Below are 66421 nucleotides of genomic sequence, written 5' to 3' on the forward strand. Positions count from 1 at the left end.
CCAGCGGTTGCTTGGCCGCCCAGGCTCAGCGCCGCACGGAGTGCACCAGGCTCCCAGGGCCCCTGGCTGTGGTCTGCAGCCCCGCACACCCGGAGGCTGACTCCCTGGGCGCCAAGCAGCTGCCTCACTCACGTAGCTTCCCTAGTGCTCTCCTCCCCAGCAGAGACGTGTGCAGCTGGTTGGGGCCTGCCCCTGCGTGCCTGGGCTCCCGCCCACAGCCCCAGCTCAGGGCAAGCAGCCCCTGAGCCAAGACCAGCAGGAGGTGCAGAGCGCCCCCACCTGGAACCCGAGTGAACAGCTGGCGGGGAGGCGAGCCTCCTCGAGGGAAGAAGAGGCAGCCCAGCCTCGTTTGGCTCAAGCCCTACTTGGCTGGAGCCGAGTGCGCCTCCAGGACGGCAGAGCTCCAGCTCTGCTCAGAGGCCTGATCTGGCATAGTTGCTGGCGCAAAGCTGCTATGCCCTGGGCGAGCCTTGCCCAGACTTGCCTCGCTGCTAGGCTTCCTGCCCAGGAAGGAGCAGGCTGCGCGAGGCTGGGAGATGCCACTGGCGCCTTCCTGGCCTCAGCTCCGCTCCTGCCTTGCCTTTGCACCTAGGCCCCAGGCGTCCTTGGGGAGGGCTTAGGGGCAGGTGGCTTGCACACTGCCAAGGGCTCCAGCAGGAAGAGCTCTGTGCGAGGGAAGGGAAGGGCCAGTGCATGGCTCCTCCAGCGGTTGCTTGGCCGCCCAGGATCAGCGCCGCACGGAGTGCCCCAGGCTCCCAGGGCCCCTGGCTGGGGTCTGCAGCCCCGCACACCCGGAGGCTGACTCCCTGGGCGCCCAGCAGCTGCCTCACACACGTAGCTTCCCTAGCGCTCTCCTCCCCAGCAGAGACGTGTGCAGCTGGTTGGGGCCTGTCCCTGCGTGCCTGGGCTCCCGCCCACAGCCCCAGCTCAGGGCAAGCAGCCCCTGAGCCAAGACCTGCAGGAGGCGCAGAGCGCCCCCACCTGGAAGCCGAGTGAACAGCTGGCGGGGAGGCGAGCCTCCTCGAGGGAAGAAGAGGCAGCCCAGCCTCGTTTGGCTCAAGCCCTACTTGGCTGGAGCCGAGTGCGCCTGCAGGAAGGCAGAGCTCCAGCTCTGCTCAGAGGCCCGTTCTGGCAGAGTTGCTGGCGCGAGGCTGCTCTGCCCTGGGCGAGCCTTGCCCAGACTTGCCTCGCTGCTAGGCTTCCTGCCCAGGAAGGAGCAGGATGCGCGAGGCTGGGAGACGCCACTGGCGCCTTCCTGGCCACAGCTCCGCTCCTGCCTTGCCTTTGCACCTAGGCCCCAGGCGTCCTTGGGCAGGGCTTAGGGGCCGGTGGCTTGCACACTGCCAAGGGCTCCAGAAGGAAGAGCTCTGTGCGAGGGAAGGGAAGGGCTAGTGCAGGGCTACTGCAGAGGTTGCTTGGCCGCCTAGACTCAGCGCCGCACGGAGTGCATCAGGCTCCCAGTGCCCCTGGCTGGGGTCTGCAGCCCCGCACACCCGGAGGCTGACTCCCTGGGAGCCCAGCAGCTGCCTCACGCACGTAGCTTCCCTAGCGCTCTCCTCCCCAGCAGAGACGTGTGCAGCTGGTTGGGGCCTGCCCCTGCGTGCCTGGGCTCCCGCCCACAGCCCCAGCTCAGAGCAAGCAGCCCCTGAGCCAAGAACAGCAGGAGGCGAAGAGCGCCCCCACCTGGAAGCCGAGTGAACAGCTGGCGGGGAGGCGAGCCTCCTCGAGGGAAGAAGAGGCAGCCCAGCCTCGTTTGGCTCAAGACCTACTTGGCTGGAGCCTAGTGCGCCTCCAGGACGGCAGAGCTCCAGCTCTGCTCAGAGGCCTGATCTGGCATAGTTGCTGGCGCGAAGCTCCTATGCCCTGGGCGAGCCTTGCCCAGACTTGCCTCGCTGCTAGGCTTCCTGCCCAGGAAGGAGCAGGCTGCGCGATGCTGGGAGACGCTACTGGCGCCTTCTTGGCCTCAGCTCCGCTCCTGCCTTGCCTTTGCACCTAGGCCCCAGGCGTCCTTGGGGAGGGCTTAGGGGCCGGTGGCTTGCACACTGCCAAGGGCTCCAGCAGGAAGAGCTCTGTGCGAGGGAAGGGAAGGGCTAGTGCAGGGCTCCTCCAACGGTTGCTTGGCCGCCCAGACTTAGCTCGGCTGGAGTGCACCAGGCTCCCAGGGCCCTGGCTGGGGTCTGCAGCCACGCACACCCGGAGGCTGACTCCCTGGGCGCCCAGCAGCTTCCTCACTCACGTAGCTTCCCTAGCGCTCTCCTCCGCAGCAGAGACGTGTGCAGCTGGTTGGGGCCTGCCCATGCGTGCCTGGGCTCCCGCCCACAGCCCCAGCTCAGGGCAAGCAGCCCCTGAGCCAAGACCTGCAAGAGGCGCAGAGCGCCACCACCTGGAAGCCGAGTGAACAGCTGGCGGGGAGGCGAGCCTCCTCGAGGGACGAAGAGGCAGCCCAGCCTCGTTTGGCTCAAGCCCTACTTGGCTGGAGCCGAGTGCGCCTCCAGGACGGCAGAGCTCCAGCTCTGCTCAGAGGCCCGTTCTGGCAGAGTTGCTGGCGCGAGGCTGCTCTGCCCTGGGCGAGCCTTGCTCAGACTTGCCTCGCTGCTAGGCTTCCTGCCCAGGAAGGAGCAGGCTGCGCGAGGCTGGAAGACGCCACTGGCGCCTTCCTGGCCTCAGCTCTGCTCCTGCCTTGCCTTTGCACCTAGGCCCCAGGCGTCCTTGGGGAGGGCTTAGGGGCCGGTGGCTTGCACACTACCAAGGGCTCCAGCAGGAAGAGCTCTGTGCGAGGGAAGGGAAGGGCCAGTGCAGGGCTCCTCCAGCGGTTGCTTGGCCGCCCAGGCTCAGCGCCGCACGGAGTGCCGGAGGCTCCCAGGGCCCCTGGCTGGGGTCTGCAGCCCCGCACACCCGGAGGCTGACTCCATGGGCGCCCAGCAGCTGCCTCACACACGTAGCTTCCCTAGCGCTCTCCTCCCCAGCAGAGACGAGTGCAGCTGGTTGGGGCCTGCCCCTGCGTGCCTGGGCTCCTGCGCACAGCCCCAGCTCAGGGAAGGCAGCCCCTGAGCCAAGACCTGCAGGAGGCGCAGAGCGCCCCCACCTGGAAGCCGAGTGAACAGCTGGCGGGGAGGCGAGCGTCCTCGAGGGAAGAAGAGGCAGCCCAGCCTCGTTTGGCTCAAGCCCTACTTGGCTGGAGCCGAGTGCGCTTCCAGGACGGCAGAGCTCCAGCTCTGCTCAGAGGCCCGTTCTGGCAGAGTTGCTGGCGCGAGGCTGCTCTTCCCTGGGCGAGCCTTGCCCAGACTTGCCTCGCTGCTAGGCTTCCTGCCCAGGAAGGAGCAGGCTGCGCGAGGCTGTGAGACGCCACTGGTGCCTTCCTGGCCTCAGCTCCGCTCCTGCCTTGCCTTTGACCTAGGCCCCAGGCGTCCTTGGGGAGGGCTTAGGGGCCGGTGGCTTGCACACTGCCAAGGGCTCCAGCAGGAAGAGCTCTGTGCGAGGGAAGGAAAGGTCTAGTGCAGGGCTCCTCCAGAGGTTGCTTGGCCGCCCAGACTCAGCACCGCGCGGAGTGCACCAGGCTCCCAGGGCCCCTGGCTGGGGTCTGCAGCCCCGCACACCCGGAGGCTGACTCCCTGGGCGCCCAGCAGCTGCCTCACACACGTAGCTTCCCTAGCGCTCTCCTCCCCAGCAGAGACGTGTGCAGCTGGTTGGGGCCTGCCCCTGCGTGCCTGGGCTCCTGAGCACAGCCCCAGCTCAGGGCAAGCAGCCCCTGAGCCAAGACCTGCAGGAGGCGCAGAGCGCCCCCACCTGGAAGCCGAGTGAACAGCTGGCGGGGAGGCGAGCCTCCTCGAGGGAAGAAGAGGCAGCCCAGCCTCGTTTGGCTCAAGCCCTACTTGGCTGGAGCCTAGTGCGCCTCCAGGACGGCAGAGCTCCAGCTCTGCTCAGAGGCCTGATCTGGCATAGTGGCTGGCGCGAAGCTCCTATGCCCTGGGCGAGCCTTGCCCAGACTTGCCTCGCTGCTAGGCTTCCTGCCCAGGAAGGAGCAGGCTGCGCGATGCTGGGAGACGCCACTGGCGCCTTCTTGGCCTCAGCTCCGCTCCTGCCTTGCCTTTGCACCTAGGCCCCAGGCGTCCTTGGGGAGGGCTTAGGGGCCGGTGGCTTGCACACTGCCAAGGGCTCCAGCAGGAAGAGCTCTGTGCGAGGGAAGGGAAGGGCTAGTGCAGGGCTCCTCCAACGGTTGCTTTGCCGCCCAGACTTAGCTCGGCACGGAGTGCACCAGGCTCCCAGGGCCCTGGCTGGGGTCTGCAGCCCCGCACACCCGGAGGCTGACTCCCTGGGCGCCCAGCAGCTTCCTCACTCACGTAGCTTCCCTAGCGCTCTCCTCCGCAGCAGAGACGTGTGCAGCTGGTTGGGGCCTGCCCATGCGTGCCTGGGCTCCCGCCCACAGCCCCAGCTCAGGGCAAGCAGCCCCTGAGCCAAGACCTGCAAGAGGCGCAGAGCGCCCCCACCTGGAAGCCGAGTGAACAGATGGCGGGGAGGCGAGCCTCCTCGAGGGAAGAAGAGGCAGCCCAGCCTCGTTTGGCTCAAGCCCTACTTGGCTGGAGCCGAGTGCGCCTCCAGGACGGCAGAGCTCCAGCTCTGCTCAGAGGCCCGTTCTGGCAGAGTTGCTGGCGCGAGGCTGCTCTGCCCTGGGCGAGCCTTGCCCAGACTTGCCTCGCTGCTAGGCTTCCTGCCCAGGAAGGAGCAGGCTGCGCGAGGCTGGAAGACGCCACTGGCGCCTTCCTGGACTCAGCTCCGCTCCTGCCTTGCCTTTGCACCTAGGCCCCAGGCGTCCTTGGGGAGGGCTTAGGGGCCGGTGGCTTGCACACTACCAAGGGCTCCAGCAGGAAGAGCTCTGTGCGAGGGAAGGGAAGGGCCAGTGCAGGGCTCCTCCAGCGGTTGCTTGGCCGCCCAGGCTCAGCGCCGCACGGAGTGCACCAGGCTCCCAGGGCCCCTGGCTGGGGTCTGCAGCCCCGCACACCCGGAGGCTGACTCCCTGGGCGCCCAGCAGCTGCCTCACACACGTAGCTTCCCTAGCGCTCTCCTCCCCAGCAGAGACGTGTGCAGCTGGTTAGGGCCTGCCCCTGCTTGCCTGGGCTCCCGCCCACAGCCCCAGCTCAGGGCAAGCAGCCCCTGAGCCAAGACCTGCAGGAGTCGAAGAGCGCCCCCACCTGGAAGCTGAGTGAACAGCTGGCGGAGAGGCGAGCCTCCTCGAGGGAAGAAGAGGAAGCCCAGCCTCGTTGGGCTCAAGCCCTACTTGGCTGGAGCCGAGTGCGCCTCCAGGACGGCAGAGCTCCAGCTCTGCTCAGAGGCCCGTTCTGGCAGAGTTGCTGGCGCGAGGCTGCTCTGCCCTGGGCGAGCCTTGCCCAGACTTGCCTCGCTGCTAGGCTTCCTGCCCAGGAAGGAGCAGGCTGCGCGAGGCTGGGAGACGCCACTGGCGCCTTCCTGGCCTCAGCTCCGCTCCTGCCTTGCCTTTGCACTTGGCCCCAGGCGTCCTTGGGGAGGGCTTAGGGGCCGGTGGCTTGCACACTGCCAAGGGCTCCAGCAAGAAGAGCTCTGTGCGAGGGAAGGGAAGGGCCAGTGCATGGCTCCTCCAGCGGTTGCTTGGCCGCCCAGGATCAGCGCCGCACGGAGTGCCCCAGGCTCCCAGGGCCCCTGGCTGGGGTCTGCAGCCCCGCACACCCGGAGGCTGACTCCCTGGGCGCCCAGCAGCTGCCTCACACACGTAGCTTCCCTAGCGCTCTCCTCCCCAGCAGAGACGTGTGCAGCTGGTTGGGGCCTGCCCCTGCGTGCCTGGGCTCCCGCCCACAGCCCCAGCTCAGGGCAAGCAGCCCCTGAGCCAAGACCTGCAGGAGGCGCAGAGCGCCCCCACCTGGAAGCCGAGTGAACAGCTGGCGGGGAGGCGAGCCTCCTCGAGGGAAGAAGAGGCAGCCCAGCCTCGTTTGGCTCAAGCCCTACTTGGCTGGAGCCGAGTGCGCCTCCAGGACGGCAGAGCTCCAGCTCTGCTCAGAGGCCCGTTCTGGCAGAGTTGCTGGCGCGAGGCTGCTCTGCCCTGGGCGAGCCTTGCCCAGACTTGCCTCGCTGCTAGGCTTCCTGCCCAGGAAGGAGCAGGCTGCGCGAGGCTGGAAGACGCCACTGGCGCCTTCCTGGCCTCAGCTCCGCTCCTGCCTTGCCTTTGCACCTAGGCCCCAGGCGTCCTTGGGGAGGGCTTAGGGGCCGGTGGCTTGCACACTGCCAAGGGCTCCAGCAGGAAGCGCTCTGTGCAAGGGAAGGGAAGGGCCAGTGCAGGGCTCCTCCAGCGGTTGCTTGGCCGCCCAGGCTCAGCGCCGCACGGAGTGCGCCAGGCTCCCAGGGCCCCTGGCTGGGGTCTGCAGCCCCGCACACCCGGAGGCTGACTCCCTGGGCGCCCAGCAGCTGCCTCACACACGTAGCTTCCCTAGCGCTCTCCTCCCCAGCAGAGACGTGTGCAGCTGGTTGGGGCCTGCCCCTGCGTGCCTGGGCTCCCGCGCACAGCCCCAGCTCAGGGCAAGCAGCCCCTGAGCCAAGACCTGCAGGAGGCGAAGAGCGCCCCCACCTGGAAGCCGAGTGAACAGCTGGCGGGGAGGCGAGCCTCCTCGAGGGAAGAAGAGGCAGCCCAGCCTCGTTTGGCTCAAGCCCTACTTGGCTGGAGCCGAGTGCGCCTCCAGGACGGCAGAGCTCCAGCTCTGCTCAGAGGCCTGATCTGGCATAGTTGCTGGCGCGAAGCTGCTCTGCCCTGGGCGAGCCTTGCCCAGACTTGCCTCGCTGCTAGGCTTCCTGCCCAGGAAGGAGCAGGCTGCGCGAGGCTGGGAGACGCCACTGGCGCCTTCCTGGCCTCAGCTCCGCTCCTGCCATGCCTTTGCACCTATGCCCCAGGCGTCCTTGGGGAGGGCTTAGGGGCCGGTGACTTGCACACTGCCAAGGGCTCCAGCAGGAAGAGCTCTGTGCGAGGGAAGGGAAGGGCTAGTGCAGGGCTCCTCCCGCGGTTGCTTGGCCGCCCAGACTTAGCTCGGCACGGAGTGCACCAGGCTCCCAGGGCCCTGGCTGGGGTCTGCAGCCCCGCACACCCGGAGGCTGACTCCCTGGGCGCCCAGCAGCTTCCTCACACACGTAGATTCCCTAGCGCTCTCCTCCCCAGCAGAGACGTGTGCAGCTGGTTGGGGCCTGCCCCTGCGTGCCTGGGCTCCCGCGCACAGCCCCAGCTCAGGGCAAGCAGCCCCTGAGCCAAGACCTGCAGGAGGCGAAGAGCGCCCCCACCTGGAAGCCGAGTGAACAGCTGGCGGGGAGGCGAGCCTCCTCGAGGGAAGAAGAGGCATCCCAGCCTCGTTTGGCTCAAGCCCTACTTGGCTGGAGCCGAGTGCGCCTCCAGGACGGCAGAGCTCCAGCTCTGCTCAGAGGCCCGTTCTGGCAGAGTTGCTGGCGCGAGGCTGCTCTGCCCTGGGCGAGCCTTGCCCAGACTTGCCTCGCTGCTAGGCTTCCTGCCCAGGAAGGAGCAGGCTGCACGAGGCTGGGAGACGCCACTGGCGCCTTCCTGGCCTCAGCTCCGCTCCTGCCTTGCCTTTGCACCTAGGCCCCAGGCGTCCTTGGGGAGGGCTTAGGGGCCGGTGGCTTGCACACTGCCAAGGGCTCCAGCAGGAAGAGCTCTGTGCGAGGGAAGGAAAGGGCTAGTGCAGGGCTCCTCCAGAGGTTGCTTGGCCGCCCAGACTCAGCGCCGCACGGAGTGCACCAGGCTCCCAGGGCCCCTGGCTGGGGTCTGCAGCCCCGCACACCCGGAGGCTGACTCCCTGGGCGCCCAGCAGCTGCCTCACACACGTAGCTTCCCTAGCGCTCTCCTCCCCAGCAGAGACGTGTGCAGCTGGTTGGGGCCTGCCCCTGCGTGCCTGGACTCCCGCCCACAGCCCCAGCTCAGAGCAAGCAGACCCTGAGCCAAGACCTGCAGGAGGCGCAGATCGCCCCCACCTTCAAGCCGAGTGAACAGCTGGCGGGGAGGCGAGCCTCCTCGAGGGAAGAAGAGGCAGCCCAGCCTCGTTTGGCTCAAGCCCTAATTGGCTGGAACCGAGTGCGCCTCCAGGATGGCAGAGCTCCAGCTCTGCTGAGAGGCCCGTTCTGGCAGAGTTGCTGGCGCGAGGCTGCTCTGCCCTGGGCGAGCCTTGCCCAGACTTGCCTCGCTGCTACGCTTCCTGCCCAGGAAGGAGCAGGCTGCGCGAGGCTGGGAGACGCCACTGGCGCCTTCCTGGTCTCAGCTCCGCTCCTGCCTTGCCTTTGCACCTTGGCCCCAGGCGTCCTTGGGGAGGGCTTAGGGACCGGGGGCTTGCACACTGCCAAGGGCTCCAGCAGGAAGAGCTCTGTGCGAGGGAAGGGAAGGGCCAGTGCAGGGCTCCTCCAGCGGTTGCTTGGCCGCCCAGGCTCAGCGCCGCACGGAGTGCACCAGGCTCCCAGGGCCCCTGGCTGTGGTCTGCAGCCCCGCACACCCGGAGGCTGACTCCCTGGGCGCCCAGCAGCTGCCTCACTCACGTAGCTTCCCTAGTGCTCTCCTCCCCAGCAGAGACGTGTGCAGCTGGTTGGGGCCTGCCCCTGCGTGCCTGGGCTCCCGCCCACAGCCCCAGCTCAGGGCAAGCAGCCCCTGAGCCAAGACCAGCAGGAGGTGCAGAGCGCCCCCACCTGGAACCCGAGTGAACAGCTGGCGGGGAGGCGAGCCTCCTCGAGGGAAGAAGAGGCAGCCCAGCCTCGTTTGGCTCAAGCCCTACTTGGCTGGAGCCGAGTGCGCCTCCAGGACGGCAGAGCTCCAGCTCTGCTCAGAGGCCTGATCTGGCATAGTTGCTGGCGCGAAGCTGCTATGCCCTGGGCGAGCCTTGCCCAGACTTGCCTCGCTGCTAGGCTTCCTGCCCAGGAAGGAGCAGGCTGCGCGAGGCTGGGAGATGCCACTGGCGCCTTCCTGGCCTCAGCTCCGCTCCTGCCTTGCCTTTGCACCTAGGCCCCAGGCGTCCTTGGGGAGGGCTTAGGGGCAGGTGGCTTGCACACTGCCAAGGGCTCCAGCAGGAAGAGCTCTGTGCGAGGGAAGGGAAGGGCCAGTGCATGGCTCCTCCAGCGGTTGCTTGGCCGCCCAGGATCAGCGCCGCACGGAGTGCCCCAGGCTCCCAGGGCCCCTGGCTGGGGTCTGCAGCCCCGCACACCCGGAGGCTGACTCCCTGGGCGCCCAGCAGCTGCCTCACACACGTAGCTTCCCTAGCGCTCTCCTCCCCAGCAGAGACGTGTGCAGCTGGTTGGGGCCTGTCCCTGCGTGCCTGGGCTCCCGCCCACAGCCCCAGCTCAGGGCAAGCAGCCCCTGAGCCAAGACCTGCAGGAGGCGCAGAGCGCCCCCACCTGGAAGCCGAGTGAACAGCTGGCGGGGAGGCGAGCCTCCTCGAGGGAAGAAGAGGCAGCCCAGCCTCGTTTGGCTCAAGCCCTACTTGGCTGGAGCCGAGTGCGCCTGCAGGAAGGCAGAGCTCCAGCTCTGCTCAGAGGCCCGTTCTGGCAGAGTTGCTGGCGCGAGGCTGCTCTGCCCTGGGCGAGCCTTGCCCAGACTTGCCTCGCTGCTAGGCTTCCTGCCCAGGAAGGAGCAGGCTGCGCGAGGTTGGGAGACGCCACTGGCGCCTTCCTGGCCACAGCTCCGCTCCTGCCTTGCCTTTGCACCTAGGCCCCAGGCGTCCTTGGGCAGGGCTTAGGGGCCGGTGGCTTGCACACTGCCAAGGGCTCCAGAAGGAAGAGCTCTGTGCGAGGGAAGGGAAGGGCTAGTGCAGGGCTACTGCAGAGGTTGCTTGGCCGCCTAGACTCAGCGCCGCACGGAGTGCATCAGGCTCCCAGTGCCCCTGGCTGGGGTCTGCAGCCCCGCACACCCGGAGGCTGACTCCCTGGGAGCCCAGCAGCTGCCTCACGCACGTAGCTTCCCTAGCGCTCTCCTCCCCAGCAGAGACGTGTGCAGCTGGTTGGGGCCTGCCCCTGTGTGCCTGGGCTCCCGCCCACAGCCCCAGCTCAGAGCAAGCAGCCCCTGAGCCAAGAACAGCAGGAGGCGAAGAGCGCCCCCACCTGGAAGCCGAGTGAACAGCTGGCGGGGAGGCGAGCCTCCTCGAGGGAAGAAGAGGCAGCCCAGCCTCGTTTGGCTCAAGCCCTACTTGGCTGGAGCCTAGTGCGCCTCCAGGACGGCAGAGCTCCAGCTCTGCTCAGAGGCCTGATCTGGCATAGTTGCTGGCGCGAAGCTCCTATGCCCTGGGCGAGCCTTGCCCAGACTTGCCTCGCTGCTAGGCTTCCTGCCCAGGAAGGAGCAGGCTGCGCGATGCTGGGAGACGCTACTGGCGCCTTCTTGGCCTCAGCTCCGCTCCTGCCTTGCCTTTGCACCTAGGCCCCAGGCGTCCTTGGGGAGGGCTTAGGGGCCGGTGGCTTGCACACTGCCAAGGGCTCCAGCAGGAAGAGCTCTGTGCGAGGGAAGGGAAGGGCTAGTGCAGGGCTCCTCCAACGGTTGCTTGGCCGCCCAGACTTAGCTCGGCTGGAGTGCACCAGGCTCCCAGGGCCCTGGCTGGGGTCTGCAGCCACGCACACCCGGAGGCTGACTCCCTGGGCGCCCAGCAGCTTCCTCACTCACGTAGCTTCCCTAGCGCTCTCCTCCGCAGCAGAGACGTGTGCAGCTGGTTGGGGCCTGCCCATGCGTGCCTGGGCTCCCGCCCACAGCCCCAGCTCAGGGCAAGCAGCCCCTGAGCCAAGACCTGCAAGAGGCGCAGAGCGCCACCACCTGGAAGCCGAGTGAACAGCTGGCGGGGAGGCGAGCCTCCTCGAGGGAAGAAGAGGCAGCCCAGCCTCGTTTGGCTCAAGCCCTACTTGGCTGGAGCCTAGTGCGCCTCCAGGACGGCAGAGCTCCAGCTCTGCTCAGAGGCCCGTTCGGGCAGAGTTGCTGGCGCGAGGCTGCTCTGCCCTGGGCGAGCCTTGCTCAGACTTGCCTCGCTGCTAGGCTTCCTGCCCAGGAAGGAGCAGGCTGCGCGAGGCTGGAAGACGCCACTGGCGCCTTCCTGGCCTCAGCTCTGCTCCTGCCTTGCCTTTGCACCTAGGCCCCAGGCGTCCTTGGGGAGGGCTTAGGGGCCGGTGGCTTGCACACTACCAAGGGCTCCAGCAGGAAGAGCTCTGTGCGAGGGAAGGGAAGGGCCAGTGCAGGGCTCCTCCAGCGGTTGCTTGGCCGCCCAGGCTCAGCGCCGCACGGAGTGCCCCAGGCTCCCAGGGCCCCTGGCTGGGGTCTGCAGCCCCGCACACCCGGAGGCTGACTCCATGGGCGCCCAGCAGCTGCCTCACACACGTAGCTTCCCTAGCGCTCTCCTCCCCAGCAGAGACGTGTGCAGCTGGTTGGGGCCTGCCCCTGCGTGCCTGGGCTCCTGCGCACAGCCCCAGCTCAGGGAAGGCAGCCCCTGAGCCAAGACCTGCAGGAGGCACAGAGCGCCCCCACCTGGAAGCCGAGTGAACAGCTGGCGGGGAGGCGAGCGTCCTCGAGGGAAGAAGAGGCAGCCCAGCCTCGTTTGGCTCAAGCCCTACTTGGCTGGAGCCGAGTGCGCTTCCAGGACGGCAGAGTTCCAGCTCTGCTCAGAGGCCCGTTCTGGCAGAGTTGCTGGCGCGAGGCTGCTCTGCCCTGGGCGAGCCTTGCCCAGACTTGCCTCGCTGCTAGGCTTCCTGCCCAGGAAGGAGCAGGCTGCGCGAGGCTGTGAGACGCCACTGGTGCCTTCCTGGCCTCAGCTCCGCTCCTGCCTTGCCTTTGACCTAGGCCCCAGGCGTCCTTGGGGAGGGCTTAGGGGCCGGTGGCTTGCACACTGCCAAGGGCTCCAGCAGGAAGAGCTCTGTGCGAGGGAAGGAAAGGTCTAGTGCAGGGCTCCTCCAGAGGTTGCTTGGCCGCCCAGACTCAGCACCGCGCGGAGTGCACCAGGCTCCCAGGGCCCCTGGCTGGGGTCTGCAGCCCCGCACACCCGGAGGCTGACTCCCTGGGCGCCCAGCAGCTGCCTCACACACGTAGCTTCCCTAGCGCTCTCCTCCCCAGCAGAGACGTGTGCAGCTGGTTGGGGCCTGCCCCTGCGTGCCTGGGCTCCTGAGCACAGCCCCAGCTCAGGGCAAGCAGCCCCTGAGCCAAGACCTGCAGGAGGCGCAGAGCGCCCCCACCTGGAAGCCGAGTGAACAGCTGGCGGGGAGGCGAGCCTCCTCGAGGGAAGAAGAGGCAGCCCAGCCTCGTTTGGCTCAAGCCCTACTTGGCTGGAGCCTAGTGCGCCTCCAGGACGGCAGAGCTCCAGCTCTGCTCAGAGGCCTGATCTGGCATAGTGGCTGGCGCGAAGCTCCTATGCCCTGGGCGAGCCTTGCCCAGACTTGCCTCGCTGCTAGGCTTCCTGCCCAGGAAGGAGCAGGCTGCGCGATGCTGGGAGACGCCACTGGCGCCTTCTTGGCCTCAGCTCCGCTCCTGCCTTGCCTTTGCACCTAGGCCCCAGGCGTCCTTGGGGAGGGCTTAGGGGCCGGTGGCTTGCACACTGCCAAGGGCTCCAGCAGGAAGAGCTCTGTGCGAGGGAAGGGAAGGGCTAGTGCAGGGCTCCTCCAACGGTTGCTTTGCCGCCCAGACTTAGCTCGGCACGGAGTGCACCAGGCTCCCAGGGCCCTGGCTGGGGTCTGCAGCCACGCACACCCGGAGGCTGACTCCCTGGGCGCCCAGCAGCTTCCTCACTCACGTAGCTTCCCTAGCGCTCTCCTCCGCAGCAGAGACGTGTGCAGCTGGTTGGGGCCTGCCCATGCGTGCCTGGGCTCCCGCCCACAGCCCCAGCTCAGGGCAAGCAGCCCCTGAGCCAAGACCTGCAAGAGGCGCAGAGCGCCCCCACCTGGAAGCCGAGTGAACAGATGGCGGGGAGGCGAGCCTCCTCGAGGGAAGAAGAGGCAGCCCAGCCTCGTTTGGCTCAAGCCCTACTTGGCTGGAGCCGAGTGCGCCTCCAGGACGGCAGAGCTCCAGCTCTGCTCAGAGGCCCGTTCTGGCAGAGTTGCTGGCGCGAGGCTGCTCTGCCCTGGGCGAGCCTTGCCCAGACTTGCCTCGCTGCTAGGCTTCCTGCCCAGGAAGGAGCAGGCTGCGCGAGGCTGGAAGACGCCACTGGCGCCTTCCTGGACTCAGCTCCGCTCCTGCCTTGCCTTTGCACCTAGGCCCCAGGCGTCCTTGGGGAGGGCTTAGGGGCCGGTGGCTTGCACACTACCAAGGGCTCCAGCAGGAAGAGCTCTGTGCGAGGGAAGGGAAGGGCCAGTGCAGGGCTCCTCCAGCGGTTGCTTGGCCGCCCAGGCTCAGCGCCGCACGGAGTGCACCAGGCTCCCAGGGCCCCTGGCTGGGGTCTGCAGCCCCGCACACCCGGAGGCTGACTCCCTGGGCGCCCAGCAGCTGCCTCACACACGTAGCTTCCCTAGCGCTCTCCTCCCCAGCAGAGACGTGTGCAGCTGGTTAGGGCCTGCCCCTGCTTGCCTGGGCTCCCGCCCACAGCCCCAGCTCAGGGCAAGCAGCCCCTGAGCCAAGACCTGCAGGAGTCGAAGAGCGCCCCCACCTGGAAGCTGAGTGAACAGCTGGCGGAGAGGCGAGCCTCCTCGAGGGAAGAAGAGGAAGCCCAGCCTCGTTGGGCTCAAGCCCTACTTGGCTGGAGCCGAGTGCGCCTCCAGGACGGCAGAGCTCCAGCTCTGCTCAGAGGCCCGTTCTGGCAGAGTTGCTGGCGCGAGGCTGCTCTGCCCTGGGCGAGCCTTGCCCAGACTTGCCTCGCTGCTAGGCTTCCTGCCCAGGAAGGAGCAGGCTGCGCGAGGCTGGGAGACGCCACTGGCGCCTTCCTGGCCTCAGCTCCGCTCCTGCCTTGCCTTTGCACTTGGCCCCTGGCGTCCTTGGGGAGGGCTTAGGGGCCGGTGGCTTGCACACTGCCAAGGGCTCCAGCAAGAAGAGCTCTGTGCGAGGGAAGGGAAGGGCCAGTGCATGGCTCCTCCAGCGGTTGCTTGGCCGCCCAGGATCAGCGCCGCACGGAGTGCCCCAGGCTCCCAGGGCCCCTGGCTGGGGTCTGCAGCCCCGCACACCCGGAGGCTGACTCCCTGGGCGCCCAGGAGCTGCCTCACACACGTAGCTTCCCTAGCGCTCTCCTCCCCAGCAGAGACGTGTGCAGCTGGTTGGGGCCTGCCCCTGCGTGCCTGGGCTCCCGCCCACAGCCCCAGCTCAGGGCAAGCAGCCCCTGAGCCAAGACCTGCAGGAGGCGCAGAGCGCCCCCACCTGGAAGCCGAGTGAACAGCTGGCGGGGAGGCGAGCCTCCTCGAGGGAAGAAGAGGCAGCCCAGCCTCGTTTGGCTCAAGCCCTACTTGGCTGGAGCCGAGTGCGCCTCCAGGACGGCAGAGCTCCAGCTCTGCTCAGAGGCCCGTTCTGGCAGAGTTGCTGGCGCGAGGCTGCTCTGCCCTGGGCGAGCCTTGCCCAGACTTGCCTCGCTGCTAGGCTTCCTGCCCAGGAAGGAGCAGGCTGCGCGAGGCTGGAAGACGCCACTGGCGCCTTCCTGGCCTCAGCTCCGCTCCTGCCTTGCCTTTGCACCTAGGCCCCAGGCGTCCTTGGGGAGGGCTTAGGGGCCGGTGGCTTGCACACTGCCAAGGGCTCCAGCAGGAAGCGCTCTGTGCAAGGGAAGGGAAGGGCCAGTGCAGGGCTCCTCCAGCGGTTGCTTGGCCGCCCAGGCTCAGCGCCGCACGGAGTGCGCCAGGCTCCCAGGGCCCCTGGCTGGGGTCTGCAGCCCCGCACACCCGGAGGCTGACTCCCTGGGCGCCCAGCAGCTGCCTCACACACGTAGCTTCCCTAGCGCTCTCCTCCCCAGCAGAGACGTGTGCAGCTGGTTGGGGCCTGCCCCTGCGTGCCTGGGCTCCTGCGCACAGCCCCAGCTCAGGGAAGGCAGCCCCTGAGCCAAGACCTGCAGGAGGCGCAGAGCGCCCCCACCTGGAAGCCGAGTGAACAGCTGGCGGGGAGGCGAGCGTCCTCGAGGGAAGAAGAGGCAGCCCAGCCTCGTTTGGCTCAAGCCCTACTTGGCTGGAGCCGAGTGCGCTTCCAGGACGGCAGAGCTCCAGCTCTGCTCAGAGGCCCGTTCTGGCAGAGTTGCTGGCGCGAGGCTGCTCTGCCCTGGGCGAGCCTTGCCCAGACTTGCCTCGCTGCTAGGCTTCCTGCCCAGGAAGGAGCAGGCTGCGCGAGGCTGTGAGACGCCACTGGTGCCTTCCTGGCCTCAGCTCCGCTCCTGCCTTGCCTTTGACCTAGGCCCCAGGCGTCCTTGGGGAGGGCTTAGGGGCCGGTGGCTTGCACACTGCCAAGGGCTCCAGCAGGAAGAGCTCTGTGCGAGGGAAGGAAAGGTCTAGTGCAGGGCTCCTCCAGAGGTTGCTTGGCCGCCCAGACTCAGCACCGCGCGGAGTGCACCAGGCTCCCAGGGCCCCTGGCTGGGGTCTGCAGCCCCGCACACCCGGAGGCTGACTCCCTGGGCGCCCAGCAGCTGCCTCACACACGTAGCTTCCCTAGCGCTCTCCTCCCCAGCAGAGACGTGTGCAGCTGGTTGGGGCCTGCCCCTGCGTGCCTGGGCTCCTGAGCACAGCCCCAGCTCAGGGCAAGCAGCCCCTGAGCCAAGACCTGCAGGAGGCGCAGAGCGCCCCCACCTGGAAGCCGAGTGAACAGCTGGCGGGGAGGCGAGCCTCCTCGAGGGAAGAAGAGGCAGCCCAGCCTCGTTTGGCTCAAGCCCTACTTGGCTGGAGCCTAGTGCGCCTACAGGACGGCAGAGCTCCAGCTCTGCTCAGAGGCCTGATCTGGCATAGTTGCTGGCGCGAAGCTCCTATGCCCTGGGCGAGCCTTGCCCAGACTTGCCTCGCTGCTAGGCTTCCTGCCCAGGAAGGAGCAGGCTGCGCGATGCTGGGAGACGCCACTGACGCCTTCTTGGCCTCAGCTCCGCTCCTGCCTTGCCTTTGCACCTAGGCCCCAGGCGTCCTTGGGGAGGGCTTAGGGGCCGGTGGCTTGCACACTACCAAGGGCTCCAGCAGGAAGAGCTCTGTGCGAGGGAAGGGAAGGGCCAGTGCAGGGCTCCTCCAGCGGTTGCTTGGCCGCCCAGGCTCAGCGCCGCACGGAGTGCACCAGGTTCCCAGGGCCCCTGGCTGGGGTCTACAGCCCCGCACACCCGGAGGCTGACTCCCTGGGCGCCCAGCAGCTGCCTCACACACGTAGCTTCCCTAGCGCTCTCCTCCCCAGCAGAGACGTGTGCAGCTGGTTGGGGCCTGCCCCTGCGTGCCTGGGATCCCGCCCACAGCCCCAGCTCAGGGCAAGCAGCCCCTGAGCCAAGACCTGCAGGAGGCGCAGAGCGCCCCCACCTCGAAGCCGAGTGAACAGCTGGAGGGGAGGCGAGCCTCCTCGAGGGAAGAAGAGGCAGCCCAGCCTCGTTTGGCTCAAGCCCTACTTGGCTGGAGCCGAGTGCGCCTCCAGGACGGCAGAGCTCCAGCTCTGCTGAGAGGCCCGTTCTGGCAGAGTTGCTGGCGCGAGGCTGCTCTGCCTGGGCGAGCCTTGCCCAGACTTGCCTCGCTGCTAGGCTTCCTGCCCAGGAAGGAGCAGGCTGCGCGAGGCTGGGAGACGCCACTGGTGCCTTCCTGGCCTCAGCTCCGCTCCTGCCTTGCCTTTGACCTAGGCCCCAGGCGTCCTTGGGGAGGGCTTAGGGGCCGGTGGCTTGCACACTGCCAAGGGCTCCAGCAGGAAGAGCTCTGTGCGAGGGAAGGAAAGGTCTAGTGCAGGGCTCCTCCAGAGGTTGCTTGGCCGCCCAGACTCAGCACCGCGCGGAGTGCACCAGGCTCCCAGGGCCCCTGGCTGGGGTCTGCAGCCCCGCACACACGGAGGCTGACTCCCTGGGCGCCCAGCAGCTGCCTCACACACGTAGCTTCCCTAGCGCTCTCCTCCCCAGCAGAGACGTGTGCAGCTGGTTGGGGCCTGCCCCTGCGTGCCTGGGCTCCTGAGCACAGCCCCAGCTCAGGGCAAGCAGCCCCTGAGAGAAGACCTGCAGGAGGCGCAGAGCGCCCCCACCTGGAAGCCGAGTGAACAGCTGGCGGGGAGGCGAGCCTCCTCGAGGGAAGAAGAGGCAGCCCAGCCTCGTTTGGCTCAAGCCCTACTTGGCTGGAGCCTAGTGCGCCTCCAGGACGGCAGAGCTCCAGCTCTGCTCAGAGGCCTGATCTGGCATAGTTGCTGGCGCGAAGCTCCTATGCCCTGGGCGAGTCTTGCCCAGACTTGCCTCGCTGCTAGGCTTCCTGCTCAGGAAGGAGCAGGCTGCGCGATGCTGTGAGACGCCACTGGCGCCTTCTTGGCCTCAGCTCCGCTCCTGCCTTGCCTTTGCACCTAGGCCCCAGGCGTCCTTGGGGAGTGCTTAGGGGCCGGTGGCTTGCACACTGCCAAGGGCTCCAGCAGGAAGAGCTCTGTGCGAGGGAAGGGAAGGGCTAGTGCAGGGCTCCTCCAGCGGTTGCTTGGCCGCCCAGACTTAGCTCGGCACGGAGTGCACCAGGCTCCCAGGGCCCTGGCTGGGGTCTGCAGCCCCGCACACCCGGAGGCTGACTCCCTGGGCGCCCAGCAGCTTCCTCACTCACGTAGCTTCCCTAGCGCTCTCCTCCGCAGCAGAGACGTGTGCAGCTGGTTGGGGCCTGCCCATGCGTGCCTGGGCTCCCGCCCACAGCCCCAGCTCAGGGCAAGCAGCCCCTGAGCCAAGACCTGCAAGAGGCGCAGAGCGCCCCCACCTGGAAGCCGAGTGAACAGCTGGCGGGGAGGCGAGCCTCCTCGAGGGAAGAAGAGGCAGCCCAGCCTCGTTTGGCTCAAGCCCTACTTGGCTGGAGCCGAGTGCGCCTCCAGGACGGCAGAGCACCAGCTCTGCTCAGAGGCCCGTTCTGGCAGAGTTGCTGGCGCGAGGCTGCTCTGCCCTGGGCGAGCCTTGCCCAGACTTGCCTCGCTGCTAGGCTTCCTGCCCAGGAAGGAGCAGGCTGCGCGAGGCTGGAAGACGCCACTGGCGCCTTCCTGGCCTCAGCTCCGCTCCTGCCTTGCCTTTGCACCTAGGCCCCAGGCGTCCTTGGGGAGGGCTTAGGGGCCGGTGGCTTGCACACTACCAAGGGCTCCAGCAGGAAGAGCTCTGTGCGAGGGAAGGGAAGGGCCAGTGCAGGGCTCCTCCAGCGGTTGCTTGGCCGCCCAGGCTCAGCGCCGCACGGAGTGCACCAGGCTCCCAGGGCCCCTGGCTGGGGTCTGCAGCCCCGCACACCCGGAGGCTGACTCCCAGGGCGCCCAGCAGCTGCCTCACACACGTAGCTTCCCTAGCGCTCTCCTCCCCAGCAGAGACGTGTGCAGCTGGTTGGGGCCTGCCCCTGCGTGCCTGGGATCCCGCCCACAGCCCCAGCTCAGGGCAAGCAGCCCCTGAGCCAAGACCTGCAGGAGGCGCAGAGCGCCCCCACCTCGAAGCCGAGTGAACAGCTGGCGGGGAGGCAAGCCTCCTCGAGGGAAGAAGAGGCAGCCCAGCCTCGTTTGGCTCAAGCCCTACTTGGCTGGAGCCGAGTGCGCCTCCAGGACGGCAGAGCTCCAGCTCTGCTCAGAGGCCCGTTCTGGCAGAGTTGCTGGCGCGAGGCTGCTCTGCCCTGGGCGAGCCTTGCCCAGACTTGCCTCGCTGCTAGGCTTCCTGCCCAGGAAGGAGCAGGCTGCGCGAGGCTGGGAGACGCCACTGGTGCCTTCCTGGCCTCAGCTCCGCTCCTGCCTTGCCTTTGACCTAGGCCCCAGGCGTCCTTGGGGAGGGCTTAGGGGCCGGTGGCTTGCACACTGCCAAGGGCTCCAGCAGGAAGAGCTCTGTGCGAGGGAAGGAAAGGTCTAGTGCAGGGCTCCTCCAGAGGTTGCTTGGCCGCCCAGACTCAGCACCGCGCGGAGTGCACCAGGCTCCCAGGGCCCCTGGCTGGGGTCTGCAGCCCCGCACACCCGGAGGCTGACTCCCTGGGCGCCCAGCAGCTGCCTCACACACGTAGCTTCCCTAGCGCTCTCCTCCCCAGCAGAGACGTGTGCAGCTGGTTGGGGCCTGCCCCTGCGTGCCTGGGCTCCTGAGCACAGCCCCAGCTCAGGGCAAGCAGCCCCTGAGAGAAGACCTGCAGGAGGCGCAGAGCGCCCCCACCTGGAAGGCGAGTGAACAGCTGGCGGGGAGGCGAGCCTCCTCGAGGGAAGAAGAGGCAGCCCAGCCTCGTTTGGCTCAAGCCCTACTTGGCAGGAGCCTAGTGCGCTTCCAGGACGGCAGAGCTCCAGCTCTGCTCAGAGGCCTGATCTGGCATAGTTGCTGGCGCGAAGCTGCTATGCCCTGGGCGAGCCTTGCCCAGACTTGCCTCGCTGCTAGGCTTCCTGCCCAGGAAGGAGCAGGCTGCGCGATGCTGGGAGACGCCACTGGCGCCTTCTTGGCCTCAGCTCCGCTCCTGCCTTGCCTTTGCACCTAGGCCCCAGGCGTCCTTGGGGAGGGCTTAGGGGCCGGTGGCTTGCACACTGCCAAGGGCTCCAGCAAGAAGAGCTCTGTGCGAGGGAAGGGAAAGGCCAGTGCATGGCTCCTCCAGCGGTTGCTTGGCCGCCCAGGATCAGCGCCGCACGGAGTGCCCCAGGTCCCAGGGCCCCTGGCTGGGGTCTGCAGCCCCGCACACCCGGAGGCTGACTCCCTGGGCGCCCAGCAGCTGCCTCACACACGTAGCTTCCCTAGCGCTCTCCTCCCCAGCAGAGACGTGTGCAGCTGGTTGGGGCCTGCCCCTGCGTGCCTGGGCTCCCGCCCACAGCCCCAGCTCAGGGCAAGCAGCCCCTGAGCCAAGACCTGCAGGAGGCGAAGAGCGCCCCCACCTGGAAGCCGAGTGAACAGCTGGCGGGGAGGCGAGCCTCCTCGAGGGAAGAAGAGGCAGCCCAGCCTCGTTTGGCTCAAGCCCTACTTGGCTGGAGCCGAGTGCGCCTCCAGGACGGCAGAGCTCCAGCTCTGCTCAGAGGCCCGTTCTGGCAGAGTTGCTGGCGCGAGGCTGCTCTGCCCTGGGCGAGCCTTGCTCAGACTTGCCTCGCTGCTAGGCTTCCTGCTCAGGAAGGAGCAGGCTGCGCGAGGCTGGAAGACGCCACTGGCGCCTTCCTGGCCTCAGCTCCGCTCCTGCCTTGCCTTTGCACCTAGGCCCCAGGCGTCCTTGGGGAGGGCTTAGGGGCCGGTGGCTTGCACACTACCAAGGGGTCCAGCAGGAAGAGCTCTGTGCGAGGGAAGGGAAGGGCCAGTGGAGGGCTCCTCCAGCGGTTGCTTGGCCGCCCAGGCTCAGCGCCGCACGGAGTGCACCAGGCTCCCAGGGCCCCTGGCTGGGGTCTGCAGCCCCGCACACCCGGAGGCTGACTCCCTGGGCGCCCAGCAGCTGCCTCACACACGTAGCTTCCCTAGCGCTCTCCTCCCCAGCAGAGACGTGTGCAGCTGGTTGGGGCCTGCCCCTGCGTGCCTGGGATCCCGCCCACAGCCCCAGCTCAGGGCAAGCAGACCCTGAGCCAAGACCTGCAGGAGGCGCAGAGCGCCCCCACCTGGAAGCCGAGTGAACAGCTGGCGGGGAGGCGAGCCTCCTCGAGGGAAGAAGAGGCAGCCCAGCCTCGTTTGGCTCAAGCCCTACTTGGCTGGAGCCGAGTGCGCCTCCAGGACGGCAGAGCTCCAGCTCTGCTCAGAGGCCCATTCTGGCAGAGTTGCTGGCGCGAGGCTGCTCTGCCCTGGGCGAGCCTTGCCCAGACTTGCCTCGCTGCTAGGCTTCCTACCCAGGAAGGAGCAGGCTGCGCGAGGCTGTGAGACGCCACTGGTGCCTTCCTGGCCTCAGCTCCGCTCCTGCCTTGCCTTTGACCTAGGCCCCAGGCGTCCTTGGGGAGGGCTTAGGGGCCGGTGGCTTGCACACTGCCAAGGGCTCCAGCAGGAAGAGCTCTGTGCGAGGGAAGGGAAGGGCTAGTGCAGGGTTCCTCCAGCGGTTGCTTGGCCGCCCAGACTTAGCTCGGCACGGAGTGCACCAGGCTCCCAGGGCCCTGGCTGGGGTCTGCAGCCCCGCACACCCGGAGGCTGACTCCCTGGGCGCCCAGCAGCTTCCTCACTCACGTAGCTTCCCTAGCGCTCTCCTCCGCAGCAGAGACGTGTGCAGCTGGTTGGGGCCTGCCCATGCGTGCCTGGGCTCCCGCCCACAGCCCCAGCTCAGGGCAAGCAGCCCCTGAGCCAAGACCTGCAAGAGGGGCAGAGCGCCCCCACCTGGAAGCCGAGTGAACAGCTGGCGGGGAGGCGAGCCTCCTCGAGGGAAGAAGAGGCAGCCCAGCCTCGTTTGGCTCAAGCCCTACTTGGCTGGAGCCGAGTGCGCCTCCAGGACGGCAGAGCTCCAGCTCTGCTCAGAGGCCCGTTCTGGCAGAGTTGCTGGCGCGAGGCTGCTCTGCCCTGGGCGAGCCTTGCCCAGACTTGCCTCGCTGCTAGGCTTCCTGCCCAGGAAGGAGCAGGCTGCGCGAGGCTGGAAGACGCCACTGGCGCCTTCCTGGCCTCAGCTCCGTTCCTGCCTTGCCTTTGCACCTAGGCCCCAGGCGTCCTTGGGGAGGGCTTAGGGGCCGGTGGCTTGCACACTGCCAAGGGCTCCAGCAGGAAGAGCTCTGTGCGAGGGAAGGGAAGGGCCAGTGCATGGCTCCTCCAGCGGTTGCTTGGCCGCCCAGGATCAGCGCCGCACGGAGTGCACCAGGCTCCCAGGGCCCCTGGCTGGGGTCTGCAGCCCCGCACACCCGGAGGCTGACTCCCTGGGCGCCCAGCAGCTGCCTCACACACGTAGCTTCCCTAGCGCTCTCCTCCCCAGCAGAGACGTGTGCAGCTGGTTGGGGCCTGTCCCTGCGTGCCTGGGCTCCCGCCCACAGCCCCAGCTCAGGGCAAGCAGCCCCTGAGCCAAGACCTGCAGGAGGCGCAGAGCGCCCCCACCTGGAAGCCGAGTGAACAGCTGGCGGGGAGGCGAGCCTCCTCGAGGGAAGAAGAGGCAGCCCAGCCTCGTTTGGCTCAAGCCCTACTTGGCTGGAGCCGAGTGCGCCTGCAGGACGGCAGAGCTCCAGCTCTGCTCAGAGGCCGGTTCTGGCAGAGTTGCTGGCGCGAGGCTGCTCTGCCCTGGGCGAGCCTTGCCCAGACTTGCCTCGCTGCTAGGCTTCCTGCCCAGGAAGGAGCAGGCTGCGCGAGGCTGGGAGACGCCACTGGCGCCTTCCTGGCCTCAGCTCCGCTCCTGCCTTGCCTTTGCACCTAGGCCCCAGGCGTCCTTGGGGAGGGCTTAGGGGCCGGTGGCTTGCACACTGCCAAGGGCTCCAGCAGGAAGAGCTCTGTGCGAGGGAAGGAAAGGTCTAGTGCAGGGCTCCTCCAGAGGTTGCTTGGCCGCCCAGACTCAGCAGCGCGCGGAGTGCACCAGGCTCCCAGGGCCCCTGGCTGGGGTCTGCAGCCCCGCACACCCGGAGGCTGATTCCCTGGGTGCCCAGCAGCTGCCTCACACACGTAGCTTCCCTAGCGCTCTCCTCCCCAGCAGAGACGTGTGCAGCTGGTTGGGGCCTGCCCCTGCGTGCCTGGGCTCCTGCGCACAGCCCCAGCTCAGGGCAAGCAGCCCCTGAGCCAAGACCTGCAGGAGGCGAAGAGCGCCCCCACCTGGAAGCCGAGTGAACAGCTGGCGGGGAGGCGAGCCTCCTCGAGGGAAGAAGAGGCAGCCCAGCCTCGTTTGGCTCAAGCCCTAATTGGCTGGAACCGAGTGCGCCTCCAGGATGGCAGAGCTCCAGCTCTGCTGAGAGGCCCGTTCTGGCAGAGTTGCTGGCGCGAGGATGCTCTGCCCTGGGCGAGCCTTGCCCAGACTTGCCTCGCTGCTACGCTTCCTGCCCAGGAAGGAGCAGGCTGCGCGAGGCTGGGAGACGCCACTGGCGCCTTCCTGGTCTCAGCTCCGCTCCTGCCTTGCCTTTGCACCTAGGCCCCAGGCGTCCTTGGGGAGGGCTTAGGGACCGGGGGCTTGCACACTGCCAAGGGCTCCAGCAGGAAGAGCTCTGTGCGAGGGAAGGGAAGGGCCAGTGCAGGGCTCCTCCAGCGGTTGCTTGGCCGCCCAGGCTCAGCGCCGCACGGAGTGCACCAGGCTCCCAGGGCCCCTGGCTGTGGTCTGCAGCCCCGCACACCCGGAGGCTGACTCCCTGGGCGCCCAGCAGCTGCCTCACTCACGTAGCTTCCCTAGCGCTCTCCTCCCCAGCAGAGACGTGTGCAGCTGGTTGGGGCCTGTCCCTGCGTGCCTGGGCTCCCGCCCACAGCCCCAGCTCAGGGCAAGCAGCCCCTGAGCCAAGACCTGCAGGAGGCGCAGAGCGCCCCCACCTGGAAGCCGAGTGAACAGCTGGCGGGGAGGCGAGCCTCCTCGAGGGAAGAAGAGGCAGCCCAGCCTCGTTTGGCTCAAGCCCTACTTGGCTGGAGCCGAGTGCGCCTGCAGGACGGCAGAGCTCCAGCTCTGCTCAGAGGCCCGTTCTGGCAGAGTTGCTGGCGCGAGGCTGCTCTGCCCTGGGCGAGCCTTGCCCAGACTTGCCTCGCTGCTAGGCTTCCTGCCCAGGAAGGAGCAGGCTGCGCGAGGCTGGGAGACGCCACTGGCGCCTTCCTGGCCTCAGCTCCGCTCCTGCCTTGCCTTTGCACCTAGGCCCCAGGCGTCCTTGGGGAGGGTTTAGGGACCGGGGGCTTGCACACTGCCAAGGGCTCCAGCAGGAAGAGCTCTGTGCGAGGGAAGGGAAGGGCCAGTGCAGGGCTCATCCACCGGTTGCTTGGCCTCCGAGGCTCAGCGCCGCACGGAGTGCACCAGGCTCCCAGGGCCCCTGGCTGTGGTCTGGAGCCCCGCACACCCGGAGGCTGACTCCCTGGGCGCCCAGCAGCTGCCTCACACACGTAGCTTCCCTAGTGCTCTCCTCCCCAGCAGAGACGTGTGCAGCTGGTTGGGGCCTGCCCCTGCGTGCCTGGGCTCCCGCCCACAGCCCCAGCTCAGGGCAAGCAGCCCCTGAGCCAAGACCTGCAAGAGGCGCAGAGCGCCCCCACCTGGAAGCCGAGTGAACAGCTGGCGGGGAGGCGAGCCTCCTCGAGGGAAGAAGAGGCAGCCCAGCCTCGTTTGGCTCAAGCCCTACTTGGCTGGAGCCGAGTGCGCCTCCAGGACGGCAGAGCTCCAGCTCTGCTCAGAGGCCCGTTCTGGCAGAGTTGCTGGCGCGAGGCTGCTCTGCCCTGGGCGAGCCTTGCCCAGACTTGCCTCACTGCTAGGCTTCCTGCCCAAGAAGGAGCAGGCTGCGCGAGGCTGGGAGACGCCACTGGCGCCTTCCTGGCCACAGCTCCGCTCCTGCCTTGCCTTTGCACCTAGGCCCCAGGCGTCCTTGGGCAGGGCTTAGGGGCCGGTGGCTTGCACACTGCCAAGGGCTCCAGAAGGAAGAGCTCTGTGCGAGGGAAGGGAAGGGCTAGTGCAGGGCTACTGCAGAGGTTGCTTGGCCGCCTAGACTCAGCGCCGCACGGAGTGCATCAGGCTCCCAGTGCCCCTGGCTGGGGTCTGCAGCCCCGCACACCCGGAGGCTGACTCCCTGGGCGCCCAGCAGCTGCCTCACGCACGTAGCTTCCCTAGCGCTCTCCTCCCCAGCAGAGACGTGTGCAGCTGGTTGGGGCCTGCCCCTGCGTGCCTGGGCTCCCGCCCACAGCCCCAGCTCAGAGCAAGCAGCCCCTGAGCCAAGAACAGCAGGAGGCGAAGAGCGCCCCCACCTGGAAGCCGAGTGAACAGCTGGCGGGGAGGCGAGCCTCCTCGAGGGAAGAAGAGGCAGCCCAGCCTCGTTTGGCTCAAGCCCTACTTGGCTGGAGCCGAGTGCGCCTCCAGGACGGCAGAGCTCCAGCTCTGCTCAGAGGCCCGTTCTGGCAGAGTTGCTGGCGCGAGGCTGCTCTGCCCTGGGCGAGCCTTGCCCAGACTTGCCTCGCTGCTAGGCTTCCTGCCCAGGAAGGAGCAGGCTGCGCGAGGCTGTGAGACGCCACTGGTGCCTTCCTGGCCTCAGCTCCGCCCCTGCCTTGCCTTTGACCTGGGCCCCAGGCGTCCTTGGGGAGGGCTTAGGGGCCGGTGGCTTGCACACTGCCAAGGGCTCCAGCAGGAAGAGCTCTGTGCGAGGGAAGGAAAGGTCTAGTGCAGGGCTCCTCCAGAGGTTGCTTGGCCGCCCAGACTCAGCACCGCGCGGTGTGCACCAGGCTCCCAGGGCCCCTGGCTGGGGTCTGCAGCCCCGCACACCCGGAGGCTGACTCCATGGGCGCCCAGCAGCTGCCTCACACACGTAGCTTCCCTAGCGCTCTCCTCCCCAGCAGAGACGTGTGCAGCTGGTTGGGGCCTGCCCCTGCGTGCCTGGGCTCCTGAGCACAGCCCCAGCTCAGGGCAAGCAGCCCCTGAGCCAAGACCTGCAGGAGGCGCAGAGCGCCCCCACCTGGAAGCCGAGTGAACAGCTGGCGGGGAGGCGAGCCTCCTCGAGGGAAGAAGAGGCAGCCCAGCCTCGTTTGGCTCAAGCCCTACTTGGCTGGAGCCTAGTGCGCCTCCAGGACGGCAGAGCTCCAGCTCTGCTCAGAGGCCTGATCTGGCATAGTTGCTGGCGCGAAGCTGCTATGCCCTGGGCGAGCCTTGCCCAGACTTGCCTCGCTGCTAGGCTTCCTGCCCAGGAAGGAGCAGGCTGCGCGATGCTGGGAGACGCTACTGGCGCCTTCTTGGCCTCAGCTCCGCTCCTGCCTTGCCTTTGCACCTAGGCCCCAGGCGTCCTTGGGGAGGGCTTAGGGGCCGGTGGCTTGCACACTGCCAAGGGCTCCAGCAGGAAGAGCTCTGTGCGAGGGAAGGGAAGGGCTAGTGCAGGGCTCCTCCAACGGTTGCTTGGCCGCCCAGACTTAGCTCGGCACGGAGTGCACCAGGCTCCCAGGGCCCTGGCTGGGGTCTGCAGCCCCGCACACCCGGAGGCTGACTCCCTGGGCGCCCAGCAGCTTCCTCACTCACGTAGCTTCCCTAGCGCTCTCCTCCGCAGCAGAGACGTGTGCAGCTGGTTGGGGCCTGCCCATGCGTGCCTGGGCTCCCGCCCACAGCCCCAGCTCAGGGCAAGCAGCCCCTGAGCCAAGACCTGCAAGAGGCGCAGAGCGCCACCACCTGGAAGCCGAGTGAACAGCTGGCGGGGAGGCGAGCCTCCTCGAGGGAAGAAGAGGCAGCCCAGCCTCGTTTGGCTCAAGCCCTACTTGGCTGGAGCCGAGTGCGCCTCCAGGACGGCAGAGCTCCAGCTCTGCTCAGAGGCCCGTTCTGGCAGAGTTGCTGGCGCGAGGCTGCTCTGCCCTGGGCGAGCCTTGCTCAGACTTGCCTCGCTGCTAGGCTTCCTGCCCAGGAAGGAGCAGGCTGCGCGAGGCTGGAAGACGCCACTGGCGCCTTCCTGGCCTCAGCTCTGCTCCTGCCTTGCCTTTGCACCTAGGCCCCAGGCGTCCTTGGGGAGGGCTTAGGGGCCGGTGGCTTGCACACTACCAAGGGGTCCAGCAGGAAGAGCTCTGTGCGAGGGAAGGGAAGGGCCAGTGCAGGGCTCCTCCAGCGGTTGCTTGGCCGCCCAGGCTCAGCGCCGCACGGAGTGCCCCAGGCTCCCAGGGCCCCTGGCTGGGGTCTGCAGCCCCGCACACCCGGAGGCTGACTCCCTGGGCGCCCAGCAGCTGCCTCACACACGTAGCTTCCCTAGCGCTCTCCTCCCCAGCAGAGACGTGTGCAGCTGGTTGGGGCCTGCCCCTGCGTGCCTGGGCTCCTGCGCACAGCCCCAGCTCAGGGCAAGCAGCCCCTGAGCCAAGACCTGCAGGAGGCGCAGAGCGCCCCCACCTGGAAGCCGAGTGAACAGCTGGCGGGGAGGCGAGCCTCCTCGAGGGAAGAAGAGGCAGCCCAGCCTCGTTTGGCTCAAGCCCTACTTGGCTGGAGCCGAGTGCGCCTCCAGGACGGCAGAGCTCCAGCTCTGCTCAGAGGCCCGTTCTGGCAGAGTTGCTGGCGCGAGGCTGCTCTTCCCTGGGCGAGCCTTGCCCAGACTTGCCTCACTGCTAGGCTTCCTGCCCAAGAAGGAGCAGGCTGCGCGATGCTGGGAGACGCCACTGGCGCCTTCCTGGCCACAGCTCCGCTCCTGCCTTGCCTTTGCACCTAGGCCCCAGGCGTCCTTGGGCAGGGCTTAGGGGCCGGTGGCTTGCACACTGCCAAGGGCTCCAGAAGGAAGAGCTCTGTGCGAGGGAAGGGAAGGGCTAGTGCAGGGCTACTGCAGAGGTTGCTTGGCCGCCTAGACTCAGCGCCGCACGGAGTGCATCAGGCTCCCAGTGCCCCTGGCTGGGGTCTGCAGCCCCGCACACCCGGAGGCTGACTCCCTGGGAGCCCAGCAGCTGCCTCACGCACGTAGCTTCCCTAGCGCTCTCCTCCCCAGCAGAGACGTGTGCAGCTGGTTGGGGCCTGCCCCTGCGTGCCTGGGCTCCCGCCCACAGCCCCAGCTCAGAGCAAGCAGCCCCTGAGCCAAGAACAGCAGGAGGCGAAGAGCGCCCCCACCTGGAAGCCGAGTGAACAGCTGGCGGGGAGGCGAGCCTCCTCGAGGGAAGAAGAGGCAGCCCAGCCTCGTTTGGCTCAAGCCCTACTTGGCTGGAGCCGAGTGCGCCTCCAGGACGGCAGAGCTCCAGCTCTGCTCAGAGGCCCGTTCTGGCAGAGTTGCTGGCGCGAGGCTGCTCTGCCCTGGGCGAGCCTTGCCCAGACTTGCCTCGCTGCTAGGCTTCCTGCCCAGGAAGGAGCAGGCTGCGCGAGGCTGTGAGACGCCACTGGTGCCTTCCTGGCCTCAGCTCCGCTCCTGCCTTGCCTTTGACCTAGGCCCCAGGCGTCCTTGGGGAGGGCTTAGGGGCCGGTGGCTTGCACACTGCCAAGGGCTCCAGCAGGAAGAGCTCTGTGCGAGGGAAGGAAAGGTCTAGTGCAGGGCTCCTCCAGAGGTTGCTTGGCCGCCCAGACTCAGCACCGCGCGGAGTGCACCAGGCTCCCAGGGCCCCTGGCTGGGGTCTGCAGCCCCGCACACCCGGAGGCTGACTCCCTGGGCGCCCAGCAGCTGCCTCACACACGTAGCTTCCCTAGCGCTCTCCTCCCCAGCAGAGACGTGTGCAGCTGGTTGGGGCCTGCCCCTGCCTGCCTGGGCTCCTGAGCACAGCCCCAGCTCAGGGCAAGCAGCCCCTGAGCCAAGACCTGCAGGAGGCGCAGAGCGCCCCCACCTGGAAGCCGAGTGAACAGCTGGCGGGGAGGCGAGCCTCCTCGAGGGAAGAAGAGGCAGCCCAGCCTCGTTTGGCTCAAGCCCTACTTGGCTGGAGCCTAGTGCGCCTCCAGGACGGCAGAGCTCCAGCTCTGCTCAGAGGCCTGATCTGGCATAGTTGCTGGCGCGAAGCTGCTATGCCCTGGGCGAGCCTTGCCCAGACTTGCCTCGCTGCTAGGCTTCCTGCCCAGGAAGGAGCAGGCTGCGCGATGCTGGGAGACGCTACTGGCGCCTTCTTGGCCTCAGCTCCGCTCCTGCCTTGCCTTTGCACCTAGGCCCCAGGCGTCCTTGGGGAGGGCTTAGGGGCCGGTGGCTTGCACACTGCCAAGGGCTCCAGCAGGAAGAGCTCTGTGCGAGGGAAGGGAAGGGCTAGTGCAGGGCTCCTCCAACGGTTGCTTGGCCGCCCAGACTTAGCTCGGCACGGAGTGCACCAGGCTCCCAGGGCCCTGGCTGGGGTCTGCAGCCCCGCACACCCGGAGGCTGACTCCCTGGGCGCCCAGCAGCTTCCTCACTCACGTAGCTTCCCTAGCGCTCTCCTCCGCAGCAGAGACGTGTGCAGCTGGTTGGGGCCTGCCCATGCGTGCCTGGGCTCCCGCCCACAGCCCCAGCTCAGGGCAAGCAGCCCCTGAGCCAAGACCTGCAAGAGGCGCAGAGCGCCACCACCTGGAAGCCGAGTGAACAGCTGGCGGGGAGGCGAGCCTCCTCGAGGGAAGAAGAGGCAGCCCAGCCTCGTTTGGCTCAAGCCCTACTTGGCTGGAGCCGAGTGCGCCTCCAGGACGGCAGAGCTCCAGCTCTGCTCAGAGGCCCGTTCTGGCAGAGTTGCTGGCGCGAGGCTGCTCTGCCCTGGGCGAGCCTTGCTCAGACTTGCCTCGCTGCTAGGCTTCCTGCCCAGGAAGGAGCAGGCTGCGCGAGGCTGGAAGACGCCACTGGCGCCTTCCTGGCCTCAGCTCTGCTCCTGCCTTGCCTTTGCACCTAGGCCCCAGGCGTCCTTGGGGAGGGCTTAGGGGCCGGTGGCTTGCACACTACCAAGGGCTCCAGCAGGAAGAGCTCTGCGCGAGGGAAGGGAAGGGCCAGTGCAGGGCTCCTCCAGCGGTTGCTTGGCCGCCCAGGCTCAGCGCCGCACGGAGTGCCCCAGGCTCCCAGGGCCCCTGGCTGGGGTCTGCAGCCCCGCACACCCGGAGGCTGACTCCCTGGGCGCCCAGCAGCTGCCTCACACACGTAGCTTCCCTAGCGCTCTCCTCCCCAGCAGAGACGTGTGCAGCTGGTTGGGGCCTGCCCCTGCGTGCCTGGGCTCCCGCGCACAGGCCCAGCTCAGGGCAAGCAGCCCCTGAGCCAAGACCTGCAGGAGGCGCAGAGCGCCCCCACCTGGAAGCCGAGTGAACAGCTGGCGGGGAGGCGAGCCTCCTCGAGGGAAGAAGAGGCAGCCCAGCCTCGTTTGGCTCAAGCCCTACTTGGCTGGAGCCGAGTGCGCCTCCAGGACGGCAGAGCTCCAGCTCTGCTCAGAGGCCCGTTCTGGCAGAGTTGCTGGCGCGAGGCTGCTCTGCCATGGGCGAGCCTTGCCCAGACTTGCCTCGCTGCTAGGCTTCCTGCCCAGGAAGGAGCAGGCTGCGCGAGGCTGTGAGACGCCACTGGTGCCTTCCTGGCCTCAGCTCCGCTCCTGCCTTGCCTTTGACCTAGGCCCCAGGCGTCCTTGGGGAGGGCTTAGGGGCCGGTGGCTTGCACATTGCCAAGGGCTCCAGCAGGAAGAGCTCTGTGCGAGGGAAGGAAAGGTCTAGTGCAGGGCTCCTCCAGAGGTTGCTTGGCCGCCCAGACTCAGCACCGCGCGGAGTGCATCAGGCTCCCAGGGCCCCTGGCTGGGGTCTGCAGCCCCGCACACCCGGAGGCTGACTCCCTGGGCGCCCAGCAGCTGCCTCACACACGTAGCTTCCCTAGCGCTCTCCTCCCCAGCAGAGACGTGTGCAGCTTGTTGGGGCCTGCCCCTGCGTGCCTGGGCTCCTGAGCACAGCCCCAGCTCAGGGCAAGCAGCCCCTGAGAGAAGACCTGCAGGAGGCGCAGAGCGCCCCCACCTGGAAGCCGAGTGAACAGCTGGCGGGGAGGCGAGCCTCCTCGAGGGAAGAAGAGGCAGCCCAGCCTCGTTTGGCTCAAGCCCTACTTGGCTGGAGCCTAGTGCGCCTCCAGGACGGCAGAGCTCCAGCTCTGCTCAGAGGCCTGATCTGGCATAGTTGCTGGCCCGAACCTGCTATGACCTGGGCGAGCCTTGCCCAGACTTGCCTCGCTGCTAGGCTTCCTGCCCAGGAAGGAGCAGGCTGCGCGATGCTGGGAGACGCCACTGGCGCCTTCCTGGCCACAGCTCCGCTCCTGCCTTGCCTTTGCACCTAGGCCCCAGGCGTCCTTGGGGAGGGCTTAGGGGCCGGTGGCTTGCACACTGCCAAGGGCTCCAGCAGGAAGAGCTCTGTGCGAGGGAAGGGAAGGGCTAGTGCAGGGCTCCTCCAGCGGTTGCTTGGCCGTCCAGACTTAGCTCGGCACGGAGTGCACCAGGCTCCCAGGGCCCTGGCTGGGGTCTGCAGCCCCGCACACCCGGAGGCTGACTCCCAGGGCGCCCAGCAGCTTCCTCACTCACGTAGCTTCCCTAGCGCTCTCCTCCGCAGCAGAGACGTGTGCAGCTGGTTGGGGCCTGCCCATGCGTGCCTGGGCTCCCGCCCACAGCCCCAGCTCAGGGCAAGCAGCCCCTGAGCCAAGACCTGCAAGAGGCGCAGAGCGCCCCCACCTGGAAGCCGAGTGAACAGCTGGCGGGGAGGCGAGCCTCCTCGAGGGGAAAAGAGGCAGCCCAGCCTCGTTTGGCTCAAGCCCTACTTGGCTGGAGCCGAGTGCGCCTCCAGGACGGCAGAGCTCCAGCTCTGCTCAGAGGCCCGTTCTGGCAGAGTTGCTGGCGCGAGGCTGCTCTGCCCTGGGCGAGCCTTGCCCAGACTTGCCTCGCTGCTAGGCTTCCTGCCCAGGAAGGAGCAGGCTGCGCGAGGCTGGAAGACGCCACTGGCGCCTTCCTGGCCTCAGCTCCGCTCCTGCCTTGCCTTTGCACCTAGGCCCCAGGCGTCCTTGGGGAGGGCTTAGGGGCCGGTGGCTTGCACACTACCAAGGGCTCCAGCAGGAAGAGCTCTGTGCGAGGGAAGGGAAGGGCCAGTGCAGGGCTCCTCCAGCGGTTGCTTGGCCGCCCAGGCTCAGCGCCGCACGGAGTGCACCAGGCTCCCAGGGCCCCTGGCTGGGGTCTGCAGCCCCGCACAAACGGAGGCTGACTCCCTGGGCGCCCAGCAGCTGCCTCACACACGTAGCTTCCCTAGCGCTCTCCTCCCCAGCAGAGACGTGTGCAGCTGGTTAGGGCCTGCCCCTGCTTGCCTGGGCTCCCGCCCACAGCCCCAGCTCAGGGCAAGCAGCCCCTGAGCCAAGACCTGCAGGAGTCGAAGAGCGCCCCCACCTGGAAGCTGAGTGAACAGCTGGCGGAGAGGCGAGCCTCCTCGAGGGAAGAAGAGGAAGCCCAGCCTCGTTGGGCTCAAGCCCTACTTGGCTGGAGCCGTGTGCGCCTCCAGGACGGCAGAGCTCCAGCTCTGCTCAGAGGCCCGATCTGTCAGAGTTGCTGGCGCGAGGCTGCTCTGCCCTGGGCGAGCCTTGCCCAGACTTGCCTCGCTGCTAGGCTTCCTGCCCAGGAAGGAGCAGGCTGCGCGAGGCTGGGAGACGCCACTGGCGCCTTCCTGGCCTCAGCTCCGCTCCTGCCTTGCCTTTGCACTTGGCCCCAGGCGTCCTTGGGGAGGGCTTAGGGGCCGGTGGCTTGCACACTGCCAAGGGCTCCAGCAAGAAGAGCTCTGTGCGAGGGAAGGGAAGGGCCAGTGCATGGCTCCTCCAGCGGTTGCTTGGCCGCCCAGGATCAGCGCCGCACGGAGTGCCCCAGGCTCCCAGGGCCCCTGGCTGGGGTCTGCAGCCCCGCACACCCGGAGGCTGACTACCTGGGCGCCCAGCAGCTGCCTCACACACGTAGCTTCCCTAGCGCTCTCCTCCCCAGCAGAGACGTGTGCAGCTGGTTGGGGCCTGCCCCTGCGTGCCTGGGCTCCCGCCCACAGCCCCAGCTCAGGGCAAGCAGCCCCTGAGCCAAGACCTGCAGGAGGCGCAGAGCGCCCCCACCTGGAAGCCGAGTGAACAGCTGGCGGGGAGGCGAGCCTCCTCGAGGGAAGAAGAGGCAGCCCAGCCTCGTTTGGCTCAAGCCCTACTTGGCTGGAGCCGAGTGCGCCTCCAGGACGGCAGAGCTCCAGCTCTGCTCAGAGGCCCGTTCTGGCAGAGTTGCTGGCGCGAGGCTGCTCTGCCCTGGGCGAGCCTTGCCCAGACTTGCCTCGCTGCTAGGCTTCCTGCCCAGGAAGGAGCAGGCTGCGCGAGGCTGGAAGACGCCACTGGCGCCTTCCTGGCCTCAGCTCCGCTCCTGCCTTGCCTTTGCACCTAGGCCCCAGGCGTCCTTGGGGAGGGCTTAGGGGCCGGTGGCTTGCACACTGCCAAGGGCTCCAGCAGGAAGCGCTCTGTGCGAGGGAAGGGAAGGGCCAGTGCAGGGCTCCTCCAGCGGTTGCTTGGCCGCCCAGGCTCAGCGCCGCACGGAGTGCACCAGGCTCCCAGGGCCCCTGGCTGGGGTCTGCAGCCCCGCACACCCGGAGGCTGACTCCCTGGGCGCCCAGCAGCTGCCTCACACACGTAGCTTCCCTAGCGCTCTCCTCCCCAGCAGAGACGTGTGCAGCTGGTTGGGGCCTGCCCCTGCGTGCCTGGGCTCCTGCGCACAGCCCCAGCTCAGGGAAGGCAGCCCCTGAGCCAAGACCTGCAGGAGGCGCAGAGCGCCCCCACCTGGAAGCCGAGTGAACAGCTGGCGGGGAGGCGAGCGTCCTCGAGGGAAGAAGAGGCAGCCCAGCCTCGTTTGGCTCAAGCCCTACTTGGCTGGAGCCGAGCGCGCTACCAGGACGGCAGAGCTCCAGCTCTGCTCAGAGGCCCGTTCTGGCAGAGTTGCTGGCGCGAGGTTGCTCTGCCCTGGGCGAGCCTTGCCCAGACTTGCCTCGCTGCTAGGCTTCCTGCCCAGGAAGGAGCAGGCTGCGCGAGGCTGTGAGACGCCACTGGTGCCTTCCTGGCCTCAGCTCCGCTCCTGCCTTGCCTTTGACCTAGGCCCCAGGCGTCCTTGGGGAGGGCTTAGGGGCCGGTGGCTTGCACACTGCCAAGGGCTCCAGCAGGAAGAGCTCTGTGCGAGGGAAGGAAAGGTCTAGTGCAGGGCTCCTCCAGAGGTTGCTTGGCCGCCCAGACTCAGCACCGCGCGGAGTGCACCAGGCTCCCAGGGCCCCTGGCTGGGGTCTGCAGCCCCGCACACCCGGAGGCTGACTCCCTGGGCGCCCAGCAGCTGCCTCACACACGTAGCTTCCCTAGCGCTCTCCTCCCCAGCAGAGACGTGTGCAGCTGGTTGGGGCCTGCCCCTGCGTGCCTGGGCTCCCGCGCACAGCCCCAGCTCAGGGCAAGCAGCCCCTGAGCCAAGACCTGCAGGAGGCGAAGAGCGCCCCCACCTGGAAGCCGAGTGAACAGCTGGCGGGGAGGCGAGCCTCCTCGAGGGAAGAAGAGGCAGCCCAGCCTCGTTTGGCTCAAGCCCTACTTGGCTGGAGCCGAGTGCGCCTCCAGGACGGCAGAGCTCCAGCTCTGCTCAGAGGCCTGATCTGGCATAGTTGCTGGCGCGAAGCTGCTCTGCCCTGGGCGAGCCTTGCCCAGACTTGCCTCGCTGCTAGGCTTCCTGCCCAGGAAGGAGCAGGCTGCGCGAGGCTGGGAGACGCCACTGGCGCCTTCCTGGCCTCAGCTCCGCTCCTGCCATGCCTTTGCACCTATGCCCCAGGCGTCCTTGGGGAGGGCTTAGGGGCCGGTGACTTGCACACTGCCAAGGGCTCCAGCAGGAAGAGCTCTGTGCGAGGGAAGGGAAGGGCTAGTGCAGGGCTCCTCCCGCGGTTGCTTGGCCGCCCAGACTTAGCTCGGCACGGAGTGCACCAGGCTCCCAGGGCCCTGGCTGGGGTCTGCAGCCCCGCACACCCGGAGGCTGACTCCCTGGGCGCCCAGCAGCTTCCTCACACACGTAGATTCCCTAGCGCTCTCCTCCCCAGCAGAGACGTGTGCAGCTGGTTGGGGCCTGCCCCTGCGTGCCTGGGCTCCCGCGCACAGCCCCAGCTCAGGGCAAGCAGCCCCTGAGCCAAGACCTGCAGGAGGCGAAGAGCGCCCCCACCTGGAAGCCGAGTGAACAGCTGGCGGGGAGGCGAGCCTCCTCGAGGGAAGAAGAGGCATCCCAGCCTCGTTTGGCTCAAGCCCTACTTGGCTGGAGCCGAGTGCGCCTCCAGGACGGCAGAGCTCCAGCTCTGCTCAGAGGCCCGTTCTGGCAGAGTTGCTGGCGCGAGGCTGCTCTGCCCTGGGCGAGCCTTGCCCAGACTTGCCTCGCTGCTAGGCTTCCTGCCCAGGAAGGAGCAGGCTGCACGAGGCTGGGAGACGCCACTGGCGCCTTCCTGGCCTCAGCTCCGCTCCTGCCTTGCCTTTGCACCTAGGCCCCAGGCGTCCTTGGGGAGGGCTTAGGGGCCGGTGGCTTGCACACTGCCAAGGGCTCCAGCAGGAAGAGCTCTGTGCGAGGGAAGGAAAGGGCTAGTGCAGGGCTCCTCCAGAGGTTGCTTGGCCGCCCAGACTCAGCGCCGCACGGAGTGCACCAGGCTCCCAGGGCCCCTGGCTGGGGTCTGCAGCCCCGCACACCCGGAGGCTGACTCCCTGGGCGCCCAGCAGCTGCCTCACACACGTAGCTTCCCTAGCGCTCTCCTCCCCAGCAGAGACGTGTGCAGCTGGTTGGGGCCTGCCCCTGCGTGCCTGGACTCCCGCCCACAGCCCCAGCTCAGAGCAAGCAGACCCTGAGCCAAGACCTGCAGGAGGCGCAGATCGCCCCCACCTTCAAGCCGAGTGAACAGCTGGCGGGGAGGCGAGCCTCCTCGAGGGAAGAAGAGGCAGCCCAGCCTCGTTTGGCTCAAGCCCTAATTGGCTGGAACCGAGTGCGCCTCCAGGATGGCAGAGCTCCAGCTCTGCTGAGAGGCCCGTTCTGGCAGAGTTGCTGGCGCGAGGCTGCTCTGCCCTGGGCGAGCCTTGCCCAGACTTGCCTCGCTGCTACGCTTCCTGCCCAGGAAGGAGCAGGCTGCGCGAGGCTGGGAGACGCCACTGGCGCCTTCCTGGTCTCAGCTCCGCTCCTGCCTTGCCTTTGCACCTTGGCCCCAGGCGTCCTTGGGGAGGGCTTAGGGACCGGGGGCTTGCACACTGCCAAGGGCTCCAGCAGGAAGAGCTCTGTGCGAGGGAAGGGAAGGGCCAGTGCAGGGCTCCTCCAGCGGTTGCTTGGCCGCCCAGGATCAGCGCCGCACGGAGTGCACCAGGCTCCCAGGGCCCCTGGCTGTGGTCTGCAGCCCCGCACACCCGGAGGCTGACTCCCTGGGCGCCCAGCAGCTGCCTCACTCACGTAGCTTCCCTAGTGCTCTCCTCCCCAGCAGAGACGTGTGCAGCTGGTTGGGGCCTGCCCCTGCGTGCCTGGGCTCCCGCCCACAGCCCCAGCTCAGGGCAAGCAGCCCCTGAGCCAAGACCAGCAGGAGGTGCAGAGCGCCCCCACCTGGAACCCGAGTGAACAGCTGGCGGGGAGGCGAGCCTCCTCGAGGGAAGAAGAGGCAGCCCAGCCTCGTTTGGCTCAAGCCCTACTTGGCTGGAGCCGAGTGCGCCTCCAGGACGGCAGAGCTCCAGCTCTGCTCAGAGGCCTGATCTGGCATAGTTGCTGGCGCGAAGCTGCTATGCCCTGGGCGAGCCTTGCCAAGACTTGCCTCGCTGCTAGGCTTCCTGCCCAGGAAGGAGCAGGCTGCGCGAGGCTGGGAGATGCCACTGGCGCCTTCCTGGCCTCAGCTCCGCTCCTGCCTTGCCTTTGCACCTAGGCCCCAGGCGTCCTTGGGGAGGGCTTAGGGGCAGGTGGCTTGCACACTGCCAAGGGCTCCAGCAGGAAGAGCTCTGTGCGAGGGAAGGGAAGGGCCAGTGCATGGCTCCTCCAGCGGTTGCTTGGCCGCCCAGGATCAGCGCCGCACGGAGTGCCCCAGGCTCCCAGGGCCCCTGGCTGGGGTCTGCAGCCCCGCACACCCGGAGGCTGACTCCCTGGGCGCCCAGCAGCTGCCTCACACACGTAGCTTCCCTAGCGCTCTCCTCCCCAGCAGAGACGTGTGCAGCTGGTTGGGGCCTGTCCCTGCGTGCCTGGGCTCCCGCCCACAGCCCCAGCTCAGGGCAAGCAGCCCCTGAGCCAAGACCTGCAGGAGGCGCAGAGCGCCCCCACCTGGAAGCCGAGTGAACAGCTGGCGGGGAGGCGAGCCTCCTCGAGGGAAGAAGAGGCAGCCCAGCCTCGTTTGGCTCAAGCCCTACTTGGCTGGAGCCGAGTGCGCCTGCAGGAAGGCAGAGCTCCAGCTCTGCTCAGAGGCCCGTTCTGGCAGAGTTGCTGGCGCGAGGCTGCTCTGCCCTGGGCGAGCCTTGCCCAGACTTGCCTCGCTGCTAGGCTTCCTGCCCAGGAAGGAGCAGGCTGCGCGAGGCTGGGAGACGCCACTGGCGCCTTCCTGGCCACAGCTCCGCTCCTGCCTTGCCTTTGCACCTAGGCCCCAGGCGTCCTTGGGCAGGGCTTAGGGGCCGGTGGCTTGCACACTGCCAAGGGCTCCAGAAGGAAGAGCTCTGTGCGAGGGAAGGGAAGGGCTAGTGCAGGGCTACTGCACAGGTTGCTTGGCCGCCTAGACTCAGCGCCGCACGGAGTGCATCAGGCTCCCAGTGCCCCTGGCTGGGGTCTGCAGCCCCGCACACCCGGAGGCTGACTCCCTGGGAGCCCAGCAGCTGCCTCACGCACGTAGCTTCCCTAGCGCTCTCCTCCCCAGCAGAGACGTGTGCAGCTGGTTGGGGCCTGCCCCTGCGTGCCTGGGCTCCCGCCCACAGCCCCAGCTCAGAGCAAGCAGCCCCTGAGCCAAGAACAGCAGGAGGCGAAGAGCGCCCCCACCTGGAAGCCGAGTGAACAGCTGGCGGGGAGGCGAGCCTCCTCGAGGGAAGAAGAGGCAGCCCAGCCTCGTTTGGCTCAAGCCCTACTTGGCTGGAGCCTAGTGCGCCTCCAGGACGGCAGAGCTCCAGCTCTGCTCAGAGGCCTGATCTGGCATAGTTGCTGGCGCGAAGCTCCTATGCCCTGGGCGAGCCTTGCCCAGACTTGCCTCGCTGCTAGGCTTCCTGCCCAGGAAGGAGCAGGCTGCGCGATGCTGGGAGACGCTACTGGCGCCTTCTTGGCCTCAGCTCCGCTCCTGCCTTGCCTTTGCACCTAGGCCCCAGGCGTCCTTGGGGAGGGCTTAGGGGCCGGTGGCTTGCACACTGCCAAGGGCTCCAGCAGGAAGAGCTCTGTGCGAGGGAAGGGAAGGGCTAGTGCAGGGCTCCTCCAACGGTTGCTTGGCCGCCCAGACTTAGCTCGGCTGGAGTGCACCAGGCTCCCAGGGCCCTGGCTGGGGTCTGCAGCCACGCACACCCGGAGGCTGACTCCCTGGGCGCCCAGCAGCTTCCTCACTCACGTAGCTTCCCTAGCGCTCTCCTCCGCAGCAGAGACGTGTGCAGCTGGTTGGGGCCTGCCCATGCGTGCCTGGGCTCCCGCCCACAGCCCCAGCTCAGGGCAAGCAGCCCCTGAGCCAAGACCTGCAAGAGGCGCAGAGCGCCACCACCTGGAAGCCGAGTGAACAGCTGGCGGGGAGGCGAGCCTCCTCGAGGGAAGAAGAGGCAGCCCAGCCTCGTTTGGCTCAAGCCCTACTTGGCTGGAGCCGAGTGCGCCTCCAGGACGGCAGAGCTCCAGCTCTGCTCAGAGGCCCGTTCTGGCAGAGTTGCTGGCGCGAGGCTGCTCTGCCCTGGGCGAGCCTTGCTCAGACTTGCCTCGCTGCTAGGCTTCCTGCCCAGGAAGGAGCAGGCTGCGCGAGGCTGGAAGACGCCACTGGCGCCTTCCTGGCCTCAGCTCTGCTCCTGCCTTGCCTTTGCACCTAGGCCCCAGGCGTCCTTGGGGAGGGCTTAGGGGCCGGTGGCTTGCACACTACCAAGGGCTCCAGCAGGAAGAGCTCTGTGCGAGGGAAGGGAAGGGCCAGTGCAGGGCTCCTCCAGCGGTTGCTTGGCCGCCCAGGCTCAGCGCCGCACGGAGTGCCGGAGGCTCCCAGGGCCCCTGGCTGGGGTCTGCAGCCCCGCACACCCGGAGGCTGACTCCATGGGCGCCCAGCAGCTGCCTCACACACGTAGCTTCCCTAGCGCTCTCCTCCCCAGCAGAGACGTGTGCAGCTGGTTGGGGCCTGCCCCTGCGTGCCTGGGCTCCTGCGCACAGCCCCAGCTCAGGGAAGGCAGCCCCTGAGCCAAGACCTGCAGGAGGCGCAGAGCGCCCCCACCTGGAAGCCGAGTGAACAGCTGGCGGGGAGGCGAGCGTCCTCGAGGGAAGAAGAGGCAGCCCAGCCTCGTTTGGCTCAAGCCCTACTTGGCTGGAGCCGAGTGCGCTTCCAGGACGGCAGAGCTCCAGCTCTGCTCAGAGGCCCGTTCTGGCAGAGTTGCTGGCGCGAGGCTGCTCTGCCCTGGGCGAGCCTTGCCCAGACTTGCCTCGCTGCTAGGCTTCCTGCCCAGGAAGGAGCAGGCTGCGCGAGGCTGTGAGACGCCACTGGTGCCTTCCTGGCCTCAGCTCCGCTCCTGCCTTGCCTTTGACCTAGGCCCCAGGCGTCCTTGGGGAGGGCTTAGGGGCCGGTGGCTTGCACACTGCCAAGGGCTCCAGCAGGAAGAGCTCTGTGCGAGGGAAGGAAAGGTCTAGTGCAGGGCTCCTCCAGAGGTTGCTTGGCCGCCCAGACTCAGCACCGCGCGGAGTGCACCAGGCTCCCAGGGCCCCTGGCTGGGGTCTGCAGCCCCGCACACCCGGAGGCTGACTCCCTGGGCGCCCAGCAGCTGCCTCACACACGTAGCTTCCCTAGCGCTCTCCTCCCCAGCAGAGACGTGTGCAGCTGGTTGGGGCCTGCCCCTGCGTGCCTGGGCTCCTGAGCACAGCCCCAGCTCAGGGCAAGCAGCCCCTGAGCCAAGACCTGCAGGAGGCGCAGAGCGCCCCCACCTGGAAGCCGAGTGAACAGCTGGCGGGGAGGCGAGCCTCCTCGAGGGAAGAAGAGGCAGCCCAGCCTCGTTTGGCTCAAGCCCTACTTGGCTGGAGCCTAGTGCGCCTCCAGGACGGCAGAGCTCCAGCTCTGCTCAGAGGCCTGATCTGGCATAGTGGCTGGCGCGAAGCTCCTATGCCCTGGGCGAGCCTTGCCCAGACTTGCCTCGCTGCTAGGCTTCCTGCCCAGGAAGGAGCAGGCTGCGCGATGCTGGGAGACGCCACTGGCGCCTTCTTGGCCTCAGCTCCGCTCCTGCCTTGCCTTTGCACCTAGGCCCCAGGCGTCCTTGGGGAGGGCTTAGGGGCCGGTGGCTTGCACACTGCCAAGGGCTCCAGCAGGAAGAGCTCTGTGCGAGGGAAGGGAAGGGCTAGTGCAGGGCTCCTCCAACGGTTGCTTTGCCGCCCAGACTTAGCTCGGCACGGAGTGCACCAGGCTCCCAGGGCCCTGGCTGGGGTCTGCAGCCCCGCACACCCGGAGGCTGACTCCCTGGGCGCCCAGCAGCTTCCTCACTCACGTAGCTTCCCTAGCGCTCTCCTCCGCAGCAGAGACGTGTGCAGCTGGTTGGGGCCTGCCCATGCGTGCCTGGGCTCCCGCCCACAGCCCCAGCTCAGGGCAAGCAGCCCCTGAGCCAAGACCTGCAAGAGGCGCAGAGCGCCCCCACCTGGAAGCCGAGTGAACAGATGGCGGGGAGGCGAGCCTCCTCGAGGGAAGAAGAGGCAGCCCAGCCTCGTTTGGCTCAAGCCCTACTTGGCTGGAGCCGAGTGCGCCTCCAGGACGGCAGAGCTCCAGCTCTGCTCAGAGGCCCGTTCTGGCAGAGTTGCTGGCGCGAGGCTGCTCTGCCCTGGGCGAGCCTTGCCCAGACTTGCCTCGCTGCTAGGCTTCCTGCCCAGGAAGGAGCAGGCTGCGCGAGGCTGGAAGACGCCACTGGCGCCTTCCTGGACTCAGCTCCGCTCCTGCCTTGCCTTTGCACCTAGGCCCCAGGCGTCCTTGGGGAGGGCTTAGGGGCCGGTGGCTTGCACACTACCAAGGGCTCCACCAGGAAGAGCTCTGTGCGAGGGAAGGGAAGGGCCAGTGCAGGGCTCCTCCAGCGGTTGCTTGGCCGCCCAGGCTCAGCGCCGCACGGAGTGCACCAGGCTCCCAGGGCCCCTGGCTGGGGTCTGCAGCCCCGCACACCCGGAGGCTGACTCCCTGGGCGCCCAGCAGCTGCCTCACACACGTAGCTTCCCTAGCGCTCTCCTCCCCAGCAGAGACGTGTGCAGCTGGTTAGGGCCTGCCCCTGCTTGCCTGGGCTCCCGCCCACAGCCCCAGCTCAGGGCAAGCAGCCCCTGAGCCAAGACCTGCAGGAGTCGAAGAACGCCCCCACCTGGAAGCTGAGTGAACAGCTGGCGGAGAGGCGAGCCTCCTCGAGGGAAGAAGAGGAAGCCCAGCCTCGTTGGGCTCAAGCCCTACTTGGCTGGAGCCGAGTGCGCCTCCAGGACGGCAGAGCTCCAGCTCTGCTCAGAGGCCCGTTCTGGCAGAGTTGCTGGCGCGAGGCTGCTCTGCCCTGGGCGAGCCTTGCCCAGACTTGCCTCGCTGCTAGGCTTCCTGCCCAGGAAGGAGCAGGCTGCGCGAGGCTGGGAGACGCCACTGGCGCCTTCCTGGCCTCAGCTCCGCTCCTGCCTTGCCTTTGCACTTGGCCCCAGGCGTCCTTGGGGAGGGCTTAGGGGCCGGTGGCTTGCACACTGCCAAGGGCTCCAGCAAGAAGAGCTCTGTGCGAGGGAAGGGAAGGGCCAGTGCATGGCTCCTCCAGCGGTTGCTTGGCCGCCCAGGATCAGCGCCGCACGGAGTGCCCCAGGCTCCCAGGGCCCCTGGCTGGGGTCTGCAGCCCCGCACACCCGGAGGCTGACTCCCTGGGCGCCCAGCAGCTGCCTCACACACGTAGCTTCCCTAGCGCTCTCCTCCCCAGCAGAGACGTGTGCAGCTGGTTGGGGCCTTCCCCTGCGTGCCTGGGCTCCCGCCCACAGCCCCAGCTCAGGGCAAGCAGCCCCTGAGCCAAGACCTGCAGGAGGCGCAGAGCGCCCCCACCTGGAAGCCGAGTGAACAGCTGGCGGGGAGGCGAGCCTCCTCGAGGGAAGAAGAGGCAGCCCAGCCTCGTTTGGCTCAAGCCCTACTTGGCTGGAGCCGAGTGCGCCTCCAGGACGGCAGAGCTCCAGCTCTGCTCAGAGGCCCGTTCTGGCAGAGTTGCTGGCGCGAGGCTGCTCTGCCCTGGGCGAGCCTTGCCCAGACTTGCCTCGCTGCTAGGCTTCCTGCCCAGGAAGGAGCAGGCTGCGCGAGGCTGGAAGACGCCACTGGCGCCTTCCTGGCCTCAGCTCCGCTCCTGCCTTGCCTTTGCACCTAGGCCCCAGGCGTCCTTGGGGAGGGCTTAGGGGCCGGTGGCTTGCACACTGCCAAGGGCTCCAGCAGGAAGCGCTCTGTGCAAGGGAAGGGAAGGGCCAGTGCAGGGCTCCTCCAGCGGTTGCTTGGCCGCCCAGGCTCAGCGCCGCACGGAGTGCGCCAGGCTCCCAGGGCCCCTGGCTGGGGTCTGCAGCCCCGCACACCCGGAGGCTGACTCCCTGGGCGCCCAGCAGCTGCCTCACACACGTAGCTTCCCTAGCGCTCTCCTCCCCAGCAGAGACGTGTGCAGCTGGTTGGGGCCTGCCCCTGCGTGCCTGGGCTCCTGAGCACAGCCCCAGCTCAGGGCAAGCAGCCCCTGAGCCAAGACCTGCAGGAGGCGCAGAGCGCCCCCACCTGGAAGCCGAGTGAACAGCTGGCGGGGAGGCGAGCCTCCTCGAGGGAAGAAGAGGCAGCCCAGCCTCGTTTGGCTCAAGCCCTACTTGGCTGGAGCCTAGTGCGCCTCCAGGACGGCAGAGCTCCAGCTCTGCTCAGAGGCCTGATCTGGCATAGTTGCTGGCGCGAAGCTCCTATGCCCTGGGCGAGCCTTGCCCAGACTTGCCTCGCTGCTAGGCTTCCTGCCCAGGAAGGAGCAGGCTGCGCGATGCTGGGAGACGCCACTGGCGCCTTCTTGGCCTCAGCTCCGCTCCTGCCTTGCCTTTGCACCTAGGCCCCAGGCGTCCTTGGGGAGGGCTTAGGGGCCGGTGGCTTGCACACTACCAAGGGCTCCAGCAGGAAGAGCTCTGTGCGAGGGAAGGGAAGGGCCAGTGCAGGGCTCCTCCAGCGGTTGCTTGGCCGCCCAGGCTCAGCGCCGCACGGAGTGCACCAGGTTCCCAGGGCCCCTGGCTGGGGTCTACAGCCCCGCACACCCGGAGGCTGACTCCCTGGGCGCCCAGCAGCTGCCTCACACACGTAACTTCCCTAGCGCTCTCCTCCCCAGCAGAGACGTGTGCAGCTGGTTGGGGCCTGCCCCTGCGTGCCTGGGATCCCGCCCACAGCCCCAGCTCAGGGCAAGCAGCCCCTGAGCCAAGACCTGCAGGAGGCGCAGAGCGCCCCCACCTCGAAGCCGAGTGAACAGCTGGAGGGGAGGCGAGCCTCCTCGAGGGAAGAAGAGGCAGCCCAGCCTCGTTTGGCTCAAGCCCTACTTGGCTGGAGCCGAGTGCGCCTCCAGGACGGCAGAGCTCCAGCTCTGCTGAGAGGCCCGTTCTGGCAGAGTTGCTGGCGCGAGGCTGCTCTGCCTGGGCGAGCCTTGCCCAGACTTGCCTCGCTGCTAGGCTTCCTGCCCAGGAAGGAGCAGGCTGCGCGAGGCTGGGAGACGCCACTGGTGCCTTCCTGGCCTCAGCTCCGCTCCTGCCTTGCCTTTGACCTAGGCCCCAGGCGTCCTTGGGGAGGGCTTAGGGGCCGGTGGCTTGCACACTGCCAAGGGCTCCAGCAGGAAGAGCTCTGTGCGAGGGAAGGAAAGGTCTAGTGCAGGGCTCCTCCAGAGGTTGCTTGGCCGCCCAGACTCAGCACCGCGCGGAGTGCACCAGGCTCCCAGGGCCCCTGGCTGGGGTCTGCAGCCCCGCACACCCGGAGGCTGACTCCCTGGGCGCCCAGCAGCTGCCTCACACACGTAGCTTCCCTAGCGCTCTCCTCCCCAGCAGAGACGTGTGCAGCTGGTTGGGGCCTGCCCCTGCGTGCCTGGGCTCCTGAGCACAGCCCCAGCTCAGGGCAAGCAGCCCCTGAGAGAAGACCTGCAGGAGGCGCAGAGCGCCCCCACCTGGAAGCCGAGTGAACAGCTGGCGGGGAGGCGAGCCTCCTCGAGGGAAGAAGAGGCAGCCCAGCCTCGTTTGGCTCAAGCCCTACTTGGCTGGAGCCTAGTGCGCCTCCAGGACGGCAGAGCTCCAGCTCTGCTCAGAGGCCTGATCTGGCATAGTTGCTGGCGCGAAGCTCCTATGCCCTGGGCGAGTCTTGCCCAGACTTGCCTCGCTGCTAGGCTTCCTGCTCAGGAAGGAGCAGGCTGCGCGATGCTGGGAGACGCCACTGGCGCCTTCTTGGCCTCAGCTCCGCTCCTGCCTTGCCTTTGCACCTAGGCCCCAGGCGTCCTTGGGGAGTGCTTAGGGGCCGGTGGCTTGCACACTGCCAAGGGCTCCAGCAGGAAGAGCTCTGTGCGAGGGAAGGGAAGGGCTAGTGCAGGGCTCCTCCAGCGGTTGCTTGGCCGCCCAGACTTAGCTCGGCACGGAGTGCACCAGGCTCCCAGGGCCCTGGCTGGGGTCTGCAGCCCCGCACACCCGGAGGCTGACTCCCTGGGCGCCCAGCAGCTTCCTCACTCACGTAGCTTCCCTAGCGCTCTCCTCCGCAGCAGAGACGTGTGCAGCTGGTTGGGGCCTGCCCATGCGTGCCTGGGCTCCCGCCCACAGCCCCAGCTCAGGGCAAGCAGCCCCTGAGCCAAGACCTGCAAGAGGCGCAGAGCGCCCCCACCTGGAAGCCGAGTGAACAGCTGGCGGGGAGGCGAGCCTCCTCGAGGGAAGAAGAGGCAGCCCAGCCTCGTTTGGCTCAAGCCCTACTTGGCTGGAGCCGAGTGCGCCTCCAGGACGGCAGAGCACCAGCTCTGCTCAGAGGCCCGTTCTGGCAGAGTTGCTGGCGCGAGGCTGCTCTGCCCTGGGCGAGCCTTGCCCAGACTTGCCTCGCTGCTAGGCTTCCTGCCCAGGAAGGAGCAGGCTGCGCGAGGCTGGAAGACGCCACTGGCGCCTTCCTGGCCTCAGCTCCGCTCCTGCCTTGCCTTTGCACCTAGGCCCCAGGCGTCCTTGGGGAGGGCTTAGGGGCCGGTGGCTTGCACACTACCAAGGGCTCCAGCAGGAAGAGCTCTGTGCGAGGGAAGGGAAGGGCCAGTGCAGGGCTCCTCCAGCGGTTGCTTGGCCGCCCAGGCTCAGCGCCGCACGGAGTGCACCAGGCTCCCAGGGCCCCTGGCTGGGGTCTGCAGCCCCGCACACCCGGAGGCTGACTCCCTGGGCGCCCAGCAGCTGCCTCACACACGTAGCTTCCCTAGCGCTCTCCTCCCCAGCAGAGACGTGTGCAGCTGGTTGGGGCCTGCCCCTGCGTGCCTGGGATCCCGCCCACAGCCCCAGCTCAGGGCAAGCAGCCCCTGAGCCAAGACCTGCAGGAGGCGCAGAGCGCCCCCACCTCGAAGCCGAGTGAACAGCTGGCGGGGAGGCAAGCCTCCTCGAGGGAAGAAGAGGCAGCCCAGCCTCGTTTGGCTCAAGCCCTACTTGGCTGGAGCCGAGTGCGCCTCCAGGACGGCAGAGCTCCAGCTCTGCTCAGAGGCCCGTTCTGGCAGAGTTGCTGGCGCGAGGCTGCTCTGCCCTGGGCGAGCCTTGCCCAGACTTGCCTCGCTGCTAGGCTTCCTGCCCAGGAAGGAGCAGGCTGCGCGAGGCTGGGAGACGCCACTGGTGCCTTCCTGGCCTCAGCTCCGCTCCTGCCTTGCCTTTGACCTAGGCCCCAGGCGTCCTTGGGGAGGGCTTAGGGGCCGGTGGCTTGCACACTGCCAAGGGCTCCAGCAGGAAGAGCTCTGTGCGAGGGAAGGAAAGGTCTAGTGCAGGGCTCCTCCAGAGGTTGCTTGGCCGCCCAGACTCAGCACCGCGCGGAGTGCACCAGGCTCCCAGGGCCCCTGGCTGGGGTCTGCAGCCCCGCACACCCGGAGGCTGACTCCCTGGGCGCCCAGCAGCTGCCTCACACACGTAGCTTCCCTAGCGCTCTCCTCCCCAGCAGAGACGTGTGCAGCTGGTTGGGGCCTGCCCCTGCGTGCCTGGGCTCCTGAGCACAGCCCCAGCTCAGGGCAAGCAGCCCCTGAGAGAAGACCTGCAGGAGGCGCAGAGCGCCCCCACCTGGAAGCCGAGTGAACAGCTGGCGGGGAGGCGAGCCTCCTCGAGGGAAGAAGAGGCAGCCCAGCCTCGTTTGGCTCAAGCCCTACTTGGCAGGAGCCTAGTGCGCCTCCAGGACGGCAGAGCTCCAGCTCTGCTCAGAGGCCTGATCTGGCATAGTTGCTGGCGCGAAGCTGCTATGCCCTGGGCGAGCCTTGCCCAGACTTGCCTCGCTGCTAGGCTTCCTGCCCAGGAAGGAGCAGGCTGCGCGATGCTGGGAGACGCCACTGGCGCCTTCTTGGCCTCAGCTCCGCTCCTGCCTTGCCTTTGCACCTAGGCCCCAGGCGTCCTTGGGGAGGGCTTAGGGGCCGGTGGCTTGCACACTGCCAAGGGCTCCAGCAAGAAGAGCTCTGTGCGAGGGAAGGGAAAGGCCAGTGCATGGCTCCTCCAGCGGTTGCTTGGCCGCCCAGGATCAGCGCCGCACGGAGTGCCCCAGGTCCCAGGGCCCCTGGCTGGGGTCTGCAGCCCCGCACACCCGGAGGCTGACTCCCTGGGCGCCCAGCAGCTGCCTCACACACGTAGCTTCCCTAGCGCTCTCCTCCCCAGCAGAGACGTGTGCAGCTGGTTGGGGCCTGCCCCTGCGTGCCTGGGCTCCCGCCCACAGCCCCAGCTCAGGGCAAGCAGCCCCTGAGCCAAGACCTGCAGGAGGCGAAGAGCGCCCCCACCTGGAAGCCGAGTGAACAGCTGGCGGGGAGGCGAGCCTCCTCGAGGGAAGAAGAGGCAGCCCAGCCTCGTTTGGCTCAAGCCCTACTTGGCTGGAGCCGAGTGCGCCTCCAGGACGGCAGAGCTCCAGCTCTGCTCAGAGGCCCGTTCTGGCAGAGTTGCTGGCGCGAGGCTGCTCTGCCCTGGGCGAGCCTTGCTCAGACTTGCCTCGCTGCTAGGCTTCCTGCTCAGGAAGGAGCAGGCTGCGCGAGGCTGGAAGACGCCACTGGCGCCTTCCTGGCCTCAGCTCCGCTCCTGCCTTGCCTTTGCACCTAGGCCCCAGGCGTCCTTGGGGAGGGCTTAGGGGCCGGTGGCTTGCACACTACCAAGGGGTCCAGCAGGAAGAGCTCTGTGCGAGGGAAGGGAAGGGCCAGTGGAGGGCTCCTCCAGCGGTTGCTTGGCCGCCCAGGCTCAGCGCCGCACGGAGTGCACCAGGCTCCCAGGGCCCCTGGCTGGGGTCTGCAGCCCCGCACACCCGGAGGCTGACTCCCTGGGCGCCCAGCAGCTGCCTCACACACGTAGCTTCCCTAGCGCTCTCCTCCCCAGCAGAGACGTGTGCAGCTGGTTGGGGCCTGCCCCTGCGTGCCTGGGATCCCGCCCACAGCCCCAGCTCAGGGCAAGCAGCCCCTGAGCCAAGACCTGCAGGAGGCGCAGAGCGCCCCCACCTGGAAGCCGAGTGAACAGCTGGCGGGGAGGCGAGCCTCCTCGAGGGAAGAAGAGGCAGCCCAGCCTCGTTTGGCTCAAGCCCTACTTGGCTGGAGCCGAGTGCGCCTCCAGGACGGCAGAGCTCCAGCTCTGCTCAGAGGCCCATTCTGGCAGAGTTGCTGGCGCGAGGCTGCTCTGCCCTGGGCGAGCCTTGCCCAGACTTGCCTCGCTGCTAGGCTTCCTACCCAGGAAGGAGCAGGCTGCGCGAGGCTGTGAGACGCCACTGGTGCCTTCCTGGCCTCAGCTCCGCTCCTGCCTTGCCTTTGACCTAGGCCCCAGGCGTCCTTGGGGAGGGCTTAGGGGCCGGTGGCTTGCACACTGCCAAGGGCTCCAGCAGGAAGAGCTCTGTGCGAGGGAAGGGAAGGGCTAGTGCAGGGTTCCTCCAGCGGTTGCTTGGCCGCCCAGACTTAGCTCGGCACGGAGTGCACCAGGCTCCCAGGGCCCTGGCTGGGGTCTGCAGCCCCGCACACCCGGAGGCTGACTCCCTGGGCGCCCAGCAGCTTCCTCACTCACGTAGCTTCCCTAGCGCTCTCCTCCGCAGCAGAGACGTGTGCAGCTGGTTGGGGCCTGCCCATGCGTGCCTGGGCTCCCGCCCACAGCCCCAGCTCAGGGCAAGCAGCCCCTGAGCCAAGACCTGCAAGAGGCGCAGAGCGCCCCCACCTGGAAGCCGAGTGAACAGCTGGCGGGGAGGCGAGCCTCCTCGAGGGAAGAAGAGGCAGCCCAGCCTCGTTTGGCTCAAGCCCTACTTGGCTGGAGCCGAGTGCGCCTCCAGGACGGCAGAGCTCCAGCTCTGCTCAGAGGCCCGTTCTGGCAGAGTTGCTGGCGCGAGGCTGCTCTGCCTGGGCGAGCCTTGCCCAGACTTGCCTCGCTGCTAGGCTTCCTGCCCAGGAAGGAGCAGGCTGCGCGAGGCTGGGAGACGCCACTGGTGCCTTCCTGGCCTCAGCTCCGCTCCTGCCTTGCCTTTGACCTAGGCCCCAGGCGTCCTTGGGGAGGGCTTAGGGGCCGGTGGCTTGCACACTGCCAAGGGCTCCAGCAGGAAGAGCTCTGTGCGAGGGAAGGAAAGGTCTAGTGCAGGGCTCCTCCAGAGGTTGCTTGGCCGCCCAGACTCAGCACCGCGCGGAGTGCACCAGGCTCCCAGGGCCCCTGGCTGGGGTCTGCAGCCCCGCACACCCGGAGGCTGACTCCCTGGGCGCCCAGCAGCTGCCTCACACACGTAGCTTCCCTAGCGCTCTCCTCCCCAGCAGAGACGTGTGCAGCTGGTTGGGGCCTGCCCCTGCGTGCCTGGGCTCCTGAGCACAGCCCCAGCTCAGGGCAAGCAGCCCCTGAGAGAAGACCTGCAGGAGGCGCAGAGCGCCCCCACCTGGAAGCCGAGTGAACAGCTGGCGGGGAGGCGAGCCTCCTCGAGGGAAGAAGAGGCAGCCCAGCCTCGTTTGGCTCAAGCCCTACTTGGCTGGAGCCTAGTGCGCCTCCAGGACGGCAGAGCTCCAGCTCTGCTCAGAGGCCTGATCTGGCATAGTTGCTGGCGCGAAGCTCCTATGCCCTGGGCGAGTCTTGCCCAGACTTGCCTCGCTGCTAGGCTTCCTGCTCAGGAAGGAGCAGGCTGCGCGATGCTGGGAGACGCCACTGGCGCCTTCTTGGCCTCAGCTCCGCTCCTGCCTTGCCTTTGCACCTAGGCCCCAGGCGTCCTTGGGGAGTGCTTAGGGGCCGGTGGCTTGCACACTGCCAAGGGCTCCAGCAGGAAGAGCTCTGTGCGAGGGAAGGGAAGGGCTAGTGCAGGGCTCCTCCAGCGGTTGCTTGGCCGCCCAGACTTAGCTCGGCACGGAGTGCACCAGGCTCCCAGGGCCCTGGCTGGGGTCTGCAGCCCCGCACACCCGGAGGCTGACTCCCTGGGCGCCCAGCAGCTTCCTCACTCACGTAGCTTCCCTAGCGCTCTCCTCCGCAGCAGAGACGTGTGCAGCTGGTTGGGGCCTGCCCATGCGTGCCTGGGCTCCCGCCCACAGCCCCAGCTCAGGGCAAGCAGCCCCTGAGCCAAGACCTGCAAGAGGCGCAGAGCGCCCCCACCTGGAAGCCGAGTGAACAGCTGGCGGGGAGGCGAGCCTCCTCGAGGGAAGAAGAGGCAGCCCAGCCTCGTTTGGCTCAAGCCCTACTTGGCTGGAGCCGAGTGCGCCTCCAGGACGGCAGAGCACCAGCTCTGCTCAGAGGCCCGTTCTGGCAGAGTTGCTGGCGCGAGGCTGCTCTGCCCTGGGCGAGCCTTGCCCAGACTTGCCTCGCTGCTAGGCTTCCTGCCCAGGAAGGAGCAGGCTGCGCGAGGCTGGAAGACGCCACTGGCGCCTTCCTGGCCTCAGCTCCGCTCCTGCCTTGCCTTTGCACCTAGGCCCCAGGCGTCCTTGGGGAGGGCTTAGGGGCCGGTGGCTTGCACACTACCAAGGGCTCCAGCAGGAAGAGCTCTGTGCGAGGGAAGGGAAGGGCCAGTGCAGGGCTCCTCCAGCGGTTGCTTGGCCGCCCAGGCTCAGCGCCGCACGGAGTGCACCAGGCTCCCAGGGCCCCTGGCTGGGGTCTGCAGCCCCGCACACCCGGAGGCTGACTCCCTGGGCGCCCAGCAGCTGCCTCACACACGTAGCTTCCCTAGCGCTCTCCTCCCCAGCAGAGACGTGTGCAGCTGGTTGGGGCCTGCCCCTGCGTGCCTGGGATCCCGCCCACAGCCCCAGCTCAGGGCAAGCAGCCCCTGAGCCAAGACCTGCAGGAGGCGCAGAGCGCCCCCACCTCGAAGCCGAGTGAACAGCTGGCGGGGAGGCAAGCCTCCTCGAGGGAAGAAGAGGCAGCCCAGCCTCGTTTGGCTCAAGCCCTACTTGGCTGGAGCCGAGTGCGCCTCCAGGACGGCAGAGCTCCAGCTCTGCTCAGAGGCCCGTTCTGGCAGAGTTGCTGGCGCGAGGCTGCTCTGCCCTGGGCGAGCCTTGCCCAGACTTGCCTCGCTGCTAGGCTTCCTGCCCAGGAAGGAGCAGGCTGCGCGAGGCTGGGAGACGCCACTGGTGCCTTCCTGGCCTCAGCTCCGCTCCTGCCTTGCCTTTGACCTAGGCCCCAGGCGTCCTTGGGGAGGGCTTAGGGGCCGGTGGCTTGCACACTGCCAAGGGCTCCAGCAGGAAGAGCTCTGTGCGAGGGAAGGAAAGGTCTAGTGCAGGGCTCCTCCAGAGGTTGCTTGGCCGCCCAGACTCAGCACCGCGCGGAGTGCACCAGGCTCCCAGGGCCCCTGGCTGGGGTCTGCAGCCCCGCACACCCGGAGGCTGACTCCCTGGGCGCCCAGCAGCTGCCTCACACACGTAGCTTCCCTAGCGCTCTCCTCCCCAGCAGAGACGTGTGCAGCTGGTTGGGGCCTGCCCCTGCGTGCCTGGGCTCCTGAGCACAGCCCCAGCTCAGGGCAAGCAGCCCCTGAGAGAAGACCTGCAGGAGGCGCAGAGCGCCCCCACCTGGAAGCCGAGTGAACAGCTGGCGGGGAGGCGAGCCTCCTCGAGGGAAGAAGAGGCAGCCCAGCCTCGTTTGGCTCAAGCCCTACTTGGCAGGAGCCTAGTGCGCCTCCAGGACGGCAGAGCTCCAGCTCTGCTCAGAGGCCTGATCTGGCATAGTTGCTGGCGCGAAGCTGCTATGCCCTGGGCGAGCCTTGCCCAGACTTGCCTCGCTGCTAGGCTTCCTGCCCAGGAAGGAGCAGGCTGCGCGATGCTGGGAGACGCCACTGGCGCCTTCTTGGCCTCAGCTCCGCTCCTGCCTTGCCTTTGCACCTAGGCCCCAGGCGTCCTTGGGGAGGGCTTAGGGGCCGGTGGCTTGCACACTGCCAAGGGCTCCAGCAAGAAGAGCTCTGTGCGAGGGAAGGGAAAGGCCAGTGCATGGCTCCTCCAGCGGTTGCTTGGCCGCCCAGGATCAGCGCCGCACGGAGTGCCCCAGGTCCCAGGGCCCCTGGCTGGGGTCTGCAGCCCCGCACACCCGGAGGCTGACTCCCTGGGCGCCCAGCAGCTGCCTCACACACGTAGCTTCCCTAGCGCTCTCCTCCCCAGCAGAGACGTGTGCAGCTGGTTGGGGCCTGCCCCTGCGTGCCTGGGCTCCCGCCCACAGCCCCAGCTCAGGGCAAGCAGCCCCTGAGTCAAGACCTGCAGGAGGCGAAGAGCGCCCCCACCTGGAAGCCGAGTGAACAGCTGGCGGGGAGGCGAGCCTCCTCGAGGGAAGAAGAGGCAGCCCAGCCTCGTTTGGCTCAAGCCCTACTTGGCTGGAGCCGAGTGCGCCTCCAGGACGGCAGAGCTCCAGCTCTGCTCAGAGGCCCGTTCTGGCAGAGTTGCTGGCGCGAGGCTGCTCTGCCCTGGGCGAGCCTTGCTCAGACTTGCCTCGCTGCTAGGCTTCCTGCTCAGGAAGGAGCAGGCTGCGCGAGGCTGGAAGACGCCACTGGCGCCTTCCTGGCCTCAGCTCCGCTCCTGCCTTGCCTTTGCACCTAGGCCCCAGGCGTCCTTGGGGAGGGCTTAGGGGCCGGTGGCTTGCACACTACCAAGGGGTCCAGCAGGAAGAGCTCTGTGCGAGGGAAGGGAAGGGCCAGTGGAGGGCTCCTCCAGCGGTTGCTTGGCCGCCCAGGCTCAGCGCCGCACGGAGTGCACCAGGCTCCCAGGGCCCCTGGCTGGGGTCTGCAGCCCCGCACACCCGGAGGCTGACTCCCTGGGCGCCCAGCAGCTGCCTCACACACGTAGCTTCCCTAGCGCTCTCCTCCCCAGCAGAGACGTGTGCAGCTGGTTGGGGCCTGCCCCTGCGTGCCTGGGATCCCGCCCACAGCCCCAGCTCAGGGCAAGCAGCCCCTGAGCCAAGACCTGCAGGAGGCGCAGAGCGCCCCCACCTGGAAGCCGAGTGAACAGCTGGCGGGGAGGCGAGCCTCCTCGAGGGAAGAAGAGGCAGCCCAGCCTCGTTTGGCTCAAGCCCTACTTGGCTGGAGCCGAGTGCGCCTCCAGGACGGCAGAGCTCCAGCTCTGCTCAGAGGCCCATTCTGGCAGAGTTGCTGGCGCGAGGCTGCTCTGCCCTGGGCGAGCCTTGCCCAGACTTGCCTCGCTGCTAGGCTTCCTACCCAGGAAGGAGCAGGCTGCGCGAGGCTGTGAGACGCCACTGGTGCCTTCCTGGCCTCAGCTCCGCTCCTGCCTTGCCTTTGACCTAGGCCCCAGGCGTCCTTGGGGAGGGCTTAGGGGCCGGTGGCTTGCACACTGCCAAGGGCTCCAGCAGGAAGAGCTCTGTGCGAGGGAAGGGAAGGGCTAGTGCAGGGCTCCTCCAGCGGTTGCTTGGCCGCCCAGACTTAGCTCGGCACGGAGTGCACCAGGCTCCCAGGGCCCTGGCTGGGGTCTGCAGCCCCGCACACCCGGAGGCTGACTCCCTGGGCGCCCAGCAGCTTCCTCACTCACGTAGCTTCCCTAGCGCTCTCCTCCGCAGCAGAGACGTGTGCAGCTGGTTGGGGCCTGCCCATGCGTGCCTGGGCTCCCGCCCACAGCCCCAGCTCAGGGCAAGCAGCCCCTGAGCCAAGACCTGCAAGAGGCGCAGAGCGCCCCCACCTGGAAGCCGAGTGAACAGCTGGCGGGGAGGCGAGCCTCCTCGAGGGAAGAAGAGGCAGCCCAGCCTCGTTTGGCTCAAGCCCTACTTGGCTGGAGCCGAGTGCGCCTCCAGGACGGCAGAGCTCCAGCTCTGCTCAGAGGCCCGTTCTGGCAGAGTTGCTGGCGCGAGGCTGCTCTGCCCTGGGCGAGCCTTGCCCAGACTTGCCTCGCTGCTAGGCTTCCTGCCCAGGAAGGAGCAGGCTGCGCGAGGCTGGAAGACGCCACTGGCGCCTTCCTGGCCTCAGCTCCGTTCCTGCCTTGCCTTTGCACCTAGGCCCCAGGCGTCCTTGGGGAGGGCTTAGGGGCCGGTGGCTTGCACACTGCCTAGGGCTCCAGCAGGAAGAGCTCTGTGCGAGGGAAGGGAAGGGCCAGTGCATGGCTCCTCCAGCGGTTGCTTGGCCGCCCAGGATCAGCGCCGCACGGAGTGCACCAGGCTCCCAGGGCCCCTGGCTGGGGTCTGCAGCCCCGCACACCCGGAGGCTGACTCCCTGGGCGCCCAGCAGCTGCCTCACACACGTAGCTTCCCTAGCGCTCTCCTCCCCAGCAGAGACGTGTGCAGCTGGTTGGGGCCTGTCCCTGCGTGCCTGGGCTCCCGCCCACAGCCCCAGCTCAGGGCAAGCAGCCCCTGAGCCAAGACCTGCAGGAGGCGCAGAGCGCCCCCACCTGGAAGCCGAGTGAACAGCTGGCGGGGAGGCGAGCCTCCTCGAGGGAAGAAGAGGCAGCCCAGCCTCGTTTGGCTCAAGCCCTACTTGGCTGGAGCCGAGTGCGCCTGCAGGACGGCAGAGCTCCAGCTCTGCTCAGAGGCCGGTTCTGGCAGAGTTGCTGGCGCGAGGCTGCTCTGCCCTGGGCGAGCCTTGCCCAGACTTGCCTCGCTGCTAGGCTTCCTGCCCAGGAAGGAGCAGGCTGCGCGAGGCTGGGAGACGCCACTGGCGCCTTCCTGGCCTCAGCTCCGCTCCTGCTTTGCCTTTGCACCTAGGCCCCAGGCGTCCTTGGGGAGGGCTTAGGGGCCGGTGGCTTGCACACTGCCAAGGGCTCCAGCAGGAAGAGCTCTGTGCGAGGGAAGGAAAGGTCTAGTGCAGGGCTCCTCCAGAGGTTGCTTGGCCGCCCAGACTCAGCAGCGCGCGGAGTGCACCAGGCTCCCAGGGCCCCTGGCTGGGGTCTGCAGCCCCGCACACCCGGAGGCTGATTCCCTGGGTGCCCAGCAGCTGCCTCACACACGTAGCTTCCCTAGCGCTCTCCTCCCCAGCAGAGACGTGTGCAGCTGGTTGGGGCCTGCCCCTGCGTGCCTGGGCTCCTGCGCACAGCCCCAGATCAGGGCAAGCAGCCCCTGAGCCAAGACCTGCAGGAGGCGCAGAGCGCCCCCACCTGGAAGCCGAGTGAACAGCTGGCGGGGAGGCGAGCCTCCTCGAGGGAAGAAGAGGCAGCCCAGCCTCGTTTGGCTCAAGCCCTACTTGGCTGGAGCCGAGTGCGCCTCCAGGATGGCAGAGCTCCAGCTCTGCTCAGAGGCCTGATCTGGCATAGTTGCTGGCGCGAAGCTGCTATGCCCTGGGCGAGCCTTGCCCAGACTTGCCTCGCTGCTAGGCTTCCTGCCCAGGAAGGAGCAGGCTGCGCGAGGCTGGGAGACGCCACTGGCGCCTTCCTGGCCTCAGCTCCGCTCCTGCCTTGCCTTTGCACCTAGGCCCCAGGCGTCCTTGGGGAGGGCTTAGGGGCCGGTGACTTGCACACTGCCAAGGGCTCCAGCAGGAAGAGCTCTGTGCGAGGGAAGGGAAGGGCTAGTGCAGGGCTCCTCCAGCGGTTGCTTGGCCGCCCAGACTTAGCTCGGCACGGAGTGCACCAGGCTCCCAGGGCCCTGGCTGGGGTCTGCAGCCCCGCACACCAGGAGGCTGACTCCCTGGGCGCCCAGCAGCTTCCTCACACACGTAGATTCCCTAGCGCTCTCCTCCCCAGTAGAGACGTGTGCAGCTGGTTGGGGCCTGCCCCTGCGTGCCTGGGCTCCCGCGCACAGCCCCAGCTCAGGGCAAGCAGCCCCTGAGCCAAGACCTGCAGGAGGCGTAGAGCGCCCCCACCTGGAAGCCGAGTGAACAGCTGCCGGGGAGGCGAGCCTCCTCGAGGGAAGAAGAGGCAGCCCAGCCTCGTTTGGCTCAAGCCCTACTTGGCTGGAGCCGAGTGCGCCTCCAGGACGGCAGAGCTCCAGCTCTGCTCAGAGGCCCGTTCTGGCAGAGTTGCTGGCGCGAGGCTGCTCTGCCCTGGGCGAGCCTTGCCCAGACTTGCCTCGCTGCTAGGCTTCCTGCCCAGGAAGGAGCAGGCTGCGCGAGGCTGGGAGACGCCACTGGCGCCTTCCTGGCCTCAGCTCCGCTCCTGCCTTGCCTTTGAACCAAGGCGCAAGGCGTCCTTGGGGAGGGCTTAGGGGCCGTTGGCTTGCACACTGCCAAGGGCTCCAGCAGGAAGAGCTCTGTGCGAGGGAAGGGAAGGGCTAGTGCAGTGCTCCTCCAGCGGTTGCTTGGCCGCCCAGACTTAGCTCGGCACGGAGTGCACCAGGCTCCCATGGCCCCTGGCTGGGGTCTGCAGCCCCGCACACCCGGAGGCTGACTCCCTGGGCGCCCAGCAGCTGCCTCACACACGTAGCTTCCCTAGCGCTCTCCTCCCCAGCAGAGACGTGTGCAGCTGGTTAGGGCCTGCCCCTGCTTGCCTGGGCTCCCGCCCACAGCCCCAGCTCAGGGCAAGCAGCCCCTGAGCCAAGACCTGCAGGAGTCGAAGAGCGCCCCCACCTGGAAGCTGAGTGAAGAGCTGGCGGAGAGGCGAGCCTCCTCGAGGGAAGAAGAGGAAGCCCAGCCTCGTTGGGCTCAAGCCCTAGTTGGCTGGAGCCGTGTGCGCCTCCAGGACGGCAGAGCTCCAGCTCTGCTCAGAGGCCCGATCTGGCAGAGTTGCTGGCGCGAGGCTGCTCTGCCCTGGGCGAGCCTTGCCCAGACTTGCCTCACTGCTAGGCTTCCTGCCCAGGAAGGAGCAGGCTGCGCGAGGCTGGGAGACGCCACTGGCGCCTTCCTGGCCTCAGCTCCGCTCCTGCCTTGCCTTTGCACCTAGGCCCCAGGCGTCCTTGGGGAGGGCTTAGGGGCCGGTGACTTGCACACTGCCAAGCGCTCCAGCAGGAAGCGCTCTGTGCGAGGGAAGGGAAGGGCCAGTGCAGGGCTCCTCCAGCGGTTGCTTGGCCGCCCAGGCTCAGCGCCGCACGGAGTGCACCAGGCTCCCAGGGCCCCTGGCTGGGGTCTGCAGCCCCGCACACCCGGAGGCTGACTCCCTGGGCGCCCAGCAGCTGCCTCACACACGTAGCTTCCCTAGCGCTCTCCTCCCCAGCAGAGACGTGTGCAGCTGGTTGGGGCCTGCCCCTGCGTGCCTGGGCTCCTGCGCACAGCCCCAGCTCAGGGCAGGCAGCCCCTGAGCCAAGACCTGCAGGAGGCGCAGAGCGCCCCCACCTGGAATCCGAGTGAACAGCTGGCGGGGAGGCGAGCCTCCTCGAGGGAAGAAGAGGCAGCCCAGCCTCGTTTGGCTCAAGCCCTACTTGGCTGGAGCCGAGTGCGCCTCCAGGACGGCAGAGCTCCAGCTCTGCTCAGAGGCCTGATCTGGCATAGTTGCTGGCGCGAAGCTGCTATGCCCTGGGCGAGCCTTGCCCAGACTTGCCTCGCTGCTAGGCTTCCTGCCCAGGAAGGAGCAGGCTGCGCGAGGCTGGGAGACGCCACTGGCGCCTTCCTGGCCTCAGCTCCGCTCCTGCCTTGCCTTTGCACCTAGGCCCCAGGCGTCCTTGGGGAGGGCTTGGGGGCCGGTAGCTTGCACACTGCCAAGGGCTCTAGCAGGAAGAGCTCTGTGCGAGGGAAGGGAAGGGTTGGGCAGGTCTCCTCCAGCGGTTGCTTGGCCTCCCAGACTTAGCTAGGCACGGAGAGCACCAGGCTCCCAGGGCCCTGGCTGGGGTCTGCAGCCCCGCACACCCGGAGGCTGACTCCCTGGGCGCCCAGCAGCTTCCTCACACACGTAGCTTCCCTTGCGCTCTCCTCCCCAGCAGAGACGTGTGCAGCTGGTTGGGGACTGCCCCTGCGTGCCTGGGCTCCCGCCCACAGCCCCAGCTCAGGGCAAGCAGCCCCTGAGCCAAGACCTGCAGGAGGCGAACAGCGCACCCACCTGGAAGCCGAGTGAACAGCTGGCGGGGAGGCGAGCCTCCTCGAGGGAAGAAGAGGCAGCCCAGCCTCGTTTGGCTCAAGCCCTACTTGGCTGGAATGAGTGCGCCTCCAGGACGGCAGAGCTCCAGCTCTGCTCAGAGGCCCGATCTGGCAGAGTTGCTGGCGCGAGGCTGCTCTGCCCTGGGCGAACCTTGCCCAGACTTGCCTCGCTGCTAGGCTTCCTGCCCAGGAAGGAGCAGGCTGCGCGAGGCTGGGAGACGCCACTGGCGCCTTCCTAGCCTCAGCTCTGCTCCTGCCTTGCCTTTGCACCGAGGCCCCAGGCGTCCTTGGGGAGGGCTTAGGGGCCGGTGGCTTGCACACTGCCAAGGGCTCCAGCAGGAGGAGTTCTGTGCGAGGGAAGGGAAGGGCCAGTGCAGGGCTCCTCCAGCGGTTGCTTGGCCGCCCAGGCTCAGCGCCGCACGGAGTGCACCAGGCTCCCAGGGCCCCTGGCTGTGGTCTGCAGCCCCGCACACCCGGAGGCTGACTCCCTTGGCGCCCAGCAGCTGCCTCTCACACGTAGCTTCCCTAGTGCTCTCCTCCCCAGCAGAGACGTGTGCAGCTGGTTGGGGCCTGCCCCTGCGTGCCTGGGCTCCCGCCCACAGCCCCAGCTCAGGGCAAGCAGCCCCTGAGCCAAGACCTGCAGGAGGCGCAGAGCGCCCCCACCTGGAAGCCGAGTGAACAGCTGGCGGGGAGGCGAGCCTCCTCGAGGGAAGAAGAGGCAGCCCAGCCTCGTTTGGCTCAAGCCCTACTTGGCTGGAGCCGAGTGCGCCTCCAGGACGGCAGAGCTCCAGCTCTGCTCAGAGGCCCGTTCTGGCAGAGTTGCTGGCGCGAGGCTGCTCTGCCCTGGGCGAGCCTTGCCCAGACTTGCCTCACTGCTAGGCTTCCTGCCCAAGAAGGAGCAGGCTGCGCGAGGCTGGGAGACGCCACTGGCGCCTTCCTGGCCACAGCTCCGCTCCTGCCTTGCCTTTGCACCTAGGCCCCAGGCGTCCTTGGGCAGGGCTTAGGGGCCGGTGGCTTGCACACTGCCAAGGGCTCCAGCAGGAAGAGCTCTGTGCGAGGGAAGGGAAGGGCCAGTGCAGGGCTCATCCAGCGGTTGCTTGGCCGCCCAGGCTCAGCGCCGCACGGAGTGCACCAGGCTCCCAGGGCCCCTGGCTGTGGTCTGCAGCCCCGCACACCCGGAGGCTGACTCCCTGGACGCCCAGCAGCTGGTTCACACACGTAGCTTCCCTAGCGCTCTCCTCCCCAGCAGAGACGTGTGCAGCTGGTTGGGGCCTGCCCCTGCGTGCCTGGGCTCCCGCCCACAGCCCCAGCTCAGAGCAAGCAGCCCCTGAGCCAAGACCTGCAGGAGGCGCAGATCGCCCCCACCTGGAAGCCGAGTGAACAGCTGGCGGGGAGGCGAGCCTCCTCGAGGGAAGAAGAGGCAGCCCAGCCTCGTTTGGCTCAAGCCCTACTTGGCTGGAGCCGAGTGCGCCTCCAGGACGGCAGAGCTCCAGCTCTGCTCAGAGGCCCGTTCTGGCAGAGTTGCTGGCGCGAGGCTGCTCTGCCCTGGGCGAGCCTTGCCCAGACTTGCCTCGCTGCTAGGCTTCCTGCCCAGGAAGGAGCAGGCTGCGCGAGGCTGTGAGACGCCACTGGTGCCTTCCTGGCCTCAGCTCCGCTCCTGCCTTGCCTTTGACTTAGGCCCCAGGCGTCCTTGGGGAGGGCTTAGGGGCCGGTGGCTTGCACACTGCCAAGGGCTCCAGCAGGAAGAGCTCTGTGCGAGGGAAGGAAAGGTCTAGTGCAGGGCTCCTCCAGAGGTTGCTTGGCCGCCCAGACTCAGCACCGCGCGGAGTGCACCAGGCTCCCAGGGCCCCTGGCTGGGGTCTGCAGCCCCGCACACCCGGAGGCTGACTCCCTGGGCGCCCAGCAGCTGCCTCACACACGTAGCTTCCCTAGCGCTCTCCTCCCCAGCAGCGACGTGTGCAGCTGGTTGGGGCCTGCCCCTGCGTGCCTGGGCTCCTGAGCACAGCCCCAGCTCAGGGCAAGCAGCCCCTGAGCCAAGACCTGCAGGAGGCGCAGAGCGCCCCCACCTGGAAGGCGAGTGAACAGCTGGCGGGGAGGCGAGCCTCCTCGAGGGAAGAAGAGGCAGCCCAGCCTCGTTTGGCTCAAGCCCTACTTGGCTGGAGCCTAGTGCGCCTCCAGGACGGCAGAGCTCCAGCTCTGCTCAGAGGCCTGATCTGGCATAGTTGCTGGCGCGAAGCTGCTAAGCCCTGGGCGAGCCTTGCCCAGACTTGCCTCGCTGCTAGGCTTCCTGCCCAGGAAGGAGCAGGCTGCGCGATGCTGGGAGACGCCACTGGCGCCTTCTTGGCCTCAGCTCCGCTCCTGCCTTGCCTTTGCACCTAGGCCCCAGGCGTCCTTGGGGAGGGCTTAGGGGCCGGTGGCTTGCACACTGCCAAGGGCTCCAGCAGGAAGAGCTCTGTGCGAGGGAAGGGAAGGGCTAGTGCAGGGCTCCTCCAACGGTTGCTTGGCCGCCCAGACTTAGCTCGGCACGGAGTGCACCAGGCTCCCAGGGCCCTGGCTGGGGTCTGCAGCCCCGCACACCCGGAGGCTGACTCCCTGGGCGCCCAGCAGCTTCCTCACTCACGTAGCTTCCCTAGCACTCTCCTCCCCAGCAGAGACGTGTGCAGCTGGTTGGGGCCTGCCCATGCGTGCCTGGGCTCCCGCCCACAGCCCCAGCTCAGGGCAAGCAGCCCCTGAGCCAAGACCTGCAAGAGGCGCAGAGCGCCACCACCTGGAAGCCGAGTGAACAGCTGGCGGGGAGGCGAGCCTCCTCGAGGGAAGAAGAGGCAGCCCAGCCTCGTTTGGCTCAAGCCCTACTTGGCTGGAGCCGAGTGCGCCTCCAGGACGGCAGAGCTCCAGCTCTGCTCAGAGGCCCGTTCTGGCAGAGTTGCTGGCGCGAGGCTGCTCTGCCTGGGCGAGCCTTGCCCAGACTTGCCTCGCTGCTAGGCTTCCTGCCCAGGAAGGAGCAGGCTGCGCGAGGCTGTGAGACGCCACTGGTGCCTTCCTGGCCTCAGCTCCGCTCCTGCCTTGCCTTTGACCTAGGCCCCAGGCGTCCTTGGGGAGGGCTTAGGGGCCGGTGGCTTGCACACTGCCAAGGGCTCCAGCAGGAAGAGCTCTGTGCGAGGGAAGGAAAGGTCTAGTGCAGGGCTCCTCCAGAGGTTGCTTGGCCGCCCAGACTCAGCACCGCGCGGAGTGCACCAGGCTCCCAGGGCCCCTGGCTGGGGTCTGCAGCCCCGCACACCCGGAGGCTGACTCCCTGGGCGCCCAGCAGCTGCCTCACACACGTAGCTTCCCTAGCGCTCTCCTCCCCAGCAGAGACGTGTGCAGCTGGTTGGGGCCTGCCCCTGCGTGCCTGGGCTCCTGAGCACAGCCCCAGCTCAGGGCAAGCAGCCCCTGAGAGAAGACCTGCCGGAGGCGCAGAGCGCCCCCACCTGGAAGCCGAATGAACAGCTGGCGGGGAGGCGAGCCTCCTCGAGGGAAGAAGAGGCAGCCCAGCCTCGTTTGGCTTAAGCCCTACTTGGCTGGAGCCTAGTGCGCCTCCAGGACGGCAGAGCTCCAGCTCTGCTCAGAGGCCTGATCTGGCATAGTTGCTGGCGCGAAGCTCCTATGCCCTGGGCGAGCCTTGCCCAGACTTGCCTCGCTGCTAGGCTTCCTGCCCAGGAAGGAGCAGGCTGTGCGATGCTGGGAGACGCCACTGGCGCCTTCTTGGCCTCAGCTCCGCTCCTGCCTTGCCTTTGCACCTAGGCCCCAGGCGTCCTTGGGGAGGGCTTAGGGGCCGGTGGCTTGCACACTGCCAAGGGCTCCAGCAGGAAGAGCTCTGTGCGAGGGAAGGGAAGGGCTAGTGCAGGGCTCCTCCAGCGGTTGCTTGGCCGCCCAGACTTAGCTCGGCACGGAGTGCACCAGGCTCCCAGGGCCCTGGCTGGGGTCTGCAGCCCCGCACACCCGGAGGCTGACTCCCTGGGCGCCCAGCAGCTTCCTCACTCACGTAGCTTCCCTAGCGCTCTCCTCCCCAGCAGAGACATGTGCAGCTGGTTGGGGCCTGCCCATGCGTGCCTGGGCTCCCGCCCACAGCCCCAGCTCAGGGCAAGCAGCCCCTGAGCCAAGACCTGCAAGAGGCGCAGAGCGCCCCCACCTGGAAGCCGAGTGAACAGCTGGCGGGGAGGCGAGCCTCCTCGAGGGAAGAAGAGGCAGCCCAGCCTCGTTTGGCTCAAGCCCTACTTGGCTGGAGCCGAGTGCGCCTCCAGGACGGCAGAGCTCCAGCTCTGCTCAGAGGCCCGTTCTGGCAGAGTTGCTGGCGCGAGGCTGCTCTGCCCTGGGCGAGCCTTGCCCAGACTTGCCTCGCTGCTAGGCTTCCTGCCCAGGAAGGAGCAGGCTGCGCGAGGCTGGAAGACGCCACTGGCGCCTTCCTGGCCTCAGCTCCGCTCCTGCCTTGCCTTTGCACCTAGGCCCCAGGCGTCCTTGGGGAGGGCTTAGGGGCCGGTGGCTTGCACACTACCAAGGGCTCCAGCAGGAAGAGCTCTGTGCGAGGGAAGGGAAGGGCCAGTGCAGGGTTCCTCCAGCGGTTGCTTGGCCGCCCAGGCTCAGCGCCGCACGGAGTGCACCAGGCTCCCAGGGCCCCTGGCTGGGGTCTGCAGCCCCGCACACCCGGAGGCTGACTCCCTGGGCGCCCAGCAGCTGCCTCACACACGTAGCTTCCCTAGCGCTCTCCTCCCCAGCAGAGACGTGTGCAGCTGGTTGGGGCCTGCCCCTGCGTGCCTGGGATCCCGCCCACAGCCCCAGCTCAGGGCAAGCAGCCCCTGAGCCAAGACCTGCAGGAGGCGCAGAGCGCCCCCACCTGGAAGCCGAGTGAACAGCTGGCGGGGAGGCGAGCCTCCTCGAGGGAAGAAGAGGCAGCCCAGCCTCGTTTGGCTCAAGCCCTACTTGGCTGTAGCCGAGTGCGCCTCCAGGACGGCAGAGCTCCAGCTCTGCTCAGAGGCCCGTTCTGGCAGAGTTGCTGGCGCGAGGCTGCTCTGCCCTGGGCGAGCCTTGCCCAGACTTGCCTCGCTGCTAGTCTTCCTGCCCAGGAAGGAGCAGGCTGCGCGAGGCTGGGAGACGCCACTGGCGCCTTCCTGGCCTCAGCTCCGCTCCTGCCTTGCCTTTGCACCTAGGCCCCAGACGTCCTTGGGGAGGGCTTAGGGGCCGGTGGCTTGCACACTGCCAAGGGCTCCAGCAGGAAGAGCTCTGTGCGAGGGAAGGGAAGGGCTAATGCAGGGCTCCTCCATCGGTTGCTTGGCCGCCCAGACTCAGCGCCGCACGGAGTGCACCAGGCTCCCAGGGCCCCTGGCTGGGGTCTGCAGCCCCGCACACCCGGAGGCTGACTCCCTGGGCGCCCAGCAGCTGCCTCACACACGTAGCTTTCCTAGCGCTCTCCTCCTCAGCAGAGACGTGTGCAGCTGGTTGGGGCCTGCCCCTGCGTGCCTGGGCTCCCGCCCACAGCCCCAGCTCAGGGCAAGCAGCCCCTGAGCCAAGACCTGCAGGAGGCGCAGAGCGCCCCCACCTGGAAGCCGAGTGAACAGCTGGCGGGGAGGCGAGCCTCCTCGAGGGAAGAAGAGGCAGCCCAGCCTCGTTTGGCTCAAGCCCTACTTGGCTGGAGCCGAGTGCGCCTCCAGGACGGCAGAGCTCCAGCTCTGCTCAGAGGCCCGTTCTGGCAGAGTTGCTGGCGCGAGGCTGCTCTGCCCTGGGCGAGCCTTGCCCAGACTTGCCTCGCTGCTAGGCTTCCTGCCCAGGAAGGAGCAGGCTGCGCGAGGCTGGAAGACGCCACTGGCGCCTTCCTGGCCTCAGCTCCGCTCCTTCCTTGCCTTTGCACCTAGGCCCCAGGCGTCCTTGGGGAGGGCTTAGGGGCCGGTGGCTTGCACACTGCCAAGGGCTCCAGCAGGAAGCGCTCTGTGCGAGGGAAGGGAAGGGCCAGTGCAGGGCTCCTCCAGCGGTTGCTTGGCCGCCCAGGCTCAGCGCCGCACGGAGTGCACCAGGCTCCCAGGGCGCCTGGCTGGGGTCTGCAGCCCCGTACACCCGGAGGCTGACTCCCTGGGCGCCCAGCAGCTGCCTCACACACGTAGCTTCCCTAGCGCTCTCCTCCCCAGCAGAGACGTGTGCAGCTGGTTGGGGCCTGCCCCTGCGTGCCTGGGCTCCTGCGCACAGCCCCAGCTCAGGGAAGGCAGCCCCTGAGCCAAGACCTGCAGGAGGCGCAGAGCGCCCCCACCTGGAAGCCGAGTGAACAGCTGGCGGGGAGGCGAGCGTCCTCGAGGGAAGAAGAGGCAGCCCAGCCTCGTTTGGCTCAAGCCCTACTTGGCTGGAGCCGAGTGCGCTTCCAGGACGGCAGAGCTCCAGCTCTGCTCAGAGGCCCGTTCTGGCAGAGTTGCTGGCGCGAGGATGCTCTGCCCTGGGCGAGCCTTGCCCAGACTTGCCTCGCTGCTAGGCTTCCTGCCCAGGAAGGAGCAGGCTGCGCGATGCTGGGAGACGCCACTGGCGCCTTCTTGGCCTCAGCTCCGCTCCTGCCTTGCCTTTGCACCTAGGCCCCAGGCGTCCTTGGGGAGGGCTTAGGGGCCGGTGGCTTGCACACTGCCAAGGGCTCCAGCAGGAAGAGCTCTGTGCGAGGGAAGGGAAGGGCGAGTGCAGGGCTCCTCCAACGGTTGCTTGGCCGCCCAGACTTAGCTCGGCACGGAGTGCACCAGGCTCCGAGGGCCCTGGTTGGGGTCTGCAGCCCCGCACACCCGGAGGCTGACTCCCTGGGCGCCCAGCAACTTCCTCACTCACGTAGCTTCCCTAGCGCTCTCCTCCCCAGCAGAGACGTGTGCAGCTGGTTGGGGCCTGCCCATGCGTGCCTGGGCTCCCGCCCACAGCCCCAGCTCAGGGCAAGCAGCCCCTGAGCCAAGACCTGCAAGAGGCGCAGAGCGCCCCCACCTGGAAGCTGAGTGAACAGCTGGCGGGGAGGCGAGCCTCCTCGAGGGAAGAAGAGGCAGCCCAGCCTCGTTTGGCTCAAGCCCTACTTGGCTGGAGCCGAGTGCGCCTCCAGGACGGCAGAGCTCCAGCTCTGCTCAGAGGCCCGTTCTGGCAGAGTTGCTGGCGCGACGCTGCTCTGCCCTGGGCGAGCCTTGCCCAGACTTGCCTCGCTGCTAGGCTTCCTGCCCAGGAAGGAGCAGGCTGCGCGAGGCTGGAAGACGCCACTGGCGCCTTCCTGGCCTCAGCTCCGCTCCTGCCTTGCCTTTGCACCTAGGCCCCAGGCGTCCTTGGGGAGGGCTTAGGTGCCGGTGGCTTGCACACTACCAAGGGCTCCAGCAGGAAGAGCTCTGTGCGAGGGAAGGGAAGGGCCAGTGCAGGGTTCCTCCAGCGGTTGCTTGGCCGCCCAGGCTCAGCGCCGCACGGAGTGCACCAGGCTCCCAGGGCCCCTGGCTGGGGTCTGCAGCCCCGCACACCCGGAGGCTGACTCCCTGGGCGCCCAGCAGCTGCCTCACACACGTAGCTTCCCTAGCGCTCTCCTCCCCAGCAGAGACGTGTGCAGCTGGTTGGGGCCTGCCCCTGCGTGCCTGGGATCCCGCCCACAGCCCCAGCTCAGGGCAAGCAGCCCCTGAGCCAAGACCTGCAGGAGGCGCAGAGCGCCCCCACCTGGAAGCCGAGTGAACAGCTGGCGGGGAGGCGAGCCTCCTCGAGGGAAGAAGAGGCAGCCCAGCCTCGTTTGGCTCAAGCCCTACTTGGCTGGAGCCGAGTGCGCCTCCAGGACGGCAGAGCTCCAGCTCTGCTCAGAGGCCCGTTCTGGCAGAGTTGCTGGCGCGAGGCTGCTCTGCCCTGGGCGAGCCTTGCCCAGACTTGCCTCGCTGCTAGTCTTCCTGCCCAGGAAGGAGCAGGCTGCGCGAGGCTGGGAGACGCCACTGGCGCCTTCCTGGCCTCAGCTCCGCTCCTGCCTTGCCTTTGCACCTAGGCCCCAGACGTCCTTGGGGAGGGCTTAGGGGCCGGTGGCTTGCACACTGCCAAGGGCTCCAGCAGGAAGAGCTCTGTGCAAGGGAAGGGAAGGGCTAATGCAGGGCTCCTCCATCGGTTGCTTGGCCGCCCAGACTCAGCGCCGCACGGAGTGCACCAGGCTCCCAGGGCCCCTGGCTGGGGTCTGCAGCCCCGCACACCCGGAGGCTGACTCCCTGGGCGCCCAGCAGCTGCCTCACACACGTAGCTTTCCTAGCGCTCTCCTCCTCAGCAGAGACGTGTGCAGCTGGTTGGGGCCTGCCCCTGCGTGCCTGGGCTCCCGCCCACAGCCCCAGCTCAGGGCAAGCAGCCCCTGAGCCAAGACCTGCAGGAGGCGCAGAGCGCCCCCACCTGGAAGCCGAGTGAACAGCTGGCGGGGAGGCGAGCCTCCTCGAGGGAAGAAGAGGCAGCCCAGCCTCGTTTGGCTCAAGCCCTACTTGGCTGGAGCCGAGTGCGCCTCCAGGACGGCAGAGCTCCAGCTCTGCTCAGAGGCCCGTTCTGGCAGAGTTGCTGGCGCGAGGCTGCTCTGCCCTGGGCGAGCCTTGCCCAGACTTGCCTCGCTGCTAGGCTTCCTGCCCAGGAAGGAGCAGGCTGCGTGAGGCTGGGAGACGCCACTGGCGCCTTCCTGGCCTCAGCTCCTCTCCTGCCTTGCCTTTGAACCAAGGCGCAAGGCGTCCTTGGGGAGGGCTTAGGGGCCGTTGGCTTGCACACTGCCAAGGGCTCCAGCAGGAAGCGCTCTGTGCGAGGGAAGGGAAGGGCCAGTGCAGGGCTCCTCCAGCGGTTGCTTGGCCGCCCAGGCTCAGCGCCGCACGGAGTGCACCAGGCTCCCAGGGCCCCTGGCTGGGTTCTGCAGCCCCGCACACCCGGAGGCTGACTCCCTGGGCGCCCAGCAGCTGCCTCACACACGTAGCTTCCCTAGCGCTCTCCTCCCCAGCAGAGACGTGTGCAGCTGGTTGGGGCCTGCCCATGCGTGCCTGGGCTCCTGCGCACAGCCCCAGCTCAGGGAAGGCAGCCCCTGAGCCAAGACCTGCAGGAGGCGCAGAGCGCCCCCACCTGGAAGCCGAGTGAACAGCTGGCGGGGAGGCGAGCGTCCTCGAGGGAAGAAGAGGCAGCCCAGCCTCGTTTGGCTCAAGCCCTACTTGGCTGGAGCCGAGTGCGCCTCCAGGACGGCAGAGCTCCAGCTCTGCTCAGAGGCCCGTTCTGGCAGAGTTGCTGGCGCGAGGCTGCTCTGCCCTGGGCGAGCCTTGCCCAGACTTGCCTCGCT

Source organism: Ovis canadensis, chromosome 4 (assembly GCF_042477335.2).
Source record: "Ovis canadensis isolate MfBH-ARS-UI-01 breed Bighorn chromosome 4, ARS-UI_OviCan_v2, whole genome shotgun sequence".
In the NCBI taxonomy this organism is placed as follows: domain Eukaryota; kingdom Metazoa; phylum Chordata; class Mammalia; order Artiodactyla; family Bovidae; genus Ovis; species Ovis canadensis.